We start from the raw sequence: 72,089 nt of genomic DNA, 5'->3' as shown, positions 1-72,089 counted from the left end.
AGAGTTGATTCAATCGGCTTACTGACCAATTGAGTACCCACCCTCCTCCAGCGGGTTAGGAACTCAGTGAACCCTTCCTTATCGTTTTGGGTTAACACCTCGAGAGTACGGGTGTTGGCCTGGATCTCGACGTTGTCGGCATACTGTTTGGCAAACTCAACTGCGATCTCATCCCAAGTGGTAAGGTTTTTCGGGTCCAAGGAGTAGTACCATTGGCGAGGAATCGGCTCCAACGAGGATGGGAAGATCCTGGTAAAGAGCTCATGTTTGACCCCTTTAATGGCCATGTAGTCCTTGAAAGCACGGATGTGGTTGAGTGGGTCCTCCACTCCCTTGAACTTAGGCACATCAGTCAGGGTGAAGTTGTCAGGTAACTGGTCCCCAACAGGTTCGAACCTTCGGTTGTTCTCAAGGTGGATATTGTTGCCCCGGGCTAGGAGATGTTCTTCCAAGAGTTTTAGCCTCTTCTCAGTTTCAGTCAGAGGTGGGGTATTATGTTCCCCAATTTCCTTGTTCTCCAGGGCGTCGATACGGGTCTCGACGCGATCCAGAGTGACCTTAAGAGCGGTAAGCGGTGGCTAGGCGATCGGTTGTGACATCTCTGTCGTTATCATTGTTGTTGTGGTTGACAGACGAAGTTGAAGACGGGGCCATGGCTCTGAGGAAGAAAAACGGCTCACATTACAACTCAATCCGACACGGTTCCAAGACTGAACGCAGACAACACAAAGGACGAGACAAAGATCGACTCAACAAGACGGGGTGACCGTGTGTGGTCCCTCGGTGCTGACTCGATTTATGACGTGACGGTGTTTTACCGAACCTTTGACACGAGTCCAACATAATGGTGTGACGCCATTGGACGAGTCTCGTGGTGAGATGACTCATAAGTAAAGACTCATAAGTACGTTTGCTTTGACTCGATAGACACGAGGCGGAATCGGAATGGTGGACTGAAGTTTTCGAAAATAGAAATTTCCAAAAAGATTCATTTGTCGCTTTAATGGGAGGCTTCCGAAGATAAAGATCTCCGCAAGTCGATCAGTTGAAAAGGGTTTGTCTTAAGTTTATTTGCAAAAGACGGTTTGAGTTTGAGTCGGCTCGAAAAACAGTGTGTTGCTTCCCAAGACGGTTTTGAAATTCAAAATTGTATGTTTTGAAAATCGAGTTTGAAATGTTTGAAAAGGTCTCGGGGACGGTTCATGGTCCTCGGGATCCGAAAGTGTCTCGAGAAAAGGGTGTGTGCTTTTCTCGGGTTTTGAAAGAGAGCCATTGTCGGCGCGAAACGGGTTAAAATCCGTGTCTAGACGCGGCGATTATAACGGCGTAAAAAGGTGATTTGAAATGGTTATACAAAACCGGGTTTGAAAATCGTCATTACGACGGCCCAGAAAGGCGTGTTGAAATGGTTATACAAAACCGGGTTTTAAAATCGTCATTACGACGGCCTAGAAGGGCGTGTTGAAATCGTTATACAAAACCGGGTTTGAAAATCGTCATTACGACGACCTAGAAAGGCCTGTTGAAATGGTTATACAAAACCGGGTTTGAAAATCGTCATTACGACGGCCTAGAAAGGCGTGTTTAAATGGTTATACAAAACCGGGTTTGAAAATCGTCATTACGACGGCCTAGAAAGGCGTGTTGAAATGGTTATACAAAACCGGGTTTGAAAATCGTCATTATGACAGCCTAGAAAGTCGTGCATCGGTCGGCGAATGACCGAGTTTTGAAATGGCCATTATAACGGCGCGAAAAGGGTGTTTTTGAAAGTTTGAAAATGACACGGATGGACTTATGATCAGATAGCACATAAGCACTCATAGTTCATTATATTATGCATCATGCTGGCACGGGTTTTGGCTTAGAAGGGTGGGTTACACACCAAGCAATCAAACCCCGATTTGCGAGAGGGATACCAATCCAAACAAAATGTGTAAGGAGGGTGCCCTAGCCTCGTGCTCGAAAGTGATGAAAGCTCTTTGACGAAACAGAAATGTGTAATGTCAATAGTATGTTTGAGTCAATCGGGATTCGAAACGCGGGGATGAGAAAACTCACGCCGACGAGACGAGCCAATTGGTCGAAAAGGGTTAGGTTGTGGGCCCGGACAAGGAACCCGACCGTGACCGTAATATCAATTAATGCATTCCAACCAAGTCCTCGTTCGAGTCTCACCATCTAGGGATCGCAAAGACGTAAGTGTCCTAGATTTCCCCAGCGGAGTCGTCAATCTGTGGACATGGGCCACGTCTCGGTCTGTGGATTAAGGCCACCTACCGGTCCGTAGTCGCGGGCCACCTGCATGCCAAGCCATTCTGTGGACATGCAGCGGTCTTTTGAAAGCCACGCTCGGCGGCGTAAAGGTGCTTTCGACCGGATCGTTTTAGATCGGTCGGTTTCGTCTCGGTAAGGGTCTCGAAACGATTAGAGATGTTCGGAGTCGCCACCAAGTGTAACACCCCCATACTCCAAGTGCCTTACCAGGACCACTCAGGTATAAGGATACTACCATCTCGGTTGCCCGAGGCAATGAATATCATAAGACAATAAAGAAACGTACTTTAAAAGTAATTACAATTTAAGTGATTACATGTTCAAAACCAAAACTGATAAAAGGAACTACAAGTTCTCAAAACTATCTACTATCAAAATACTATCAAGCGTCAGACACAGCGGAAGACTTCTAAACCGCAACGTGGTGACTCATCCCGGCCTATCCCATACGCATCGTCTCATACCGCTCAATAATCGCTCACCACCCCGAATGGATCACCATAGTTTTTAAAACATTTAAACGGGTCAGTACTAATCACATAATTTATATGATCCAACAACACAACAAACAACATAGCTCAAACAATCACACACACAATCACACCCACTCCAATCAATCTCCGTCACCGATCGTCCTTTGGACCAGCCCCGCGATGGGGGACCGCAGCCGTTCCCACCTAAGCCCCGCTCATCATACCGAGCGATAACCCTGTCCCATTAATGTGCACATCCCCTTCCGTGGCGGGTTCCACGAAGGGCGAAACTAGGGCGTGAAGCCACTCCCGCAAGTGACTCCACTCACCCGAGAACGCATCTCGAGAACCATAGGCAACCAATCACAATCACAATATCAACAACCGTCCGAATCTATCAACGATTGTACAATCACAATCACACGGTAGTCACAATACAATTACTATATCAAACAATCAATCTCAACACATCAACAATCATCCCATTATGGGACTAATACCGAGTAGGAAATCCTACCCAGAAAAGCACTGTGATCAGACGGTATCAACAGTGAGTCAAAAAGCCTCTTCTACGAACCCTCCTCCTATCATATAACACATAGAGGCTACACATCACATACTACACACAAAACCCCAATCTCTAAATTAGGGTTTAACCAAACTTAACAAAACATTATAAAAATTATATTAAAAGCTTACCCTCGACGCAAGGAACTCAACGACACGAATAACGACAAGAACCGACCGTCCGAACTCCGGGAATTGCTAAGAATGCGATTAGGAAGATGAACTGGTTGCTTTCTCTCTTAAACAGGGTTTTAGGTTTTGTAAAAGTGATTTAAAACAATGACGACTATGTTTAAATACCTTAATCGCATAATTAACAAAATCCGAGAAAACTCCCCGTAAAACCGGACATTTGATCGAGTACCCAAGGTACTCGATCGAGTACCCCCTTACTCGATCGAGTACCCCAGCTACTCGATCGAGTACCCAACAGGTCAGAAACTATTTTATAACGCAACACACCCTTACTCGACAGAGTAAGGCCTACTCGATAGAGTACCCAGAGACTCATAAAACCGTAGTATTACAGTCTTCCTTCCTTAAAAAGAACTTCGTCCCCGAAGTTCAACCCATACATAAAAACAACATACTAACTCGGTCAAGACGCAACAAAGTTACTAAGAACTCAAAACAAAACCCTAACTTACAAAACATGAAACCATGAACTCTTAACACCAAATCTACCAACTATTCCTACCTTCACACCTCGCTCACGATGTCGTATCAACTACATCATAAACTCTCCCGACACTAACTCCATACATAACCAACTACATAAACATCAAACGGAATGTTACATTCTACCACCCTTAAAAGGAACTTCGTCCTCGAAGTTTACTCACACTCATAACCTCTTCACCCAACTGTCAACACTATCGAAGTATTCTCGCATTCCTAACATCGAACTACTACAAGCACGTCCATGACCTTTTAACACTATCAACCACAACATATACAAATCCATATCTTATGCTACACCAACACTCTACTTCCAAATATACTACCATATGAACAACCATCAAAATCTCTGTCGCATCCTACTCCTCTTAAGATAAATGTTACGTCCTCGTAACTCACTAATACTAAATCCTAGATATATCTTTTCATTATCCTCATCACCACCGCATGTCATAGATAACCACCTATAACCTAAACACTCGCCATGCACATATCCAAGGCTTTCTTACTTAAACATTTTTCATACCTCAACTCATGCGGCACACCACCTAACCTATACCATAAAACTCGTAGCAAAATCACCATACTAACTCTCCATTCTTACTGCAAAACAACATACCTCTCTATGTAAGGCACCTATCTCCCAAAAGCATAACTCACGATCTACACTCGTTACGTACACTCACACTAGATCCTCAAGTTCTTTTCTTTATTACCGCAAAACTCATACAAAACTTAACATGACACTAATTCCCAACACCCTACACTCACTGTTCCAAAATCTGATTATGAACCACCTGCAGCGTCCAGATCAATACAACACATGTTCCACCAATCACTTATCATGACTATGTCTAAAGCCTCATCTTAAAACAAGATCAAAAGTACTGTAACAACTTCTGACAACTGTGTCCCATCAACAGAATGTCACTATACCATGACAACAACGAAAACATATACAACTCTCTTTCATATCATACTCTACCCTCATACCAAAACTTAACTGGTAAGAAACATCAATAAACAAAACAACTGTCTATCTGTACAAACTGAAACTCACAGGAAGCAACATCAAACAAAACAACAATTTATGTGTAACTGGTATGTACTTTCGAAACTCGAATCATAATCATCCCGCCTACTCCACCACAACCGGTGACGACATCGCAACACCACCACCAACAGTCACACCGCAGTGCGAAAATACCCGTATCACAACACTAGGTACCGTGCCCGGATCATCACCCGAGGCACCACAACTACACCGATAGACATCACAACAGACACAATCCCATAAACACTGACCCAACATAACTTCTCGGACAAGAAAAACTTACTCAAATCCACTTTACTAAATCACAATGCAACATGTTTTATGAATTAAACAGATAATAACCTCGTGAATATCATCCCCTTACCATATCACAGATTGACATGTACCATGAATACAGACAGGCATAACTAGTCATGCCAAAACAGTCAAATTATTACCTTTTTAAACATCCTTCCCTTACGTTCTCGTATCCAACATGTATTACAGAAAATTCAGATAACAACTTATAATTATCACACCATACGATTTCTTGTGAGGTCAGAACCTCACACAAACATTTATATATATGACATAGACCCATAATCACATCCAACCAGTCAATCCTGATCACGTAAGTTACCACCTGCTAAAAGTTACCTCTCACCCGAGCTTAACTCGTATACACCTCATAACATAGTCTCCCCTTCGCATATCCATCACCCTCTGCCAAATGTAGCCACACCATTAATACTCAACTACTAACAACCGCCTCATATAACCACATCTTATACTCTTTCATAACCATACTTATCAATCTTGTCCCTACAAAATCAATCTCTTTAGAATTGTCGCTTTTCTAATATACCGTCACCCTTAATCACTAGTCACAAACCATAACCCTACCTTTGTCCAGGGCATCAAACCTCTTACACTCATCTCTAAACATCACGATTTCTTTCCTATATGTGGTTAGCATCCCAAATAACGAACATCAAATCCATCAACAACACTACCTCAACATTCTTCCCAATACTATCCTTAATTGTGTCATTATCTAACTCTCTACTCAAAATCTCATATCATGCAGATATTCTACCAACTTCTTACTCCCTTAATTCCCAGAAACTCATGATTAATCATGTTGTCCTGAAACTTCGTATAAGCCTTAACTTACTTACTCCGATAGTATCATACATCTCGACGATTCCTTACTTTTATGTCACATAACTCCGGTCAACATTTTCCTAGTTTTACTCCCCTCATTCTTTTCTTTTACACTTGACAAAATCCATTAACCATTCAACTCTTTATCCCTTCTACCTAACTCTTCAGTGCTCCAATTACCTTTTTACCGCTCCAAAACTCAAATCTCATTATTTCTTATCGATATCATCTCACTGTTTCTTACCATGGATCTTCTCTTATTATGCTATCACCCACACTTGCCTCTAATCTGTCCATAAAGTCAACGTTCACTGTTCAACAATTGCATCTCCTTTGTACATCTCTAGAAATCAAAATTCCTTTCATACCGTTAATTGCCCAAGGAAATCCCACAGTAGTTTCACCTCTTAATAAACCAAATCTCCCAAACTCACTCACTGTCTACAAATCCACCTCGCGACATGTCTCCACAATGTTCACTATATACTACTCTTCTCAACCCCTTTAAAACGAACTTTCACTATGTATATTCTAACCCACGCGACTCCTAACCATCTCCCTCCATAATTCTTCACACATCTCAAGTTGCCACTATCCACATCCTTACTCTCAATCCTTTAATTCTCACGTTCCTTAGACTCACATCACCCCTTGCCCGTATTCACTTACTTTTACATTACTCAACACACAAACATATCACTCATCTCATCTCACAAACATGCTTTATGTCTCACTTAAGCTATAACGATCTTCCTTTCCCTCTTCCCACTATCTATCACAACACCACACATATTCATGTCCTCCCCACCGAACTCACACTCACCACAGATGCTACTCCTTACATCATAACGTTGGGTAACTTACGCATCAAGACCGACACACACGTAAAACAATGCATAGAGAAGCAAAATAATACCTTTGAATTAAACATAATATGCAACGAATTCAAAAGATAAGCATATGACCCAAAACAGGGGTCACTAGATCGAGTTCAGGCCACTCGATCGAGTAAAGGACTTACTCGATCGAGTAGGTGAAGATCAGAAGCACGTAAAACAAATTACCAGGGACACTCGATCGAGTAACTGACGTACTCGATCGAGTACCCCCCTACTCGATCGAGTACCAAGGCTACTCGATCGAGTACCTACGCATTTCTCAGCACTGTCCAGTTTTCGTAAAACAGTCATAACTCACTCATTACTTGGTCGTTTTGGGCGTGTGACATATCGTTAGAATCGTAAAAGAACAAGCTATCACCTCCAATTGGAATCACGTTAAAATGATTTATGCATCTCAAGTTATAACAGTTTAAAGAGAACTTTGCTGTAATCAGACGACATAACTATTCGATTTTCTCTTTCAAACAACTTAAACATCAACAAAGCGAATAAAAGCGACTCAATACTTGTAAAACCACTATCCCTAACCACATGTTACGACCTACCAAAAGCCAAACAATAACATTTATCATGCACATAATTCATTTAACTTGCCAATCATGGCTTCCCACGTGCTTTTATTCTATCACTTTTCGTAAACAAAATCACAAATACATGACATCAAGTCCCCTATTTACATGTTACTAGCATAACAACATTATAAAATAACTTTCATTATATAACATGCTTAATCATAAATCATATTATCATACAACGATTATTCATATTTTTCCACTAATTCATCCATCATGCCACATATTTATCCACCACATTCGTTCAACATATTCACCCAACACATGTTCAATTCACACTCCCAACTTTCTGTACTCTTACTCAAAACGACAACAACAACATGTATATTTACGCATCGCTTTATATATAGATAAACATAACACTTTTCCATACATAATTATAACATGCCAAATTACATGTATCAATCATTATACTTTCATGCTTTACAATCAACCATCATACAATTCACGTCATCATCATCTTTCAACTCAGATCCCCCATCCTCCACATGCATGCATCCATCAATTCATACAACATACTACTACATAGATACACAAAGCACACAATAAGCACATAACGATTCCGACACATATCCCATGGTGACCGGTTCAAAATTGTAGGGCGAGTTCGCGACTTTAGGACGTCTCCCGAGTCTTTGCATTAGCTCCTACAACCTTTACCCTGGGTTCATTTTAATTCGACTCCCTAGGTTCATTAGATTCATTGGTTACAGGTTTCAGGATCGTCGCTCTGATACCATTTGTAACACCCCCATACTCCAAGTGCCTTACCAGAACCACTCAGGTATAAGGATACTACCATCTCGGTTGCCCGAGGCAATGAATATCATAAGACAATAAAGAAACGTACTTTAAAAGTAATTACAGTTTAAGTGATTACATGTTCAAAACCAAAACTGATAAAAGGAACTACAAGTTCTCAAAACTATCTACTATGAAAATACTATCAAGCGTCAGACACAGCGGAAGACTTCTAAACTGCAACGTGGTGACTCATCCCAGCTATCCCATACGCATCGTGTCATACCTGCTCAATAACTGCTCACCACCCCGAATGGATCACCACAGTTTTTAAAACATTTAAACGGGGTCAAGACTAATCACATAATTTATATGATCCAACAACACAACAAACAACATAGCTCAAACAATCACACACACAATCACACCCACTCCAATCAATCTCCGTCACCGATCGTCCTTTGGACCAGCCCAGACCCAGTGGGGGACCGCAGCCTGCCGTTCCCACCAAAGCCCCGCTCATCATACCGAGCGATAACCCCGTCCCATTAATGTGCACATCCCCTTCCGTGGCGGGTTCCACGAAGGGCGAAACTAGGGCGTGAAGCCACTCCCGCAAGTGACTCCACTCACCCGAGAACGCATCTCGAGAACCATAGGCAACCAATCACAATCACAATATCAACAACCGTCTGAATCTATCAACGGTGTACAATCACAATCACAGCCGTCACAATACAATTACTATATCAAACAATCAATCTCAACACATCAACAATCATCCCATTATGGGAATAATGCGAGTAGGAAATCCTACCCGGAAAGCACAACTGTGATCAGACGGTATCAACAAAGTGAGTCAAAAAGCCTCTTCTACGAACCCTCCTCCTATCATATAACACATAGAGGCTACACATCACATACTACACACAAAACCCCAATCTCTAAATTAGGGTTTAACCAAACTTAACAAAACATTATAAAAATTATATTAAAAGCTTACCCTCGACGCAAGGAACTCAACGACACGAATAACGACAAGAACCGACCGTCTGAACTCCGGGAATTGCTAAGAATGCGATTAGGAAGATGAACTGGTTGCTTTCTCTCTTAAACAGGGTTTTAGGTTTTGTAAAAGTGATTTAAAAAATGACGACTATGTTTAAATACCTTAATCGCATAATTAACAAAACCCGAGAAAACTCCCCGTAAAACCGGACACTCGATCGAGTACCCAAGGTACTCGATCGAGTACCCCCTTACTCGATCGAGTACCCCAGCTACTCGAACGAGTACCCAACAGGTCAGAAACTATTTTATAACGCAACACACCCTTACTCGACAGAGTAAGGCCTACTCGATAGAGTACCCAGAGACTCATAAAACCGTAGTATTACACCAAGCATTTGTGGGATGCCTGGAACCCGTTCGAATTCCACTTTATACCTCGGTCAAATCGAAGCACAAAGCAGCGTTTGACATAGGTACTAAAGATAAGGAAATCGTCCCTCTTTAGCATCCTATCTCTAGAATGACTCTCGTACGCCCTGGATAAGGTCGTCCACTATTTAAAGTTTCTCAGTAAGAGGTGAAGGTACGTATTGGGAAGCCCTTTAATCAGACACCCAATCCCGCCCGCATTTAGTGGCCTCTACTGATCGATCTTGGTTGGTTGAATGCAAAAGTTGATAAAACGGTTTAAATGCTTGAATGCGCATCCAATGATTTAAACCTAACACGTGAGAGCTTTCAAAGTCGGTTGATTTAATCCAAGTATCAAGTATAAGATGTCGAGTTTGATTAATGATTGATTTGCATGCAAGACGGAAATTAAACATCCATTTACCGTATTAAACATCCATTTACCGTATTAGTTTTAGGGTGCAAGATGGAAATTAAACATCCATGCAAGTCGGTTTAAATGCATGAATGCGCATCCAATGATTTAAGACTAATGCTGGAAGGGAACAGTTCCTGTACCAGACGGCTATAAGAGGCGCGAGCCAGCCGGCGGTGTAAGGAGCCTCCCTCTGGTTTTGAAAATGAGAAATGGGGAGCTTGCTTGAGGCGCGGGTTAGCCAACGGTTGTATGGCGTGTTCTGACTGTTTAGAAAACGTTATAAAATGTGTTGAAAATGGGTGTTTGAACCCGGTTTGATTTTGAAAGGGCCGTTTAGACCGCATTTGTTGATTTGAAGAACTAGACCCGAATAATACTTATTATTTGATAATATTCGGTGTCGGATTCGATTTGACAAACTTGACATGAACAATTTTCAAAAATGATTATGGACTAATTGTTTTAAGTCCATTTCGAATAGAATTAGTTGATACTCGTCATCGTACCCGGGTTGAAATCCGGCATGGTATGTAGAACCAAGGATGATTTAGTGTTGGTGACTAATATGTAGGCTTGAAAATGTAAAGAAATGAAATAAAAGGCTTTAAAATACCTTCTAAATATCATTAACCAAATATTATCACCGAAACACGGATTTAACCGTCATGGTATGAGGAACCAAGGGTGAAAAATGCTTTATGGTTAAAACATGTGAAATGAAACAAAAAGGTTTCGAAAATACTTGAAATGGTAAAAAACTATTACAAATATGAAAAATGGATTAAGGGAAATGACGAGAACAAACACGGTTGATCTCTGGTCTGAGTACCCCATTTAGGCGCGAGCCTGTTGGCGACCTAAGGGGCTTCTGCCTCAGACCAAAAATTGGTTTTGGCTCGTTTATTCCATGTTTTGGTTCATGTTATGCATGTTTTAGCATGTTAGAGTCATTAAACAAATGAAAACATAATGAAAGAGGATTTTTACACCCTCATACTTACATGTTTGGTTATGGCGAGTGACCGACGTAAGTGCAACAACTTGTTTGATCGGAAAAAACTCGGTTGAAAACCGTTTTGGTAAGTAAAAAGAGTGTTTTAAAAGTTTAGTGATGGTTTAGTGGTCGAAGTGGTAGGTCAAGTGGTTTAATGCACGATGACGGTACCAAACAATGTGTAAGGCTCGTGTTTACGATCGGTAGGTCGTAAATATGCGTCGGATTGTGAATTTAGAAGTCGAGTCGAGAATTTTAAGGGAGAAAAGAGGGGGCGGACACTCGCGTAACTCTCAAATGGGTGGCATTTGAGGGGTATTTATAGGAGAATGAGTGGTTGTGTGAGTTTTGAGCGACGTGGCCACCTGGGCTGCTCAAAGAGGCGTGAGCCACGTCGCTGGTCTTCGAGCCGTGTTGTCGCTTTCACAACAAACGCAATCATGATTTGTTCTATCCTAGGTTTTGTAGTCACATGTTTGGTACTTGACCAACATGAATCCGGGAAAACTTAAGGTAGAAGACTTTGAGATATTTTGGTTTTTGTGTTTGACTCGGTTTGACTCGTTGTTGGAGTCGGGATTTGAATTTTCGAGTCGGGTTTTGGTCCGGTGTCGGTTTTGACTCTAGTTAGTGTCATCGTGACCCCGTCGCCATGCATTAAACACTCCAGGTATTTTTGAAATGTTTTGAAATGTTTTATTTCCAAAATCGTTTTAAGTTTTCCGTCGTAAAGTTGTACACAAACTGTCGATCAAACGCTGTGATTCCAAAACATGTTGTAGTCCGATAATCATCGGGTGTTTGTTGGACTCTCAGCAGATACTGGGTATCTTGTAACATTTCGTTCCAACCGCTTGAGTCCATGAATCCTTGTACTAGAAAATCTGTTTGGTAGTTGAGCGAACTTCGGGACGAAGTTCATTTTAAGGGGGGAAGACTGTAATACCCCGTATTTTATATAATATAATTAATTAAACGGATATTAGTATATATTATTATTATATATATTATTTTACTAATTATGTCGGGATAATAGTTGAGTCGAGTTAATTGTTTAGTCGTGTCGATATCGTAAGACCAAGTTACTCGTAACTTGTTGAGACGGGTCTAATTGAATGATAACTTACCCATACCCATGACCCATATCACGTTACCCATACCCATGACCCATTTACCATCTAACTTAACCTTTTAACCTAAGTTTAACCTAATTCTACCCTAACACAAAACACCACTCCCTCAAACCGTCACCCTCCTTTCAGCAACACCAATCCCCATCTTCACGCAATTCGAGAGGGAGTGAGAGGGCGTGGACATTAACGGCGCGAGCAGGAAGAGATAGGGGTGGTTGTCGACACTCATAGGCGGCTCCGGCGGCGGTGGTGGTGGCAGGAAAAGGTAAGAACACAACCCTTCTTCTCGGTTTTCACTTTCTCGCGCGGTTTTGTTGGTTGTTTCGTGCCCTAGAGAGGTGAGGTGGTGGTTGTTGATAGGGTAAGGGAATTGGGTGGAAAGGGACGAGTGTATTGGTGGTGGTTAGGGAGGTTTTGGGTGGTGGTGGTGGTTGTGAGAGGCGGCAATGGGGGGGGGGTAACCAAAACGGGTTTGGGTTACGGTTTCAAAGTAGTTTTAAACTACTGGTTTAGGGTGGCACCACCGTGGACTCGGGGAGGTCGAAATGGTGGTGCCACGGTGTTTAGGTTCGTGGGATGACGGCGAGTTGGATGGTGGTTATGTGGGGGGTATGGTTGTTGGTTGCGGTGGTGGTAAAAAGGAAAACAGTGGGTGTTGGTGGTGATGCGCGGTGAACCAGGCCAAATGCCGCACTGGTTCGACTCACGGCGGCAATGCGATCGCCGGGTGGTGGTTGCTGGTGGTGGGGACGAAGTGGGGGTCAGGTCTGGTGGTTGTCGTGGTGGCTAGGTGGTGCGTGAGGGGTGTGTGAGTGTGTGAAGGGACGGTGGTGCGTGAGGGGTTATTCGAGTTGTTGTTGAAACGGGTTTTCATAGTTAATTGTTATATTTCGTATCGGGTCGTATTTTAAATTAATTAGTTAATTCCCGAGTCTTCTAAATAATTAATTAATGTAATTTCCGAATTTGTTAATATAATTAGAAATGGATTTTGAGTCGGGTTTGTTAAAAGAGAAAAGTTTCTATATCGGGAAAGTTTCTATTTTTAGTAATTTCTATTTTGGGAACGGGAATAGTTAAGTAATTGGTTATCATTTCATTATCTTTCAGAGGGCGAATTATTGTGGATTATCACTGAGCACCCGACTATTTGACTGCAGATCTGAGGTAGGGAAATACACTTGACTTACCGGTGTTGTTAAATTGTGTTGAGTTGTTGTGTACATGTGACCGAGCTGTGATCGATGACTTGTGCGTGGTTGTAATTTATGCTATGATTCATACACTGGAGTGTGGTTGACTGAACTGTTCGTGTTGATTATGTTATTTCGTTATTTTGATAGCTGGCATGATTTCATTCATTGATATACATATCATGTTGCATTGATTACTGTTGAGCATTGCATATGCATTGGAGTTGGAGGATGGTGTGGTGGTGACGATGATGAGATATGATGTGATGTTGTGATAAGGCCCAGCCGGTTCTCGCAGACTTGCCCTGGTGTCCTCCCGCTAAGCGGGCAGATCGACTACGGTCGATATATATAGTCTAGGGGATCGGTATGGCTGGGCGTCGGGGTTGTGTGTGATGAGTTGAGATGGAGATGGAGGTGACGGAGTATCATGCATATCATATTTTTTGTTTTCTTGTTTTCCCTACTCAACCTCGTGGTTGACCCTGTGTATTCGTGAACACCTGTGATGAACCGTTTTATGGGGAGCAGACTTGACAGGTTTAAGAGATAGGACGGGAGCTTGATGGGCGTGAGACACTGGATCAGACGACCTAGTAGCTAGATCATCATCTAGAAGACTTCACTTTTATTTACGTCAGTTTTTTTTTGTATTTTAATTTAAAAGGAGAATTTTGTAATAATTAAGTTAAAATATTATATAAATTGCCTTGGAGTTTAATTTGTTATTCACTACCTCGGGAAACCGAGATGGTAACACCGTCATTTATCTGAGGAGTCCTAGTTCAGGCCCTTAAATAAATGGGGGTGTTACAAAGTGGTATCAGAGCGAACGATCCTCAGGCCTAAACCAATGAACCCAATGAACGTAGGATGCGTCTAAATAAAATGAACCCCTGGGAATAAACTGCTAGGAGCTCACAGTGCGGTTAAGAAGGCGCCCTTAATGCGTGCTCTTTTACCCTCTCAGTTTTGAACCAGGCAACCCAAGAGAAAACGAGTGAATGGGGTAGTTAGAAGGAAAACCTTGGATATAAGCTAGTTGATGTATACCTTGAGACCTAGTGCTGAAATTATGATATTTATCTGGATGGATAATCAATGAAGCGTTGGATTGTGGTAATCGTGAGCGTGAAAATAATTGCGAATTTATGATATTTATCTGGATGGATGTGAATGACGTGTTGATAGTGCTATTATGTCTGGTAATATGTGGTTATGTGATCCCGAAGCCATGCTAGTATAGTATCGTGATAGTAATGAGAGACACCATTGAATTGCTTGTTTCTAGTCGTAGCAAACTTGATTAGATGTAAGGGGTAGGTCGGGATGTGAAAGGATTTCTATGGGATAGATGTTTACGTAAATACAAAAGCGTGAGATTTAAGTTAGGATGAGTTAGTATCGATAGTATGGTTGTAAGAGCTTGGAACATGGAAAATGAATGATTTAGTGTTGAGATCCGTTTTGTTTGATTATACTCTGTAATTGATCTTGCTGTCATTTCCTTTCTGTTAATTTCCTATGGATGAAAATTTTATGAGAAATAGCCTCGTGAGTTAGTGTTCTTTTGGCGTAGGTTTCATGCTTATAGGGTATACGGATTAAGAGTAATAAATGTTTTAGTGGGCTGTGGTCGGGAAGTTCCTGTGCAGTGATGTGTTGACCAACGGTTTTGTAAAAATCCTCATTTAATTTGTGTAAATGATTTTTGCATAATTCCAACTCCATCGACTAGAGGTTTCGCATACGTTTCCAAATTGATAAGCCACGAAAATTCTTGATGTCTCTATATTAAATGGTAAGCTTTGCAAACTGACCCAAGTTTCGGACCAATTGCTGTCACATACTTGTTTGGACCAACTGAGTTGTAAAATTCTTTAGAAATTGAATTCTTGAACTTTCGACCTCCTTCTTTTTATCACGAACTATTAACTCTCTGTATGTTATGAAAAGTAATGTAACTCAAGTTTTCGTTGGACGGCTGTTTATTCGTGATTTTGAAAGTTACAACGTGAATCATGACCTGTAAAATGTACGTTCTATGTTAAGTTTTCATACAGTTGTTTGATTAATTAATGAGCCTTAGTAAAGTGAAATTATAATGTTTTACATGATGATAGTAGCACGCATGTTCAGTAGTCATATATCTTAACAAGTGATAAAATTAAAACTTAGTTGATAACATTGTCGGCATGATAGCATGAGTAAAATTGAATAGCTTAATTTGATTCTTAATCGAGGGTGAAATGTTTATACGAGTCCAGTTGTTTGCATACTTTGTATACATTTGGCATGATGTAATGTCTCTGGGTGTGCATCTTATTCGTATAGTGGTCGGGTATACATAAACATAAAACCATATTATCATATCTTGGTAAATTTGGTGGCGTTAAATGTCCTAATGTACTCGCTTGAATATTTACAATAATGATGTTAAATATTTTACACAGGGACGGTAGTAATGGTTATGTCTAAATGTTCCCACATGTAGGATGTCATCTAAGTCCTAAGGTCCTTTATGTGAGTCTGTGTGCCTATAGTTATACTTATTGCCTTCATTGTATTAAATTATTTCAGTCGAACCTAAAACCTATAACATGATAATAAACAGTGTTGTTATTCTTGTTATTGAATATGTTCGTTATTACAATGTCGTAAAGCACTAAAGTGATTCTTGCAAATGCATGGGTATGATATAAAGGAAAACTGTTTGATATAACACGACAATTGGCATATTTATATTCTCGTGTCGTTACTATCAATTATATTAACATGAAGATTGTTATGATAACTATGTTGACAATTATAATAGGACAACCCTTTGATGATTCACATGATATGCATTGGTTTAAATGATAGTCGTTATAGTTACATTTAATTGAGTCTACGGGTTGCCTAAGTATTTAAGTCGTGCAAATCAGTGAAGTTTCCAAGTTGCTAATCTTCTACTATAGCTAGAATTCTACAAAGTATACGATGGTGAATGAATGTGAAACTATTTATGCGATATCGGTTGTTTTGCTGAAAATGAGTGGTACTAAGTTGCTGGACACAATTGAACGATATGGTTGCTATGATGTCAAACACATGTGTGATATGGAAGTAATGTTTTGTTGCTATGAATCATATGTTGTTACTTTTATTAGCAAATACGTTTCAGAATTTATATCAAACAAATTGACTAATTCGTGTTGTATGTCTGACGAGTCAAAAGGTTTTGATTACGTGTTATGTCTTCTAGGGTTTCAAGGTGTTAAGTAGTGCTTATGTACCGCATGTTGTAATACTCCTGGTGATTTATTAGTGGTAGGGCGGGTCAATTGTTCGAAATTAGTAATGGTTTTGACTTGGGAGAGGAATTTGGTGGAGTCAATGTTAGATTGTATGTTGGTTTACGTGTATTCTGCGGTTGATATTCCTAAAGTGGTTGTTTCCTGGTAGATAATGCGAACTGTGATGATCCTGAGTTGACCAAAACCCTGGTATTACAACAGTTACCCTGAAAACTTGTTATATATCTTTCGCACACTTAAACCTCGAGGATGAATCCCTTGTCTTAACACCCTTGTGTCTAAATTTGTTAACCTTCCATTTTGTAGGATGGATCCCTACAATGTACACCCGCAAGAAGTTACATGTCACTTGATGCGACTTTAATGAGCATTGTGAGAGACTTTGCACTGCCATGGACATGTATGGCCACAATGGGCACCCTGAGTATTTAACTAATACTCAGTTAAGAGCGTATACCCTTATCGATTCTATTCCTGACTCTGGCACACTAAAGGACAGCAAACGATTTTATATGAGAGAGTTGACCACCCATTGCATGAGGCTATTCCGTGACCCTAATTACTGCGGCGGGGCCAAATACCCGCCCGAGCATACCTTTGAATTCATAGCAGGCGACCTGAGACACGAATTTTACGCTAATGTACCCGATGCCGAAAGTACGATCGAACCACCCATGCCGGACTTCGGGGAAGAGGTGAAACGAAAGAGAATGACATGGAAGTCACCAGAAACAGAGGAAGCGCGACCTAAGGACCGTTAGGTTAGGGCTAGTAACACCATGATCGGTCTGTTGTGAAACCGTGTAAACCTTTGGTTCCTTCTTGTTGTTCTTTTAGTTCGATGTTGTGTTTTAAGTCAAGCATGAACTAAGTAATAAGTGATACTTGTTGACAATCAGTTAATTTCATAATAAAACCTTGTTTTCAACTTTAATGTCTTCGCGTAATCTTTTGGTCATGTGTTCTTTTCGATTACATGTTGTTGATGAGTGTTTTGTTACATTGGAATATGAAAGTTGAGAAGAGGTTACGAGGACGTAACCATGTTTTTAGTTGGGTAGGATTGTAAAATCTTAAGGGTTATGTTCCACTTGTGTATAGATTGTGGTTTTGATCAAGTTGTAGATCGTAGTTTGTTCAAGCTGATGTTTCGCTGATGTTTCGTTGCGTGGTACCCATACAAATGAGTCCTCTATGTTGTGTAATTAAACTGCTGCTGTTATGGTGCTCTGATAGTTTGCATGAGTTTATGAGTGGTGTTAGGTTTGCATGAAGTAAGTTCCGGGACGTAACTTTCTTTTTAGGAGGGAAGAATGTAACATTTCGTTCCAACCGCTTGAGTCCATGAATCCTTGTACTAGAAAATCTGTTTGGTAGTTGAGCGAACTTCGGGACGAAGTTCATTTTAAGGGGGGAAGACTGTAATACCCCGTATTTTATATAATATAATTAATTAAACGGATATTAGTATATATTATTATTATATATATTATTTTACTAATTATGTCGGGATAATAGTTGAGTCGAGTTAATTGTTTAGTCGTGTCGATATCGTAAGACCAAGTTACTCGTAACTTGTTGAGACGGGTCTAATTGAATGATAACTTACCCATACCCATGACCCATATCACGTTACCCATACCCATGACCCATTTACCATCTAACTTAACCTTTTAACCTAAGTTTAACCTAATTCTACCCTAACACAAAACACCACTCCCTCAAACCGTCACCCTCCTTTCAGCAACACCAATCCCCATCTTCACGCAATTCGAGAGGGAGTGAGAGGGCGTGGACATTAACGGCGCAGCAGGGAAGAGATAGGGGTGGTTGTCGACACTCATAGGCGGCTCCGGCGGCGGTGGTGGTGGCAGGAAAAGGTAAGAACACAACCCTTCTTCTCGGTTTTCACTTTCTGGCAGTTTTGTTGGTTGTTTCGTGCCCTAGAGAGGTGAGGCTGGTGGTTGTTGATAGGGTAAGGGAATTGGGTGGAAAGGGACGAGTGTATTGGTGGTGGTTAGGGAGGTTTTGGGTGGTGGTGGTGGTTGTGAGAGGCGAGAATGACAGGGGGTAACCAAAACGGGTTTGGGTTACGGTTTCAAAGTAGTTTTAAACGGTTGGGTTTAGGGTGGCACCACCGTGGACTCGGGGAGGTCGAAATGGTGGTGCCACGGTGTTTAGGTTCGTGGGATGACGGCGAGTTGGATGGTGGTTATGTGGCGGTGGTATGGTTGTTGGTTGCGGTGGTGGTAAAAAGGAAAACAGTGGGTGTTGGTGGTGATGCGCGGTGAACCAGGCCAAATGTGCCACTGGTTCGACTCGCCGGCGGCAATCGATCAGCCGTGGTGGTGGTCTTTGGTGGTGGGGACGAAGTGGGGGTCAGGTCTGGTGGTTGTCGTGGTGGCTAGGTGGTGCGTGAGGGGTGTGTGAGTGTGTGAAGGGACGGTGGTGCGTGAGGGGTTATTCGAGTTGTTGTTGAAACGGGTTTTCATAGTTAATTGTTATATTTCGTATCGGGTCGTATTTTAAATTAATTAGTTAATTCCCGAGTCTTCTAAATAATTAATTAATGTAATTTCCGAATTTGTTAATATAATTAGAAATGGATTTTGAGTCGGGTTTGTTAAAAGAGAAAAGTTTCTATATCGGGAAAGTTTCTATTTTTAGTAATTTCTATTTTGGGAACGGGAATAGTTAAGTAATTGGTTATCATTTCATTATCTTTCAGAGGGCGAATTATTGTGGATTATCACCGAGCACCCGACTATTTGATCGCAGATCCGAGGTAGGGAAATACACTTGACTTAGGTGTTGTTAAATTGTGTTGAGTTGTTGTGTACATGTGACCGAGCTGTGATCGATGACTTGTGCGTGGTTGTAATTTATGCTATGATTCATACAATCGGAGTGTGGTTGACTGAACTGTTCGTGTTGATTATGTTATTTCGTTATTTTGATAGCTGGCATGATTTCATTCATTGATATACATATCATGTTGCATTGATTACTGTTGAGCATTGCATATGCATTGGAGTTGGAGGATGGTGTGGTGGTGACGATGATGAGATATGATGTGATGTTGTGATAAGGCCCAGTGGTTCTGCAGACTTGCCCTGGTGTCCTCCGTCGAAGAGCGGGCAGATCGACTACGGTCGATATATATAGTCTAACGGGGATCGGTATGGTGGGCGTCCGGGGTTGTGTGTGATGAGTTGAGATGGAGATGGAGGTGACGGAGTATCATGCATATCATATTTACTGTTTTCTTGTTTTCCCTACTCAACCTCGTGGTTGACCCTGTGTATTCGTGAACACCTGTGATGAACCATTTTATGGGGAGCAGACTTGACAGGTTTAAGAGATAGGACGGGAGCTTGATGGGCGTGAGACACTGGATCAGACGACCTAGTAGCTAGATCATCATCTAGAAGACTTCACTTTTATTTACGTCAGTTTTTTTTTGTATTTTAATTTAAAAGGAGAATTTTGTAATAATTAAGTTAAAATATTATATAAATTGCCTTGGAGTTTAATTTGTTATTCACTACCTCGGGAAACCGAGATGGTAACACCGTCATTTATCTGAGGAGTCCTAGTTCAGGCCCTTAAATAAATGGGGGTGTTACATATCTACAACAAGTAAAGTCTTAAGAAGAAAAAGTATCTACAAGGGCCTTATATACACTTGTCAAGCTTTCCAAATAGACGGTTTCACAAAATTTTCCTAAATGCAACAATATGCCATGATGCAACTATCATTTATACAACCTAATGCAAATGCTTCTACCAACTAGTATGCCAAATAATCTAAATGCAATCCTAAATTCACATTGTTTATACCGCATCAATCAAAATAAAGCCACATAGTCATTAACATAAAGAAGAAAAAGGAGATTGGAAAGATCATACCATGCGGTCTTCAATATCCTCATGTCTCGGATGTGGCGTAGTCGATCAATGTGAAAAAGGATAAACAAACACAATATATACAAAACAATATATACAAGACTACACTACAAAGGAAATGAACATGTTTTTGGATTTTTGAAATTTTCAATTTTTTATGGATTTTGTTTTAATGAAATTAAAAGACATGTTGTATTTTTCAAAATTTTTATCATTTTTGTTTAAAAAGTCATGTTAGAATTTCCCATCCCCACACTAGTATGGGCATTGTTCTCAATGGCCAATACGATAGGAAATTATGTAATTTATATGAAAATGCATGATTTCTAAGCTAAATGCAAACTATATGACATATAAACAAGAGTGAATGCAAACTAAGCTATGCTATATGATGCATGGTTTTTTTGTTATGTTGGAGAGCATAATTTAGATTAGCTCCCAATGCATATGCATAAACTTCCCCAAACCAAAATAGACACTATTTCTAATGTCAAAAATTTGGGGAGTTCATGCATAAGGATGCTATGCATGAGACTACATTTGTCATTTTGGATTTTAAATGTAGGAACAATAAAAGAAACACCTCAATGTGGCTGAGGTGTGAGTCCTCTAGATGATGCTAGGCCTCAAAGATCATGATCAAGATAAAAATTATATGAAAAACAAGAGAAATAGACAAACCTCAATCTTCGCCCATGGCGTCATCACTATCATCTCCATCATCATCAACCTCTTCACAAGAATCAACCTCCATATATCTGGAGTTATCATCACTTGCACTTTAACTTCCTTCTTCTTCCTCACTACCCTCTTCTTCTTCTTCATTCTCTTCATTTTCTTCACTTTCTTCACCTTCTTGAGCACCACTCTCAAGAACAACCATCTCCTCTTCACCCAAGCTATCACCTCTAGAAGCACTAGGAAAGAAGGTTTCCTTCTCCGCCTAACTAGGCAAAGGACAAGATGGGTCAAGAAGTCCTTGCCTAGCAAGATGTAGGAGAGGCGAATATTGTGCTTTATAAGCATTGACTCTATCCTCATAAGCTTGCTTGTACATTTCTTTCATCAAGAGAGTCAAGTAGTCATTCCCCGCCTAACATTTTCGGGTTGAAATTCATGGTAGGTGAATGGGTAAGGTGGGGTGATAATGGAGGATGAGGGTTCAGCAATGTCTTTCCCTTGGTGTTGTATAATAAACTCGGCTTCCTCGGAGAGTGGGAGAAGGTAGTTTGGCCTATGAACATTCAATCGGCAAATCTTGCTTGGCAATGTGAAGGATTTAGCATCTTTTGTTAACCACCCAAATTTATCATCAAGAGTATCATTCGTGATCCATTTGAATTTTTGAACCATGGTGGCTAGATCAATGATATGGCCTCCCTTAACCGGTTTATAGGTGATATCCTTGTTGAAGTTCCGGTTGAAGTGTTTTGCCAAATAAGTTACTAAACCTCCATTAACAATAAAGGCCATGCCTTCTTTGCCATGATCGACTTTGAGCCACCTCTCAATCAAAATTGAAGAATGTTGTACTTTTTGGTGAACTCTCTTCCAATGTTCAAGGTCGACTCGAGATAAATAAATTCAAGTTTGGTGAAATGGTTCATGCCCTTCCTAGCAATGAAAGTATGCCCAACAACCTTGTGCCATACTCTTATGCCCGGATGATGGACAAAAAGAGCACGACAATCATGATAAGATGTAAACTCTTTACCGGTAATAGCCTTCCATAAGGGAGCGGGATCATACTTGGTAGGTTTCTTTGTGTAAGATGGGTCATTGATAAGGCCAAAAACATTACCAAACTCTTCAAAAGACAATTTCCTATCAACATTCTCGAGCCGGAATTCAATATTCCTCAGAGCCTCCACCTTGGTAACTTTCAAAGAGCTTAAGAACTCTAAGGTGAGGGATGAGTAAGTCAACTCTTGAATATTAAACAATGTACTTAATCCCATGGACTCGAAAAAGGTCTTGGTTTGTTCTAGGACACCCAGTTTTGACAAAGTCTCTTGGCATATGAATTTGGTGGGTAAAATAGATTTCTTAGGAATGGAAACAAATTTCTTGCTATGAGAGTCGGAAGTGAAAATTACCTCCGGATAATCATCTAGTTGTTCAATAACCGGAGCAGAAGTAGTAGCTTCCATAGGAGGAATAGACTCTTGAATTTCTAACCTTGCATTTTGAACCACCAAGGCCTTAGATGCTTGAATAGCTTGAAGAGCTTGTTGTCTTTTGGAAAGGTTCTTCTTTGGGGGTGCCTTAATTCCACCTTTGGTTCTTGCCATGCTCCTTTATGTAGTAACACCAAAGATAAGCTTGATTTCTTCAAATTCCAATAACACCCAAAACGATTTAGGATAGTTGAATGTTGCCTTGTATCCCAAAAATCGACTCAAACATTGAAGATGTTGGTGTTTTAATCACTTGTTGTTGGTAAAGGAGTGAATTAATTGAGTTTTGAGGGAGTTTGGTTTTAATTTGAGTGATTTTGGTTGAGAAATTTGATGTTGGTTGTTGCAGAGAATGAGGGTTTTGAGGTTTGGAGTTGTGTTTATGTTATGAATGAGGAAATAAATTGGGAAAGAGGGGCTTTTAAGCCCGTTATATTTGAAAATCAGTGGAGGTGACGAGCGGATTGGCGTCGGGACGAGCGGATTCTGCTGTTTTTGGCTTCAGAAAAAAAACATGCTGGGACGAGCGTCTTCTGAAGAAGACGAGCGTCTTTCTGGAGCAGGACGAGCGGACAGGATTGGAGACGCTCGGATTCCTTGTCAGGGATAAATCCCAAAATTTGCTAGTTATAAGACGAGCGGATTCCCAGTAGGACGAGCGTCCTGACTGAGACGAGCGTATTCTCAAGTGGGACGCTCGGATTCTCAGTCAGAGGAAAATATTCTTTTTCCAGCTTCTTCAGGACGAGCATATCCAACCCAAGACGCTCGGGTTCTTCTCAGGACGAGCGGATCCTCGTCGGGTCACTTGGATTCTTCAACTACCACACGAATTCAGGTCCATCCGTGGGCATTTCGTAACCCGTGTCATTAACTCTTCATTTCTTATGGTCTTCATTGTGGGGGCATTACGAAGGTTGGATAGCCTAGGCAATTTTCTATCCCCACACTAAGGTAAAACACTACACATCAATAAACGATTGAGTCCCTACCTCACTTTCTCTCAAAATGGTGAAAATCTTGATCAAGGCATAGAAATGTAAATCCAAAATTGACAAAAATGCAATACAATAAGTAAAATGCAAGTTAGGGAGTTAGAATATTTACAAGTGGTGGTTTAGGGAGGACTCCATCAAACTCTCATCCATTAATGAGATGTCAAGGGGGCATGTTCAAGGTGTTGTTGATGTTGCTCAACAGCTTGAAGAAGTAGTCGAAAGCTTGTTCATTGTCATGATAAAGATCTTCAATAGTCCTCTGCACTTGTTGTTCTTTATGGTGGTCTTCGGTCATAGCATTACCGATATAGGGAATGAATATCACCTCAAACTCATCATCCCAAAGACCGCATACTTCATCTACTTGTTCCCCAATAATATCACGAGTTGATGAGAACAACTCCTCTTCCTTCTTGTCATTATGGCCAATGAGGCCTTCCTCTTCTCTTGCCATGAGTGGTGGTGAGCTATTCAAGCTCTCATTCTTGAAACTTCCTTGTTCCTTGGACAGAGCATCTTCCACTTTCTCTTTCCATATGGGTGGTAATTCTTTACCCATAGCTTGTTCATTGCATTGAGATGCCAACTTTTTCCTATCACTTTCTCGGCTATAATGATCAACCATGAAACATGGCTCATGCAATTGGGGAGCTCTTTGTAATACTACAGATTTATGAGTCTCTGGGTACTCAATCGAGTAGGCCTTACTCTGTCGAGTAAGGGTGTGTTGCGTCTTAAAAATAGTTTCTGACCTGTTGGGTACTCGATCGAATAACGTTGATACTCGATCGAGTAAGGGGGCACTCGATCGAGTACCTCAGCTACTCGATCGAGTAGCCGATTTACGGGGGATGATTTCTCGGGTTTTGTTAATAATGTGATTAAGTATATAATTACTTCCGTCACTTTTCTTTAAACACTTTTAAAACCTAATTGTTTTCAAAAAGAGAAATCAAACTACGTTCTTCGCATCAATCGCATTGTTGGCAAATCCCGGAGCTTGGAAGGTCGGATTTTACCTTTCTTTACACCGTTGTGATCCTTGCGTCGAGGGTAAGATCTACGTACCGTTTTTATAGCATTTCGTTAAAGTTGGTTAAACCCTAATATGGGGATTTGGGGGTTTTGTTGTATTTTGCGATTGGTAGTGATTATATGTTTGTATGTTAGGAGGAGGATTCGTAGAGAAAGCTTTTTTATATCAGTTGTGAGACCGTCTGATTGTGTTACTTTCCAGGTAGGGTTTCCCTACTCAGTATTAGTCCCATAATGCATTGTTGGTGTTGTGTAATTGTTGATTATTATCGTATTGGTATTATGACGGTTGTTGATTGATTGCTGTATGATGGTTGTGATTGTTTGTCTCTGGTTCTCGAGATGCGTTCTCGGCTGAGTGGAGTCACTTGTGGGAGTGGCTTCACGCCCTTGTTTCGCCCTCCGTGGAACCCGCCACGGGAGGGGATGTGCACATTAATGGGACAGAGTTATCGCTCGGTATCATGAGCGTGGACTTGGTGGGTACGGCTGCGGTCCCCCACTGGCAGGGCTGGTCCAGTGGACAGTCGGTGACGGAGATTGATTGGAGTGGGTGATTGTGTGTTACTGTTTGAGCTGTGTTGTTTACTGTACTGTTGGTTATATAAATGGTGTGATTAGTACTGACCCCGTTTAATGTTTTAAAAACTGTGGTGATCCATTCGGGGTTGGTGAGCAGTTATTGAGCAGGTATGAGTCGAGTTACTGGGACAGCTGGGATGTGCCACCGTCAGATGATAGAAGTCTTCCGCTGTAGCTTAGTAGTTTAATAAACATTTCAGTTAGCTGATTAAACAGTTGTTTTGAGAACTTGTATTCGTATTTTGGATTTGGTTTTGAATTGTAACCTTTCACTAAAGTTATACTATTTAAATGTTGTTTCGTTATTGTCTGATGATTATCCATGCCTCGGGTAACCGAGATGGTAACGTCCTTATACCTGAGTGGTCTTGGTAAGGCACTTGGAGTATGGGGGTGTTACAAAATGGTATCAGAGCGACGATCCTGAAACCTGTAACCAATGAATCTAATGAACATAGGGATTCAATTAAAATGAACCCGGGGTAAAGGTTGTAGGATCTAATGCAAAGGCTTGGGAAACGTCCTAAAGTCGCGAACTCGCCCTACAATTTTGAACCGGTCACATGGGGGGGTATGTGTCAAGGTCGAATGTCATGCTTGTTAGCTTGTATGTGGATGTGATGATGTATGTTTTAATTGTTGGATGTTTGGAGTAGAAGTTGAGATTGTAAATGAAAGGTTGGTGAAGTATATTGAACTGTTGTTTGAACAAGAAGCATGTTGGATGTTTACTATGTGACGTTTGATAATATGATATAGTTGTTTTGTTGATCATATGAAAAGCTTGGTAGAATTGCATGCTTAACTATTTTATATGTCGAGTTTATAAAGTTGCATAGTATGTTGGGATATGTGAGATAGCATGCGGGTAGTATATACGAGTCAGCATGACTCGATCGAGTAAGGGGGTACTCGATCGAGTAGGTGAGATACTTGGTCGAGTGGGTCTGACTCGATCGAGTGGGTATTTGACGTTTTTACAACCAGAATCGTGGTTTTTGGGTATTCGATCGAGTACATAGGGCATTCATTCAATGGAAACGCTTGTTGGATATTCTCCAGATAAAAATCAGAATATGGTTCTTATGGGAGGATTAACAAAACATGTTCCAATTACAAAAACTGCTTTTTTAATAGGTACGCTTTCTCTTTGTGGTATTCCGCCTCTTGCTTGTTTTTGGTCCAAGGATGAAATTCTTAATGATAGTTGGTTGAATTCGCCAATTTTTGCAATAATAGCTTATTTCACAGCCGGATTAACCGCTTTTTATATGTTTCGAATCTATTTTCTTACGTTTGACGGGCATTTAAACCTTTATTGTAAAAATTATAGTGGAAAAAAAAACATTTCCCTCTATTCAATGTCTCTGTGGGGTAAAGACGGATTGAAAAAAAATAATAAAAATGTATCTTTAGTTACCTTATTAACAAGGAATGTTAATCGAGCAGAGGCTTCTGTTTTTAGGAAAAAACATATAAAATTTACATAAATTTTTTTAAAATAATTCGATCTATTATTAGTATTACTGAAAAAAAAAATTTCCTGCATATCCTCCTGAATCGGGCAATACTATGCTATTTCCTCTCATTGTATTGATTGTGTTTTCTTTTTTCATTGAATTAATTGGAATTCTGTTTAATCAAGAAGGAATAGGATTGGATATATTAACTAAATGGTTAACTCCACCCGTAAATCCTTTACATTCACTTTTGAATAATTCTGTTGATTGGTATGAATTTGCAATAAATGCAACTTTATCAGTTAGTATAGCTTGTTGGGGAATATTTATAGCTTTCTTTTTATATAAACCTATTTATTCATCGTTAAAAAATTTTTATTTAATAAATTCATTTGATAAAAGAGGTCCAAAGAGACCTTTTTGGGATAATATAATAATTTTTATTTATAATTGGTCTTCTAACCGTGGTTATATTGATGATTTTTAAACAACATATTTTATTAAGGGTGTAAGAGGGTTGGCCGAGTTAGTTTCTTTTATTGATAGACGAATAATTGATGGAATTCCAAATGGATTTGGTATTACTAGTTTTTTTGTAGCCGAAAGTATTAAATATATAGGAGGGGATCACATATCCTCATATCTTTTTTTGTATTTATTTTATATATGCATTTTTTATTTTTTTATTATTTATTTTTAGTCCTATGATTGCATCAACTAAAAATTTTAAAAATTGTTCTTGATCTTCTGAACTAATTTGTTCTTCTTCTAGAAGTAAATGAATTCCTTTCCGATTGAATGTTGATTCCCCAGAAAATGGACTCATTAAAGGCATGAAATGCCTAATTTCTTTTTATATTGATTTTTTTTTAATGTATCTTTTTTCTGTTCAAATTCGTGGTAATTATAATCATTACGAAGAATACTATGAATCTTATTTATAAAAATTCCATCTATCCAATTTTGGACTACAGTTTCATTTATAATAGAGGGTGAAAAGCATTTTTTTATTATTCCACGATAGGGTCCATTTAAGAAAGGATCATTAATTTTTGGCAAATATTCCTTTTTAGTTTTCTCATTGCATAATTGAGTTTTTTTTATCGCGTCCATCTATATAAAAAAGTCCTTTGTCTAGAACTGCAATTCTATTAGCAAATTCATTGCTTAAGTTGTTTTTTTTTTTGTTCATTGGTATAAATCCAATAATTGTATAGTTCATCGTATAATAATTTTTCTGTTGTAGACAAAGAAATCTTTCTTTGTATCATTTCCTTAAAATTGATAAACTGGGTGGATATGTAAAAGAAATTCTTTTTTTTCCATCGTTTTGACATGTATAAAAAAAATATTGTGACATTTAATTTCTTACCGCATTTTCAAATCGATTGTTTTTTATATATCGCGTTGGACGATTCCAACGTTTATAGTCGAAAAGAAGAGAAATAAGGGGTTTTTCAAACCAGAATAGGTTTTTCTTTTCTTATTTAAGTATTTCTAACTTCGAAATCTCTTGATTGCCAGAATAAGAAGTTGGGCTATTTTTATAGTATGCTTCTTTTAAGTGCAAGTGGAATTCATCCTTTGTTTTGTCCTTTCCATTCACTTGGATCTTTTCCGTTTCATCAATTTTGTCCGGATTCGGATCCTCCTTTTCTTCCGAAAAAAGGGAAGGAGAAGGATCTTCTTCGGTGAATCCCTCTTCTTCCTGTTTAGTCTCCTTCGTTTCGGACTTTTTTTCTATTTCTACATCTGTTTCGTCCTCACTTTCTTTCGTTTCTGAGGTTTCTTTCAGTTTCTTAGTAAAAATGGGTGACGGCATTCGGCCTAAATAGTAGACACAAGTAATAAATAAGAGAATACTAAAGATTCGAGCCATATAATTTTTAATTTCGACACTGAGATACTTATTAGATCGAATAAGTACATTAGATCTAATAGAATGATTTTGCTGTATCCAAACTAATACCAACCCAACCCATTTCATGAATAAAATGTGACCAATTAACCAACCAACTAAACTACTTGTTACAAATAACATCTTGTTGTTGCATCGAAACATATAAATGTTTACTATTCTGGCTAACATTGAACTTGGTAAAATGAAATGGTTGAATAATTGAAAAATGAGATTATTCAGGAATATACACTGAATGCTGAGATTACGCATTGAATTTCTGCTAGTAGATCCATAATCAAAAAAAGCGTTTGTGATTGTTCCAGAAGAAATGAAACAAAAGGTAGGGTAGAGCTAGGACAGTTATTGTATGAGGTCTACCCAATGCTAGATGCAGAGGCGTATAATAGATCGATATGAACATCACGAGCTGTCCCATAATAAAACCAGTTGTTGCTGATACCTTCTTCTCAGTTCCTTCTTCTCCTTCTTCCATAACCTGAGCTCGGAGAAGGAAGAGATAAGAGGGCCCTATGGAGAATGTGGTCAGAAATCCATAATAAAGTCTGACCACAACGACCGAATTAATTATCTTCATGCATAAGGATACTAGATTACCTAGTAGAAAAGATTGAAAAATCATCACAAACCTCCCTTTTTCTTTTGTATTGCAATTACTGGATTATTACATGATGATTTTTTAACTTTCCATATCTAGAAATAGAAAGAGATAGACTAGAAATGACATCTCTTAGGTCGATGACACAAAAGGGATATTAAATGATTGGAATTGGGATATGGATGGAATATAATGAAATAGAGCCACTTTCAGGTTCTCTATGAAATGAGGCATGGAAGGGAGCCATTACGAAGAAGTTCCGGGAGTTACGAAGGAAGCTTCGAGCTCATATTGATCATGGGTTGAGACCGGTAATTTAATTCTATGAGATCGAGTCTGGCATTGTTCCTCAGTAGCTCAGTGGTAGAGCGGTCGACTGTTAATTGATTGGTCGTAGGTTCGAATCCTACTTGGGGAGATTTTATGAATTCTTCATTCTTTAATTCAGAATGAAGAGGCTCGCTTTGACCGTTAAGAGTAGGTAAGTGGGTAACCTCTTCCCTGTCTTTTTTTCTATCTCGTCGTATGGTATCACATTCGCATTCTGTTCTGCGCTATTTGATAATCTCCGTTAATACCACGGTGTAGGTCTGGGATAATCTTTTGTTCCAAAGTCCTGGGGCTATTTACAACTAGCCAATTAATAATTCTCGGATGTACTAGCAGTGCATCAAAGATGCAGTCATTTTTATTTGATTCCATCAATAAATAAAATTTCTTCCCTATGAGTTCGAGTCTCAATAAGAATGCTAGTTTTTACTGTTTATATGTTATGATATGAATATACCACACCAATTCCTTATGTATGGATGATGAGATTCCATTGATACAGAGCCAGACTTATTGGAGGGTCCCATTGGCGTGCATCCAGTAGAAATTGAACCTACGAATTCGCCAATTATGAGTTGGGCGCTTTAACCATTCATCCATGGATGCTTAGCGGGGATCCTCATACACGGTGAATAACCAAATTCCAATTGAAATGAAATCTTTAGGATAAATCAATGCAATTTAGGAGGAATCAATGAAAGGACATCAATTCAAATTCTGGATTTTCGAATTGAGAGAGATTAAAAATTCTCACTATTTCTCAGATTCATGGACCCAATTCAATTCAGTGGGATCTTTCATTCACATTTTCTTCCACCAAGAACGTTTTATAAAACTCTTTGGCCCCCGAATTTGGAGTATCCTACTTTCACCCAATTCACGGGGTTCAACAAGCAATCAATATTTCACGATCAAGGGTGTAATACTCTTTGTAGTAGTGTTCCTTCTATATCTTATTAATAATCGAAATATGGTTGAAAGAAAAAATCTCTATTTGATAGAGCTTCTTCCTATACCTATGAATTCCATTGGACCCAGAAATGATACATTGGAAAAACCCTTTTGGTCTTCCAATATCAATAGGCTGATTGTTTCGCTCCTCTATCTTCCAAAAGGAAAAAATATTTCGGTCGAGTATGTTAGAGATCAGAGGGTCTGTTTGGGGTCTGATGTCAAGGCACTCGATCGAGTATGTTGGGCACTCGATCGAGTAGCCTCTACTCGATCGAGTAGGTTTAGGCACTCGATCGAGTGTGTTATGGGCAGTCCGCTTTCGTGTTTTGAGGTTTTAGTGCGTATGTTTATATCTACCCTTTCTTATATAATTTCAAGATGCCGCCCAAGAGAAACGCTTTGTATGCGAGAAATGAGACCATGAACATAGATGATATCGTTAAGATGTTGGAGCATCAGGATGGTCTTACAGAGGCCTTGAAGAAAGTGGGAAAGGACAAGGAGGTTAATCACTCTAAGATCAGCCTTTATATAGCGAGGTTTAACACAAAAGAGTACAAGGGAACCGGAGAACCGAACCTTCTTGACAACTGGCATCGTGAGATGGAGAACATAATAGACCTGGTTCACTGTCCTGATGAGATGAGAGTAGAACAAGCCGTGTTCTATCTGAGGGAAGCAGCTGGCGAGTGGTGGGATAAGGTGAAGGTGAGTGCTAGGGAGATGTATGCGAACCAGGGCTTACCTGCTATACCTTGGGAAGAGTTTAGGAGGGCTATGAGGAAAGAGTTTGTACCGGAACATGTGAGGAGTAAGCTGAGAGAGGAGTTTGATGGGTTTAAGATGACATCTGATTTGTCAGTTGCTGAGTACTACAAGCATTTTAATGAGAAGTCTAGGTATGCTGAGGATATGGGTTTGAGTGAGGAGAACCTGGCGCTGAGGTTTGAGAGGGGGTTGACCCCTAAGATCATTGATAAGCTACCCGTGGGAGTCCTTACTGATGTTAAGGAAGCTTATGAGAGGGCTGGGAGAGCTGAGAGGTTGGTGGAGATGGCTCAGGAGAGAGTGGGTGAGAAAAGAAAGGCTGAGAGTAAGGGTGGTGGCCAATCTAGTCACAAGAAAGGCAACCACAATCAAGCTAGAGGGTTTTCTTCTGGGTCAGGGTTCAGTGCTGGGGCTTCCTTTGGGCGTGGCCGTGTGAGTGGTAGTGGTAGTTTGGGGATGATCTGCTATGGTTGTGGCGGTGTAGGCCACAAGAGACATGAGTGCACGAGTATGCCTGGAGCTTTTCCGGGATCGGCTCGGGGGAGCTATTCTCAGGGACCTGCACAGAGTTATGCGAGCAATAGACCGTTTGGGTTATGGTCTAACCGGGGAAGTCAGAGCTATCAGGGTGGAGGTAACCGCAATGGCGGTAATTCTTATCAGAAACCTGCTACGAACAACAACAACAATCAGGGGTCGGGTGCTAAGCCGACCACATCAGCTAGTACTGTCCAGGGAGGTGGACAGAAGACCAGTGGAAAGCTGTTCATGTTGGACAAGAAAGCAGCTGAGGATGATGCACATGTTATCACTGGTACTTTTCTTGTTAACGGTATTCATACCTTTGTTTTGTTTGATTCGGGGGCATCTCAGTCATTTTTATCTTCGAGTCATGTTAAACGGTTAGGTTTGAGGGTATATGAGTCTGTAAGTGAGAAAGTTTTTATACCTTCGGGTGAGTCTGTATCATGTTGGAGGTTGTATAGAGATGTGTCTATGATAGTTGGGCAAGTTGATCTACCTGTAGACTTGCTAGAGTTTCCTTTTGACGGTTTTGAGATGATAGTCGGGATGGATTGGTTGGGAAAGTGTAAAGCTAAGACAGACTATCATCAAAAGAAAGTGTCTTTGAGAGGTCCTAAGTGTGTTAGTGTGTCTTATCGTGGGTTTGTGGTCAAACCCAAAGTTAAGTTGATTGCAGCTGTGACCTTGAAGTCTTATCTGAGGAAGGGATGCCCTTTGATCTTGTGCCATGTGAGAGATGACCGGATAGAGAGTCCGAGAGTTGATCAGATACCAGTGGTGGGAAAGTTTGCAGATGTTTTTCCAGAGGAGATTCCGGGGTTACCACCGAAGAGGGAGATAGATTTCACGGTTGAGTTGAAACCGGGGACGGGGCCAATCTCTAAGGCACCGTACCAGATGGGTCCTAAAGAGATGGAGGAGCTCGGGAAACAATTAGATGATCTGATAGAGAAGGGATACATTAGACCTAGTGTATCGTCGTGGGGAGCACCAGTTCTTTTTGTGAAGAAGAAAGATGGGAGTTTGAGGTTGTGCATAGACTATAGAGAGCTGAACCGAGTGACGGTGAAGAACAAGTATCCTTTGCCAAGGATAGATGACCTGTTTGATTAGTTGAGTGGTGCATCAGTCTTTTCCAAGATTGATTAGAGGTCGGGGTACCATCAGGTGAACATTAGAGATGTGGACATACCAAAGACAGCTTTCACGTCGAGGTATGGCCATTATAAGTATGTGGTGATGCCGTTTGGGGTATCTAATGCACCGGCTGTGTTTATGGATTTGATGAACAGAATCTTCAGACAGTTTTTGGACAAGTTTGTGGTGGTGTTTATCGATGACATCTTAGTCTACTCCAAGACTAAGGAGGAACATGAGGAGCATCTGATGATTGTGTTGCAGACTTTGAAGGAGCATGAGTTATATGCTATGTTATCCAAGTGTGAGTTCTGGTTAGAGAAAGTTGCTTTTCTGGGGCATGTGATCTCTAAGGCGGGAGTAGCTGTGGATCCGGCAAAGATTGAGGCAGTGACAAAGTGGGAAGCACCAAAGAATGTTGCTGAGATCAGGAGTTTTTTGGGTTTAGCTGGATACTACAGACGGTTCGTGAAAGATTTCTCCAAGATGGCTAGACCTTTGACAGCTTTGATGAGGAAAGAGAACATGTTTCGTTGGGATGAGAGTTGTGAGACGGCGTTCCAAACATTAAAGGAGCGTTTGACCACAACTCCTATCTTAGCATTGCCCGAGGGGATCGAGAACTTTGAGGTTTATACATATGCCTGAAAGAATGGGTTTGGATGTGTGTTGATGCAGAACGGTAAGGTGATTGCTTATGCTTCTAGGCAATTGAAGCCGTATGAGGAGAACTACCCTACACATGATCTAGAGTTGGGTGCAGTGGTGTTTGCTCTCAAGATTTGGAGACATTAGCTTTATGGGGCGACCTTTAAGGTATTTTCGGATCACAAGAGTCTCAAGTACATCTTCACTCAAAAGGAGTTGAACATGAGACAAAGGAGGTGGATGGAGCTGACTGGCGATTATGACATGGACATTATCTACCATGAAGGGAAAGCCAATGTCGTTGCAGATTCTTTGAGTAGGAAGAGTGTACATTCTTTGTGTACAACTTTATCTTTGATGAGGTTGAGAGATGAGGTGGGGAGGTTTGGGATACATATGATGCAGAGAGGGGATGCCGTGGGAGATTTGACAGTGCAGCCTGATCTTTATGATGATATTCGAGGTAAACATACGTTGGATCCTAAGATGGTTAAGTGGAGAGCTGGAGTAGAGAAAGGGACAGTGTCTCGATTCTCTATTCATACAGATGGTAGTTTGAGGTTTGATGGGAGGTGGTGTGTCCCTAATGATGAGGAGCTGAAAAAGACTATCATGACAGAGGCACATTGTACACCATATTCAGTACATCCAGGTGGTGAGAAGCTGTACAAGGACTTGAAGAACACGTTTTGGTGGCCTGGGATGAAGAAAGAAACAGCTGAGTTTGTGGCCCGTTGTTTGACATGCCAGAGAGTTAAAGGGGAACAGCGACGACCACAAGGTAAGATTCAGTCTTTAGAGGTACCTGAGTGGAATTGGGAATCCATTTTTATGGATTTTATCGTGGGTTTGCCAAAGAGTCAACAGGGTAACAACATGTTATGGGTAATAGTGGATCGACTGACCAAGTCAGCTCACTTTGTGCCAATGAAAGATACATGGACTAAAGTACAATTAGCTATAGCTTATCAGAAGAATGTGCTTAAGTTACATGGAGTCCCTAAGGATATAGTATCTGACAGAGATGCGGGATTTATCTCAAGGTTTTGGAAAGAGTTGCAGGAATCTTTGGGAACAACTTTGAAGATGAGTACAGCATTTCATCCTGCGACAGACGGTCAGACAGAGAGAACGATCAAGACTCTTAAGGATATGTTACGAGCTTCTGTGATGGACTTTGGGGGTAGCTGGGAACAGAGGTTGGATTTGATAGAGTTTTCTTACAACAACAGCTATCACACTAGTATTGGCATGGCACCGTTTAAGGCTTTATATGGGAGGAGGTGTAGGAGTCCGATATGTTGGGACGACAGTGCTGAGGCAGTGGTTCTAGGACCATAGATGGTACATGAGATGGTTGAACAGATTAAGATGATCAGAGAACGGATGAGAGCAGCTCAGGATAGGCAAAAGAGTTTTGCAGATCTACATCGCCGGGATATAGAGTTTAAGGTTGGGGATAAGGTTCTTCTGAAAGTGTCTCCTATGCGTGGGTTTATGAGATTTGGAAAGAAAGGCAAGCTGAGTCAGAAGTTCATCGGGCCTTATGAGATCTTAGAGTGGGTTGGAGAGGTTGCATATCATCTGGCATTACCAGCTGCGTTAGAGATAGTGCATAATGTGTTTCATGTATCTCAGCTGCGGAAGTATGTGAGTGACTCGTCACATATGTTAGAGGCATAAATCTTAGAGTTAGATGAGTCCTTATCATATCTTGAGGTACCTAAGCATATTCTTGACCGGAAGGTTAGGAAGACTAGGAGTGGTGAGACAGTTTTGCTTAAGATCCTTTTGTCTAACCACGAGACTGAGGAAGCTACATGGGAGGCAGAGGAGGCCATGAGAGAGCGTTACCCTTTCCTTTTTGATCAAGTATGTATGGTTACGGGGACGTAACCTTGTTTCTTTTAGGGGGGTAGGATATGATCGCGAAGAATTTTTAAGAGTTTTTATACCCTTTTTATGTTGTGTCGGTATGTTTGTTGTGGTTGAGTCCGGTTGAGTATGGATAGTAACATGTTTTATGTCGAGTTTTGTTTTGGTTGTTGAGTCGTGAGTGTTGTAGTGTCTCTTTGTTTTGTTGTGGTTTGAACTTCGGGGACGAAGTTCTTTTAAGGAGGGAAGACTGTAATACTATGGATTTATGAGTCTCTGGGTACTCTATCGAGTAGGCCTTACTCTGTCGAGTAAGGGTGTGTTGCGTCTTAAAAATAGTTTCTGACCTGTTGGGTACTCGATCGAGTAACGTTGATACTCGATCGAGTAAGGGGGCACTCGATCGAGTACCTCAGCTACTCGATCGAGTAGCCGGTTTATGGGGGATGATTTCTCGGGTTTTGTTAATAATGCGATTAAGTATATAATTACTTCCGTCACTTTTCATTAAACACTTTTAAAACCTAATTGCTTTCAAAAAGAGAAATCAAACTACGTTCTTCGCATCAATCGCATTGTTGGCAAATCCCGGAGCTTGGAAGGTCGGATTTTACCTTTGTTTACACAGTTGTGATCCTTGCGTCGAGGTTAAGATCTACGTACCGTTTTTATAGCATTTCGTTAAAGTTGGTTAAACCCTAATATGGGGATTTGGGGGTTTTGTTGTATTTTGCGATTGGTAGTGATTATATGTTTGTATGTTAGGAGGAGGATTCGTAGAGGAAGCTTTTTGATATCAGCTGTTAGACCGTCTGATTGTGTTCATTTCCAGGGAGGGTTTCCCTACTCAGTATTAGTCCCATAATGCATTGTTGGTGTTGTGTAATTGTTGATTATTATCGTATTGGTATTATGACGGTTGTTGATTGATTGCTGTATGATGGTTGTGATTGTTTGTCTCTGGTTCTCGAGATGTGTTCTCGGCTGAGTGGAGTCACTTGCGGGAGTGGCTTCACGCCCTAGTTTCTCCCTCCGTGGAACCCGCCACGGGAGGGGATGTGCACATTAATGGGAAAGGGTTATCGCTTGGTATGATGAGCGGGGATTTGGTGGGTACGGCTGCGGTCCCCATCGGCGGGTGGTCCGGTGGACGATCGGTGACGGAGATTGATTGGAGTGGGTGATTGTGTGTGACTTTGAGCTGTGTGTTGTTGTTTATCGTCTTCGTTGGTTATATAAATTGTGTGATTAGTACTAACCCCGTTTAATGTTTTAAAAACTGTGGTGATCCATTCGGGGATGGTGAGCAGTTATTGAGCAGGTATGAGTCGAGTTACTGGGATAGCTAGGATGTGCCGCCGTCAGATAATAGAAGTCTTCCGCTGTAGCTTAGTAGTTTAATAAACATTTCAGTTAGTTGATTAGACAGTTGGTTTGAGAACTTGTATTCGTATTTTGGATTTGGTTTTGGATTGTAACCTTTCACTAAAGTTATACAATTTAAATGTTGTTTCGTTATTGTCTGATGATTATCATTGCCTCGGGTAACCGAGATGGTAGCATCCTTATACCTGAGTGGTCCTGGTAATGCACTTGGAGTATGGGGGTGTTACACTCTCATTGTCTTTTCAAGATTAAAAGTGATTGTTTCATCTCCCTCTTCAAGGGTTAGTTCTCCATGTTTCACGTCAATCACCGCTCATGCGGTGTGTAAGAAAGGTCTTCCTAAAATGATAGGAATGTTGGAGTCTTCCTCCATATCAACCATAACAAAGTCCACCGGGATGAAGAACTTCCAATTCTTACGGGCACATCTTCCCATACCACTAAAGGTGTCTTCGTAGATCGATCCGCCATTTGAAATGTGATTTTAGTGCACTTGAGTTCTCCCATTCCTAGCCTCTTGCTTACCGAATATGGCATAACACTCACACTTGCCCCAAGGTCACATAGAGCTTTGTTGATTGTGGTGTCGCCAATGGTACATGGAATAGAGAAGCTTCCCGGATCCTTTAGTTTTGGGGGTGAACTTCCTTGTAGGATGGCACTACTTACTTTAGTGAAAGCAATAGCCTCAAGCTTCCGGATGGATTTCTTCTTTGTAAGAATATCTTTCATATACTTAGCATAGGCCGGAACGTCATTGATTAATTCCGTAAATGGAATTGAGACTTCCAAGTTCTTGAAAATCTCCATAAACTTCCCAAGTTGTTCATCAAACTTAGGCTTAGCTTGACGACTTGGAAATGGAAGCCGAATCACAATAGGCTCTTTCTCCTTAGCCTTCTCTTCGTTCTCCTTCGAAACTTCTTGAATGGTGGGTTCCTCTTCTTTAGAGTTTTCAACAAGTCTTTCCTTGTCACTAGCATTCACAACATATTCATCAACGGGCCTCTTCGGCCCTTCATACCTTATACCACTCCTCAAATGGATGGCACTCACCGATTCTTATCTTGGAGGATTACCTTGAGGTGGTAATTTCCCCTTTTGTCTTTGTGAACTTGAAGATGCCAATTGAGACATTAGGGTATCCAACATCTTTGTGTGAGCTAGGATGTTGTTGATGGTGATGTCTTTTGCTTGGCTATCCTTTTGCATTTGAGTGAAAAATTCTTGTTGGTTCTTTTGCATTTGGAGGACCGCTTTTTGAACATCAAAACCTTGGTCATTTGTTTGATTGTATGGAGTTTGGTTTTGATAACTTTGGTTTTGATTTTAAAAGGGTCTTTGAGCTTGGTTTCTCATTGGAGGTGGGGTGTATGTTTTTTGAGGGTTTTGAACATTTTGGCTTTTGTATGAGAGGTTGGGATGGAATTTGGTGTTTTCATTGTAATAGTTGGAATAAGGGATACCACTCTTGTATGCTTGGAAAGCATTCACTTGTTCCCCTACATTCACTTTGCTCATGTCCCAAAGTTCCACAACTCTCACATACTCCACTTGGAATTGATGAAGATACCACCATGGCATTCACATGTTGCTTAGATTTGGAGGCTTCTTCGAGCTTAGCCATAGCCTTCTCAAACTTCAAATTAATGGTATCAATATGAGCACTAAATTGAGCACCCAATTCAGTAATAGAGTCCACTTCATACTTTCCTCCTCTAGTAGCCTTCCGAGGTCTACTATATTGTGAGTTATGGCCCGCCATTTCCTCAATCTTGTTCCATGTTCGATTATCATCAACTTCGGTAAACATACCATTTGATCCCATATTGAGAATGTTTCGGGAATCTTCATAAAGACCATTCCAAAATTGTTGTACCAAGAGCCACTCGCTAAGTCCGTGATGAGGACATGAGTGGCAAGTTCCCTTGAATCGCTCCCAAGCTTCATACAAAGATTCTTCGTCCCTTTGTTTGAACCCGGTGATTTGGTCTCTTAGCATGTTAGTCTTTTCTGGAGGATAACTTTTTGTAGAAAGCAAGTGTCAATTTCTTCCAAGAGTCAATACTAAGAGTAGCCTTATCAAGGCTCTTTAACCATTGTTTTGCGGTACCAATCAAAGAAAAAGGAAATCAGACCCATCGAATTTGGTCTTTAGCAACTCCGGTTTGAGAAATCGCATCACAATAGTCGCAAAAAGTCTCCATATGAGAATGAGGGTGTTCACTAGGCATCCCCCCAAATTGGCTTCTTTCGACTAATTGTATAAATGCGGATTTTGCAATGAAATTACCGGTTAAATGTTTTGGTGTGGGAGTACCATTTGGTAGGTTCTCCTCGGTTGGTACGGAATGTGATGAAAATTTAGGCATTGTGGGTTGATTTTGTAGTTGATTATGTGTTGGGTTATCCTCTCCTTCTCTTGCAAAAGGGTTGATGTACTCAATATTATTTGGTTGAATGTCCACAATCTCACCAATACTTCTCAAAGTATTCCTAACAAGTCTTCTATTGTTGGTCAAAGTTCTTTCAATTTCAAGATCAATGGGTAACAAGTTACCTTGTGATCTCCTAGACATGCAAAATATCAAACAACTCGGAAACAATTAGAACAAACCTTGAGGAGTATGACTTCCCCAAGGTAAAGAAAGAAAGAACTAAAAAGTAATCAAAGAAAATCAAATCAAGTTAACACCGTCCATGGCAACGGCGCCATTTTTGGTTCGTCAGTTTTGTTACTCGCCGTCAAAAGTTACCTAGACCAAAACAATATTTATAACTTCACAAACTACTCTACTTTTAGTAAAGAGGTAAGTAAAGGTCAGATCCCAAGGGATGGGTATTGATGTAGGATTTTCGATTACAAATGGTGCGTTAGTGTATATCTTTCAATCCCTAGGAAGGTTTGGGTCCCGGAGCCGAATCGATTATATTGTACAACACCTACAATTCAACTTAATCCTCCCTATCCAACTATATGCATGGTCTAATGAGACTCGAGTTGGTTCATGTCTTACAAGTCTCATTGAAAAGATAATTAAAAGGAGGTTCTCACACTATTGAGACAAGGGGGATCATCCATATATTTTAAGCTCAAGAACAAGTAGGAAAGGAGTTCTTACTTGTCCCTTTAAAATCTGATTTCCATATTGTAAGAAGCATTCTTCTTATCTTTGTTTTATATTTTGTTATGCGTGCATAAGATCATCATATTTAATTAATGAGCAATTAGATATAAAATTAAAGAGTTTAATTTGAGGGTTAATGAATTCTTCAATTACGGTCGTTTTGGCAGTAATTACAATACATTTGGAGTCCGAGTCAAAAACCGCTTAATTTTCCTAAAACTGTCAGATCCCAAGTCAAAGCAATGTGCTTGTCTACCTAAGGTTAGGATGTAATAAAATGTTATAAGTATATCTCATTTTTAGTCCTATCTCATTTTAGTTAAATCTCGCGACGCTAACATGTAAGTTTAAGGGTGTAAAATCCCATCTTTTAATCTTGTTTATATTATTGTTGTATTTTATTTTACGAGTTTACATCATATTAATGCCAAAACGATAATTTGTTAAAACACACATTTCAAACCTTATTTCGTCAAAACTTTTTAGATCTGACGAGTAGAAGAAACACAGTGTCGGCTGCGCCTTCTAAAAGGATCGCAGCTTCTGCTGCGCCTCTTCCAGAGGCTGCTTTCAGCTGCTCTGTTTCTTCTTCTCCTCGGATTCGTTCTTTTCTCCTTCTTTCTTCTTCAATTCTTTTCTTTTCTTTCAACCTACATCTCTTAATTAGTTTTCATCAAATTATTTTACTCATAAATTTATTTTCTTAAACCTTTTCTTCTTTAGTCGGTTTAAATCGCTAATTCTTCATATTGGTTGGTTTATTCTGTTAGGTTTAATTACCTATTATTAGACTCCTCTGATAGTGAACTAATTAACTTCATAATTATTTGTTATTTAGATCTAGTGCATGCACAACAAAATAAGAGATTTATGAGGAAAAACAATGTCCCTTACATTGTATATAGGTTCGAAATATAGGGCACAAACAAGGTCACCTTTCTTTATTTGTTCTTGAGCTTAATATGTTGGATGATCCTCCAAAAATCCCAAATTAGAGATCCTACTTAGATTGCACCCAAGACTAATTCCTTAAAAATAATATACTAATTAACTAGATTAGTGTATTATTATTCCTTAAAATGTATTCTAATATGTTTACTATTACTACACTAGTAACCTTGTTGATATTAGAATTTATGAACAATTTATAAGGTTTCTAAAAGCTTGTTTTAGAGAGATTTTGAGAGAATAGAGCTAGCTTTGCATGTAGAGATGTGAATGAATGATAATACAAATCTCTTATAGAAAGAGGGACAAAACCGGTGGAGGCAAGGAGAACAATTCAAAAATTAGAATCTCCTTTATGCTTTTTATCTTGACAAGATCATAGGAGTGTAAGCTAGTAGGTATAGTAACCATTATTTAATTTTTATCACATAAAATAAAATAACCACAACCCACTAATACTCCCTTCATTTCGGTTCATTCACATAATATGGACCACCATTTTATTTTGTCAATATGTCATTTGTCACACAATATATCACATGTAGTATGTGATACATGTTATTAATAAATTTAATGCATATTTATCACATAAATATCATTTTATAAATCAATTAAATTACATACAACAAATTCACTAGTGATTCTTGATCACATAAATAAAATGAGTCATATAATTATAGTTCACAACATCTTGTAATTATATTTAACCATTTATTCTTATCTCTATTGTTTCTCAAATAATAAACAATTTTAGTAATAAAGTATTTCAATTACTAAAATAAATCTTCTTTAATCTCATTACAATAAGATATCAATATTCTCTCTCACAAACGAATTGTTCAATTTTCAGGATTTGATCAACTTGTATCGTCATACAATTAATCAATTTATCTATTAAGGAAATTGTCCTTTAGGTGTGACCTTAAGGGATCAACTGGCCACCACCGTCATACGACAGTAATGTCAAACTCTAGTCAGCCAATTTTTACCGATTAATGATGATCAGTTGATTATATAATAAATCATCTCTCACGTATTCTTAATATGAGATTTAATTATGATATTAAATCATGTGATCGCACTATTGTTGAGGACACATATTCCAACAATTTCTCACTTGTCCGAGACAAGTGTGTGTCACCAATTCTCTTAACCTATTACAATCTCCCACCCAATACAAGGTGTCTCGCAGGTCGTACTTGCACTTGATCATATCTTGAGTGGTTTCCTCAATCTGGAGTGTAACTGTCTGACCAGAATTATCTACGGTGGATACCTTCCGAGCATGGCCACGAATTTCCAGTTCACTACTCCTCGAGTGGCCTTGAGATTTCAAACGACCCTGATAAGGGGTGGAAAATTCTTATCGCACTATTCCCTTTGTTCAACCACAGTTCATGATAACCCAAAATATACCCATTTGACCTCATTTACGACAGTCGTAGAGCATAAATCAAAGCTAATTAGAAATTTGTGCCAACTTGGGCGAATAGTCTCTAGTCAAAAGAATTGACTCATAAGAATACTATAGCAGCTCTTGCCATGACCAGGCTTTATGAATTACCAGAACTCTATAAGCGGTCACTGCCCGACAGATTGTCCCATACAGTCTGCCTATATGATCGACAATTCATCCCATATGACTCTATGACACTTGAACTTGCCGTCAACCGCATCGCACTCTAGTCACTTCGAAACGTCACCTCGTATAAGTAACTAGGGCCGAATACCATGTCAATCTAGTTCACTTTAATGGGGTTCAATTTATCTCTACAATCCATTTGGAGTTAACAAAGTAATGGGTGAGTTTTAATAAAGCTCAAACGATAAATGCGATTATCACATATGAATAGTCAATACACTATTACTACTTCATATCTTATAATCTTTAGTGTACCTTTTACACTAGTCGAAATGCAATAAAAGCTTGGCAAATGGATATACCCTATATCCATATATTCCAACTTTGTCAATTGCTATTTCCTTCTATTCAACGTTATTTCTAATAACATGAATTTATCTAAGTATATGTCAAGACTTCTTACCAGACTTGGGCTCTTTAACCTGAAAGATGCTCCCACTGTTATCGCATAACTTGTGATAAAGTCAATTGTAAAGGGATTCACTCTTGATCCTTATGTTGACCATTTTTATCACAATATACTTAGATTCCTTTTGTAGAATTTGCAATGTACAAAACTAAGACACTTTTCTAGTTTATCACTCCTTAGTCAATAAAATCAGCCTAGGATTTCGACAAATCCTTTTCCGTTTGGAAACTAAAGTTTGTGCAACCCTTCAACACATAACTTAGTTTATCGTCCAAACAATTGAACAAATCCTCAATTGTTCTTTAATGCTTTCACAAGACCATCTTATGAATTAACCTGTTATTGACTTATTATGCTCCTAGCATATACTTCATCATAGCGTGTGCGTCTGTTGGCATACATGATCATTCTAATGGCGGAATCATCAGCAATGATTTCATGTAATCAACAACTTAATAGGTTCAGTGAACGACTGTGACTCTATCATAGTAATTCCACTTCCATCAACATGAATAACCCATTCAACCTTGTTGATGTTAAATAGATACGAAAGATCTTATCATCATAAGATTATTAACTCTATGCCAATATTCTCTCACATAAATTCAAAAATCTAGAATACTTTGCATCCTTTTCCAAGTCTCCAATCACTCTTTCACAGAAGAGAGCATTGTTACATTATTCTCAATAAGTAATATGTCATCATCATATAAGACATGGAGAAACAATTCTAGCTCCCACTTAACTTCATGTATAATCATGATTCTTCAATCATGTGAATGAACTATTCTCAATTATCACATGAACGAAAAGTATAATCTTTTAATCCTTGCTTAAGACCATTTTGGGATCACTTAAGAAAGCTACGCATAACATGTTAAGATTCTTAGATCTTTATCTAAGGCTTTGTTTTCCAAACACATTCTTTCCTAAATTCCCATTTTAGAAAAGCGAATTTTTAAATTCATTTGCCATTTTTCATTAAAATGAAATGCACCAATTCCTAACACAATTTCATCTTGACCAACATCTTCATGTCAATCTATACATTTGAGTACTCTAAAGCTCTATTTACCTTTAAAGAGACTCTCGCTTTAAAGTAAATCTACTCTTGAGTAATAATTTTCGGATTGTAATGATATGGCTTGTATGTAACAAGGTCATAATACTATCACTTTCACAAAGCAATATTTTAACCACTAAGACATGTGCGCTAAACTCCCATTAAACTATACTCCCACTCTATATTTATAGATTATAGTTCCATTACTTTCACAAAGTAACACTATAAACATGTTTGTGACGATCCAATCTACTCCCACTCTATCTCTCATAAATACATCTATCTTCTTGAGAGATAGCTTTGTCAGTTACAAACATATAAATGGTGGAGTATTAGGAGTTTTTCTAGACTATGCATTAGCTTACAAAAGGCCATCCCTATCATGGTAATTTGATTCATGTAATATGCGAGTCTTATCCATGTCATTTGTTTAATAGACTCTCTATTTTAGTTATCTCCTGGTTGACCATCCGTTTTAGAATAATGTGTCCGTATTGTATCGCAAATTCCCTACTTTATAAGTTCAATAGCTCATCATAAAATTATAATTGATCTTACATGAGTAAGTTGTTACTTTTAGTAACAATGACATAAGGAGAATCAAATTCATAGCTTATGGACATGTAATGATCTAATCATCATAATTGTCTATTTGATCAATTTAAGTTGATAATCTAATGTTTCACTATGCAAGTAGTATATGATGATGATTATAGAACAAATGATATGATAAAATGAGTAATTTGGGTTGCAAACCAAGTCACAAATATCCAAAGCACAACAATTGTTTAAAGGATACAAACAAATTTCCAAGTCACACAAGGAAATCAAAATAGTTCTAAAAGTCTCAAAATACATCATAAAATTAAAGACAAAGCAAATTGAAGCCAAGCTTCCATAGATCCATCACCACGGTCGGCTACCTCTAGCTTCCCTCATAATCCTCTAAGCTTGCTTTTCTTTGCCTTTGTCCTTGCTAGGATGCCCTAATTACAAAAAAAAGGGTAATCATCACAACTTATATCAACATACCAAAGTTGAGATCGAAACATAAAAGATAGGGATAGTCATATACCTACCGGTATAACCTTTCCAGCTTTGATATCGCCAAGATATTTTTAACAGTTTCTCTTCCAATGCCCAACACCACAACATTAGTGGCACTTGTCCCCGGATGAGGCATTGTAGTTGGGCTTGGAGGAACTAGCTTCACAAGCTTTAGCTTTGTTCCTGTTGGGAGTGCGCTTCTTTCCCTTGTTCCCACTTTTCTTGAAAGTTCCCTTGCTCTTATGATTGACATTGAACACATCCTTGGTGGTGCTAACACTTAGCCCCATGTCCCTTTCGGCTTGCACAACCATTTTGTGCAACTCATCAAGGGAAACTTTCTTGTCTTGCATATTAAAATTCACCCTGAATTGAACATATGCTTTGACTTTGTTAAGGGAATGAAGAATCCGATCAATCACGAGTTCCTCGAGAATCTCCACCTTATGCATTTTCAAGGTCTCAACATGCTCCATCAACTTGAGCACATGAGGGCTAACTTTTTGGCCCTCCTTAATGTTGAGATCAAAGAATGCGGAAGCCGCTTCATATTGTATGATCCTAGGAGCTCGTGAAAACATGTTCAAAAGTTTCATCTAGATCTCATGAGTGGTGCTAATCTTTATAGCACTTCTTTGGAGTTCAGCCTCCATTGCAAAGATCAACACATTTTTGATCGCGGCCGACTCCTTTTGGTAAACCTCATAGGCTTGCCTAGCGGCGGTGGTAGACCTAGCATTAGGTTCGGTGGGAGAGGCCTCGGTAAGGTAACGAAGCTTGTCGTCACCCTCTGTGGCCAAGCGAAGTTACATGTCCCAATCGGCGAAATTGGACCCATTCTTTTCTAACTTACAACGATCCATGAAGGATCGGAGCCATGACACATTGGTGAGTGATAGTGGGTGATGTCGTCGGGTCACATCCAATCAAACACATTTATAATACTCAAAAAACAACTAGTTAGCGGTAAGTCGAGGTAGATCCATGGGACGGTGTGCTTTGGGTTCTAAGTCTATCTATCTCAATTTATGCTAGTGTCACAATTGATTTGGGTTTGTAGTTGTGTTCTAGACTAATAAAAGCAATAAAGTAAAACAACCAATAAAAGGAAAGATGTAAACAAATGATTAAAAGTGCTAAGATATCATGGGGTCATAGGGGATTCACGGTGTTGATCATACAAACATGTTTACAAAGTTGCAAGCAATTAATGTTGTGGGGGAATCGAGTTGTTTTATGTCTTACGGTTCATAGGAAGGATTGGGTCCCAGAACCAAATCGATTAGATTGTTCAACACCTACAAGTCGACTTACTTTCCTCCTATTCAACTTCTATGCATGGTCTAACAAGACTCGAGTTGGTTTATATCTTACAAGTCAAGTTGAGTAGATAAGAGATGGTTGTAAATGCAAGGATTCATAGGCTTAGCATTTCATCAAACATAACATGTGCGTAAAGTTGACATCACAATAAGCAAGCAATTTGATTATGAAAACATATTAGATTAAGCATTAATCAATCCCATGTTGGTTTCCCTAATTACCCACTAATCCTAGCTAAGAGACTACTCACTCATTATCAAGTTTAACATGCTAACAAGGTTGTCAGTCATATTAACAAGGTAAAACATGATGAACAAGTAAGAAAGATTAATAATAATTAAAACAAGGATTAAGAGAATTATACCTATGGAGATTTCAAAATAATAAGGCAAAGAATAAAGGAAGAGAACTTGATTGATTGATGAAGGGTTGTCAATCCTCCAATAATAACCCAATAATCTTCAATTACCCAAAAGTAACAAACTTGAACAATAATTAAGGAGAGATTAATGTGAGATTTGTGGAAAGATTAAAGATTAATCTATTCTAATCTATCCCTAATCTAATCTAAGAGGAGTTTCTAATGTGGAGGCTCTCTACTCTAAAAACTTCATCCCTTGATTATTTACAAGTGGGGTATATATAGTAGAGCTTCATTAGGTTAACTAAGACTAAATTAGTAAATACATTTTTGAGTTTTAAGCAGGGAAATGCTAGTCTTTTCGGAGAGATGAGCATCTCGGCTGAAGATGCCGCAATCCGTCCGTCCAAGAGGGGAATCCGCTCGGATTCTTACAGGGGTGGACGAGCGTCTTTCTGCAAATACGCTCGGATTGTAGCAGAGGAATCCGAGCGTCTTCGAGGCTTGGACGCTCGGGTTATCATCTTGGACGGTCGTCTTGTCCCTTTGGACGCTCGGGTTCTGCGTCAGAATCCTTCCCTTTACTTTCTTCTTATTCTTGTAGGATTAGTCTTTAGTTCTCGCCTCCTCTTCATACTATTCCATCCAATATCGTCAATATGCTTCCAAACATGCACGGAAGACGGGAATTTCCGCCTAATTGTCTTCTTTATTACAAAACATATGAAATGCACTAGGAAAGCAAAATAGAAAGCATTTGACGGATAAAATGGCTATGGAATGTTATAATAGTATGCAAAATGGGTTCAAGTAAGGGACTAAATGTGCGCAAATAATGTTCACATCAAATATCCCCAAACCGAACCTTTACTCGTCCCGAGTAAAGAGGTGACAAAAAATAGACCTTTATTTAAACTAACCTATTAATATAGCCGATGTGAGACAATTAGCGGGTCTCACTCCGCCCCTTCAACTCACAACAAGACAACCATGAGGTAGGATGCCTTCTTGCAAGGCAAGGTGGGGCTTGCCAAAATGGTGACACATCCAAGCATTAATCACATAAAACAAGTAATGGATGCATTTACAAAAGAATAGCCACTTTCCTCATCTATGTGGCGGAAATTATCTACAAGGGAAGCAATTCAAGGGTACACACTCCTTCATTGATATGGTTTCTTCAAACTACTAAGCCTAGAACGATACCAATAAATCACCTCCAAGTTGTGTCAAGCTAGGGTACCTTTGTCCTCAATCGTTAAATGATTTTGTCAAGAATAGACTCCCTACGGTGTTAGAAACACTGGAGGATCGCGGAATTCCCCCTCTTGCCTAGACAAGAAGAAGGGTCGTCCCCTCTCTACCATGCAAAAAAATGGATACGATAGATAAAGGGATCGATAGTATTTGAGTTTCATTTGGGAGTTTGCTTTTTTGTTGTTTTTCCCCCCAATTTGTGGCATTTGACATTTGAGAACACTTTCTTTTGCCATTTCTTTTTGATGTTTGGCATTTCAATACTTGACAACTTTTCAACTTTTTGCAATTTCTTTTGAACATTTTCAAAGTCACCCCATATATAGTAAGGGCGCCTTATATTTGAAACATAGGAGTCTATTTTTGCTCCTCTTTTCATTTGATGCATTTTGCAAACTTTTTCTTTTCTTTTCTTGAACTCAAATTTGAACAATTTTTATGCCCATTCCCTTTTGATGACAAAATGTATGGTAGAATATGGATGAATGATGGTTGCATGGTTTCAAGGGTCACCTTGGAATAAACGGTAGCCAAGGAGTTATCACATCACAAGGTACTCTTGATTAGGCCTTAATCCATGGGTCAAAGGATATTAGCATGACACATCCTACGGTGTTTTACAAGTATTCTAACAAACAAAGTCTTAAGAAAAAAAAGCATCTATTAGGGCCTATATACAATTGTCGAGCTTCCCAAGTAGACGGTTTCGAAAATTTTTTCTAACCATGCAAACTACATGCCATGATGCAACTAACATATATACATCCTAATGCATATGCTTCTACCAACTAGTATGTCATATAAGCTAAATGCAACTCCTAACAACACATAGATACACAAACCGCAACAACAAAATACACCACATCCTCCTTGACATGTAAGCCCATCCTCCTCATATGAATAATGAAAAAGAAATGGAAGGGAAATAGAGATTAGATCGATCATACCAAGCGGTCTTCATTTTCCCTTGCTAATGCCTCAAATGTAGTGTTGTATCTATGTGAGAAGAGAACAAAAGCACAAGTATATACAATTCTACACTACTAAATTAAAGAACATGTTTTTTTGGTTTTTCAAATTTTCAAATTTTTATGGGTTTTTGTTTTATGAAATAAAGAACATATTTTTGGGATTTTTCGAAAATTTTCAATTTTTATGTATTTTGGAATATAAATTTCCATCCCCCACTTTATTTTGGACATTGTCCTCAATGTACATGTAAGAGTAGGAATACAAAGGTGGTCGTGATCCCTCGTGGGGTTTAGTTTTCAGTACTTGTCGTTCGGAGCACCTAGACCAAAACACAATTTATAACTTCACCAACAACTCTACAATTAGTAAAGAGGCAAGTAAAGGTCGGATCCCAAGGGACGGGAATTAAGATAAGATTTTTATTGCAACTAGTGGTGTCTAAGGGTGTCACAATTGGGGCTTGAAGTAGAAGATCACTAAACTAAATAGCAATGAAAGTAGACAAGCCAGATGAATTAAAAGGGATGTAAACAATTGATAAAAGGCACTAGGGTGTCATGGGGTCATAGAGGATTCATGGGAATTGATCATACAAACATATTCTCAAGTTATAAGCAAGCAATTATTGTTGTGATGGATCAAGTTGGTTTATATCTTACAATCCTAGGAAGGTTTGGGTCCTGGAGCCGAATCGATTAGATTGTACAACACTTACAAGTCGACTTAATCTTCCCTACTCAACAATATGCATGGTCTAATGAGACTCGAGTTGGTTTATGTCTTACAAGTCTCATTGAAAAGATAGGTGATGATTGTAAATGCAAGGATTCATAGGCTTAGCATTTCATCAAACATAACATGTGCATAAGTTGAGATCACAACAAGCAAGCAAATAAACTATGAAAGCATATTAATTTAAGCATGAATCATCCCCCATGTTGGTTTCCCCTAATTACCCATTAACCCTAGCTAAGGAAACTACTCAGTCATTATCATGTTGAACATGCTAGCAAGGTTGTCAATCATACCAACAAAGTAAAACATGATAAATAAATGAAAGTGATTAACAATAATTAAAAAGGGATTAAGAGAATTATACCTACTAATGATTCCAATAATAAAGCAAAGAATAAAAGAAGTACTTGATGCTTGATTGGAAGGTTGTCAATCTCCCAATAATAACCCAAATAATCTTCAATTACCCAAAATAAAGGATGAACAAGAGAGAGACTAAGGAAATAAAACTTGTATTAAAACTTGATTAAATGTTGATTACAAGATTAAAGAGAGATTTGATTGATATTAACTACACTAAATATTGCTAAGAAGAACCTGCTCTTCTACTAATGGGGTATTTATAGTGGGGATTAGGTACATAAATTAGGGTTTACTAAGGGCTTAAATGACGATTAAGTCCTTGAGGAATCGCCGGTCTCTAGGGAGACTCCGGTCTCTTTTTTGCCGGTCTAAGGAAAAGATGTGCATCCTTCCTTAAAGCTTGTAGAAGACGAAATGAAACTGTCTGGGGATCCGGGCGTCTTTAGCACGGGACGGGTGGATTTGGGCGTTCCTGGACGGGCGTCCAGAGGGTGAAGACGGGCGTCTTTGTGTGGTTTTGCCCGGGCGTCTTGCTGAAGAAGACGCTCGGATTGTGGTGAGGGACCGGCGTCTTCAGTTCAATCCGCATGGATTGTCAGAAAGTTTCATTCCTTCTTCTTTTCTTCCTTTTTCTTCATAAAATCCTTGAGGATTTCCTCGGGGATGCAAGGATCTTTTCTCATCATTGCCCATCTACTATAGTATGTATAAAGGCCTTCTAATCTTATCTCTCCTTGATGCTTGGTCATTGAATTCAATCAATTTAGCCTCATTTTGCCATGAAAATGCAAGGTTTGCACTCCTTTCCTACCAAGGACACAAAACCTCAAAGAATATGCAAAAAAATAACTAAAGACAATAAATGAGCCAAATATGCACTAAAAAGCATGGGAACAAGGCTAATTCGGGGACTAAATATGCTCTACTTATGGTCACATCAAATATCCCCAAACCGAACCTTTGCTCGTCCCGAGTAAAGAGGTGACAAAGACTAGGACCATTATTTAAACTAACCTAATAACATAGCCGATACGAGACAATTAGCGGGTCTCACTCCGCCCCTTCAACTCACAACAAGACAACCATGAGGTAGGATGCCTTCTTTCAAGGCAAGGTGGGTCTTGCCAAAATGGCGACACATCCAAACATTAAGCACACAAATAAAGTAATGGATACATCTACAAAAGAATAGCCACTTTCCTCATCTAAGTGGCAGAAGTTATCTACAAGGGAAGTAATTCAAGGGTACACATTCCTTCATAGATGAAATTTTTTCAAACTACTAAGCCTAGAAGGATACCAATAAATCACCTCCAAGTTGTGTCAAGCTAGGGTACCTTTGCCCTCAATCGTTAAATGCTTTTGTCAAGAGTAGACTCCCTATGGCGTTAGAAACACTGGAGGATCGCGGAATTCCCCTTCTTGCCTAGACAAGAAGAAGGGTCGTGCCCTCTCTACCATGCACAAAAATGGATATGATGGATAAAGGGATCGATATAATTTGAGTTTCACTTTGGGAGTTTGCTTTGTTTTTGTTTTTTTCCACCCAATTTCTTGTGGCATATAACATTTGAGAACACTTTATTTTGCCATTTCTTTTGATTTTTGGCATTTCAATATTTGACAATTTTCAACTTTTGCATTTTTCTTTTGAACATTTTCAAAGTCACCCCATATGTAGTGAGGGTGCCTTATATTTGAAGCTTTAGGAGTTCTATTTTTGCTCCTCTTTTCATTTCATGCATTTTGCAAACTTTCTTTCACTTTTCATTTCATTGAACTCAAATTGATTTCTTTTTGTGCCCATTCCCTTTGATGACAAAAATGTGGTAGAACATGGATGATGGATGCATGGTTTCAAGGGTCACCTTGCAATAAACGGTAGCCAAGGAGTTATCACACCATAAGGTACTCTTGACTAGGCCTTAATCCATGGGTCAAAGGATACTAGCATGACACATCCTAGGGTATTTTGCAAGTATTCTAACAAGCAAAGTCTTAAGAAGAAAAAGCATCTACTAGGGCCTATATACACTTGTCAAGCTTCCCAAGTAGACGGTTTCCCAAAATTTTACTAACTTGCAACTACATGCCATGATGCAACTAGCATATAAACATCCTAATGCAAATGATTCTACCAACTAATATGACATATAAACTAAATGCAAGTCCTAAGTTCACATTGTTATACCGCATCAATCAAAATAAAGCCACATAGTTATTAACATAAAGAGGAGAAAGGAGATTGGAAAGATCATACCATGCGGTCTTCATGATCCTCATGTCTCGGATGTGACGTAGTCAATCAATGTGAACAAGGATAAATACAATATATACAATAATATATACATGACTACACTACAAAGAAATGAACTTGTTTTTGGATTTTCAAATTTTTCAAATTTTTAAGGTTTTTCGAATTTTTTTTTTTTTTTTTTTTGATTTTTTGGATTTTTGAATAAAAGTTAAGTTAGAATTCCCCATCCCCACACTAATATGGGCATTGTCCTCAATGGCCAAAATGATGGGAAATCATACAAGCATGATGCATGAATTCTACACTAAATGTAAGCTATACTAATCTACACTACATGATGCATGGGTTTTTGTTTATGACGGAGAGCGTAATTTAGATTACCTCCCGTTGCGTATACATGTACTTCCCCAAACCGAGATAGACATTATTTCTAATGTCCTAAAGTTGGGGGTAGTTCATGCACACAAGATGCAATGCATGAAACTAAATTGTCATTTTGGATTTTCAAAAGTGGGAACAATGAAATAAGAACACCTCAATGGGGCTGAGGTGTTAGTCCTCTATGTTTCTAGGACTCTCCAACTGTGATCAAGATAAAATAAATAAGACAAAGAAAGAAGTAGACAAACCTCAAGAGGGTAGGAGCCTCCAAAGCTTGCTAGTCTTCCACCATATCATCATTGTTATCATCTTCCTCAATAGAAGTGGACTCATCACCACTTCCCTCTTCACTTCCTTGCTCACTTCCTTCATCATCTTCTTCTTCTTCATTAGCCTCTTCCTCTTCATTTACCTCTTCATCAATGCCTTCATCAACAACCTCATCACCGACAACCTCATCGTCACCCGGTATCTCACCCCTAGATTCACTTGGAAAGAAGACTTCCCTATCCGCCCAACTAGGCAAAGGACATGAAGGATCAAGTAGTCCTTGCCTAGCTAAATGAAGGAGGGGTGGATATTGGGCTAAGTATGCATCTTCCCGATCCTTAAAAGCTTGTTTGTGCATCTCTTGCATAAGTAGAGTCATGTAGTCATTGCTTGCTTTAACACCTTCGGGTTTGAACTCTTGATACTTGAATGGATAGGGATGTGTGACAATGGAGAAGGAGGGCATTTCAATTTCACCCCTTTGTTGACGGATGATGTATTCGGCTTCTTTTGAGAGGGGAAGAAGGTAGTTGGTCCGATGGACACTCAAACGGCATATCTTGGAAGGCAAAGTAAAAGATCTAGCTTCATTGGTTAGCCACCCATATTTGGTGTCAAGAGGGTTATGAGTGACCCACTTGTACTTGTTAATCATGGCATCCATGTCAATGAGATGACCCCCTTTTTTTGCCACATACTTGCTATCCTTGTTGAAATTCGGATCAAAGTACTTAGCCAAAAGAGTGACTAGACCTCCATTTACAATAAAAGTGGTGCCTTGCTTTCCACAATAAACATTGAGCCATCTTTGCACCAAAAGCCTTAGAGAATTGTAAGGCTTGGTGAATTCCCTTCCAATATTTAAGGCCGACTCAAGTAGAACACAATCGAGCTTGGTAAAGTGGTTAGTGTCTTTTCTTGCAATTATAGTATTCCCGATGACCTTGTGCCACACTCTAATGCCAGGATGGTGGACTAATAGAGCGCGACTAGCATGATAGTTCTCAAATTTCCTCCCGGAAATCGCCTCCCAAAGAGGAGCGGGGTCAGACTTTTCGGGATTCTTGTAATAACTAGGTGAATCACTAAGACCCAATACTTTACCCAATTCATCAAAGGTGATGCGCCTACTCACATTGGCAAGGCGGAACTCAATGTTTTCTCTAGTCTCTACCTTAGTCACTTTCACAGAACTCAAGAATTCTAAGGTAAGGGAGGGGCATGTCAATTCTCTTGTAGCAAACAATTTTCCCAACCCCATGGCTTCAAAGAAGGCTTTTGTTTGTTCAAGGACACCCAATTTGTTCAAGGTATCTTCACATATGAATTTGGTGGGTAGGAAGGATTTTCTAGCATACTTGGCAAAAGTATCCCTATGGGAGTTGGAAATGAAAATTACCTCCGGATAGTTTGATAATTGAGCAATTTCCGGAGTTGTTGATGTTTTTGCTTCCAAGGGAGGAATTTGTTGTTGTTGAACTTCCAAGTTTGCACTAGCTATCACCATAGCCAATGAGGCTTTCTTTGCTTGATGACATTGTTGTCTTGTTGAGAGTGCCTTTGCCTTAGGTGCCTTTGTTGATCCTTTTGTCCTTGCCATTGATGATTATACCAAGACAAGAGTGAAAATCTTCAATTTCCAAGTATACCCAAATCGATTTTAAGATGAAAGGCTTTGCCTTTATAATTCAAAAACCTACTCAAAAGTTGAAGATTTTGGTGATTGGTTTGATTTTTGTTGGAAGAGGAGTGATTAATTGTTGTGAAAAGGAAGTTTGGATTTGATTTTGTTAAATTTGGTTGAGGAAATCTTGTTTTGGTGATGGAGAGGATGAGGGTTTTGAGTTTTGGGGTTTATGGGTAGTGTTTTGAATGAATGAATGAAGAAATGAATCTGGGAGGGGGTATTTAAAATACCCGAAAATTTTTGAACTGTAGGGGAAGACGGGCGTCTTTCCTTCGGGACGCTCGGATTCTGCCTTGTTTGGTTCAGGATTCTCGCCTAAAGACGGGCGTCTTTCAGCAAAGACGCTCGGATTCTTTAATTGCAGGACGGCCGTCTTCCTCTGAAGACGGGCGGATTCTTAGACAGCAAGCTTTCTCGTTTTTCACAGCCAAAAAGACGGGCGTCTTCTTGCAAAGATCGGCGGATTTCTGAATACGAGTGTCTTCTCTACCAGGACGCTCGGATTCTTCGACAGTCCCAAAATTTCAAATTCTCATTTAAAATGGACGGGCGGATTCTGGCAAAGACGGGCGTCTTTCCTGAAGACGAGCGGATTCCCTTGAAGACGCTCGGGTTCTCCCTGCTTTACCCGGATTCAGTTCCATCCGTGCACTTGCATATCCCGTGTCATTTTTCATTCTTCAAATCCCGTGTTCTTCATTGTAGGGGCACTACTAAGGCATGAATAGCCTAGACAATTGCTATCCCCACACTAAGCTAAAGCACTACACATCAATAAAATCATTAGTCCCTCCCTCTCTTCTCTCAAAAATGATAATTATCTTGATCAAAGCATAAAAGTCCAAAAATGACAAAAATGCAATGTAAGAATTAAAATGCAAGTTAGAGAGTTAGAGATATTTACAAATGGTGGTTTAGGGAGGACTCCACCAAACTCTCATCCTTAGTGAGATATCATGGGGGCATGTCCAAGGTGTTGTTGATGTTGCTCAACACCTTGAAGAAGTAGTCGAAAGCTTGTTCATTATCATGATAAAGATCTTCAATAGACCTTTGCCCTTGTTGTCCTTCATGTCGGTCTTTATCGATAGCATTACCAATATAGGGATTGAAAATCCCTTCAAACTCATCGTCCCAAAGACCAAAAACTTCATCTACTTGATCACTAAAGATATCTTTAGTTGATAGAGACAACTCTCCCACTTTCTTGTTTTGGCCAATGAGGCCATCCTTGTTCATATTGATTGACTTTGGTGAGCTTTTCAAGCTCTCTTTGTTACAATTCACTTGCTCTTTGAATGGAGCATCATCAATTTTCTTCTTCCATTGGAATTCCGACTTCTTTCTATCATCCTTCCGGCTATAATGATCAACCATAAAACATGGTTCATGCAAACGGGGAGCTCTCATGGTCTTGTCAAGATTGAAAGTTATGCTCTCATCTCCCACTTCTAGAGTGAGCTCTCCATGATTCACATCAATCACCGCACCCGCGGTGTGTAAGAAAGGTCTTCCTAGAATGATTGGAATGTTGGAGTCTTCTTCCATGTCAACAATGACAATGTTGGAGTCTTCTTCCATGTCAACAATGACAAAGTCCACCGGGATGAAAAATTTCCCAACTCTTACGCGAACATCTTCCCATATCCCTAATGGTGTCTTCGTCGATATATCGGCCATTTGGAGTGTGATATTGGTGCATTTAAGCTCTCCCATCCCCAACATTTTACTCACCGAGTACGGCATAACACTCACACTAGCCCCTAGATCACATAAGGCTTTGTTGATCGTGGTGTCGCCAATGGTACACGGTATTGAGAAGCTTCCCGGATCTTTGAGTTTTGGAGGTTAACTCCCTTGAAGTATTGCACTACTCACCTTTGTGAAGGCGATAGTCTCAAGCTTCCCGGTCGACTTCTTCTTTGTGAGGATGTCTTTCATGTATTTTGCATAGGCCGGCTTGTGATTGATTAATTCCGTGAAAGGAATCGAGACTTCCAAATTCTTCACAATTTCCATAAATTTTCCAAGTTGGTCATCAAATTTGGGCTTGGCTTGACGACTTGGAAAAGGAAGTCTAATCACAATGGGATCCTTTTCCTTGACCTTGTCTTCATTTTTATTTGAAATTTCTTCTTTTGATGGTTCTCCATCCTTGGAGTTTTACACAATTTCTTCTTTGTCACTAGCTTCCACAACTTCATCCTCAACTTGCGTCTTCGGTGCTTCATACCTTGTACCACTCCTCAAGTGAATGGCACTAATCGTTTCATGTCTTGGGGAATTACTTTGAGGTGGTAATTGCCCCTTTTGTCTTTGTGAGCTTGAAGATGCTAGTTGAGTCAATTGGGTTTCCAACATTTTGGTGTGAGCTAGAATGTTGTTGATGGTTAATTCCTTTGCTTGACTATCTTTTTGCATTTGAGTGAAAAACTATTGTTGATTCTTTTGCATTTGGAGGACCGCTTTTTGAACATCAAAACCTTGGTCATTTTGTTGATTGTATGGAGTATGATTTTGGTAACCTTGGTTTTGGTTGTAAAAGGGTCTTTGATTTTGGTTTCTCATGGGAGGTGGGGTGTATGTTGGTTGAGGGTTTTGAACATTTTGACTTTTGTATGAGAGATTTGGATGGAATTTGGTGTTTTCATTGTAATAGTTTGAATAAGGGGTACCACTCTTGTATGTTTGGAAAGCATTCACTTGTTCATTTGTTCCCCTACATTCACTTTGGTCATGTCCCAAAGTTCCACAATTCTCACATATCCCACTTGGGACTGATGAAGATGCCGTCATGTCATTAACATGATGCTTTGGTGATTTTGAGGCTTCTTCAAGTCTAGCCATAGCTTTTTCAAACTTCAAATTGATGGTATCAATGTGAGCACTAAGTTGCGCACCCAATTGAGTAATGGAGTCCACTTCATGCTTTCCTCCTCTAGTAGCCTTGCGAGGTCTACTATATTGTGAGTTATGCCATTTCCTCAATTTTGTTCCAAGTTTGATTGTCATCAACTTCGGTGAACATTCCATTTGATCTCACGTTGAGAATGTTCCTTGAATCTTCATAAAGACCGTTCCAAAATTGTTATACCAAGAACCACTCGCTAAGTCCATGGTGAGGACATGAGCGACAAATTCCCTTGAATCGCTCCCAAGCTTCATACAAGGATTCTTCATCTCTTCGCTTAAAGCCCGTAATTTGAGCTCTTAGCATGTTAGTCTTTTCCGGTGGATAGAACTTTTTGTAGAAAGCTAAAGCCAACTTCTTCCAAGAATCAATTCCGAGAGTAGCCTTATCAAGGCCTTTCAACCATTGTTTTGCGGTGCCAATTAGAGAAAAAGGAAATAAGACCCATCGAATTTGGTCTTGAGTTACACCGGTTTGAGAAATCGCATCACAATAGTCACAAAAAGTCTCCATATGAGAGTGAGGGTCTTCACTAGGCATCCCCCCAAATTGGCTTCTTTCGACTAATTGGATAAATGCGGATTTGGCGATAAAATTTCCGGTTAGATGTTGTGGTGTGGGCGTACCATTGGGTAGTTTCTCCTCGGTGGGTACGGAATGTGATGAAAACTTAGGCATTGTGGGTTGATTTTGTGTTGGGTTCTCCTCACCTTCTCTTGCAAAAGGGTTGATGAACTCAATAGTATTTGGTTGAATATCTACAACCTCACCAATACCTCTCAAAGTTCTCCTAGCAAGTCTTCTATTGGTTGTCGAAGTCCTTTCAATTTCGTGATCAAAGGGTAACAAGTTACCTTGTGATCTTCTAGACATGCAAAATATCAAACAACTCGAAAACAATTAGAACAAACAATGAGGAGTTTTACTTCCCCAAGGAAAAGAAAGACACAATTAATTACAATACAAGAAAATCTAAATCAAGTTAACACCGTCCCCGGCAACGGCGCCATTTTTGGTCGTGATCCCTCGTGGGGTTTAGTTTTCAGTACTTGTCGTTAGGAGCACCTAGACCAAAACACAATTTATAACTTCACCAACAACTCTACAATTAGTAAAGAGGCAAGTAAAGGTCGGATCCCAAGGGACGGGAATTGAGATGAAATTTCTATTGCAACTAGTGGTGTCTAAGGGTGTCACAATTGGGGTTTGAAGTAGAAGATCAGTAAACTAAATAGCAATGAAAGTAGACAAGCAAGATGAATTAAAAGGGATGTAAACAATTGATAAAAGGCACTAGGGTGTCATGGGGTCATAGGGGATTCATGGGAATTGATCATACAAACATATTCTCAAGTTATAAGCAAGCAATTATTATTGTGATGGATCAAGTTGGTTTATATCTTACAATCCTAGGAAGGTTTGGGTCCTGGAGCCGAATCGATTAGATTGTACAACACCTACAAGTTGACTTAATCTTCCCTACTCAACAATATGCATGGTCTAATGAGACTCGAGTTGGTTTATGTCTTACAAGTCTCATTGAAAAGATAGGTGATGATTGTAAATGCAAGGATTCATAGGCTTAGCATTTCATCAAACATAACATGTGCATAAGTTGAGATCACAACAAGCAAGCAAATAAACTATGAAAGCATATTAATTTAAGCATGAATCATCCCCCATGTTGGTTTCCCCTAACTACCCATTAACCCTAGCCAAGGAAACTACTCACTCATTATCATGTTGAACATGCTAGCAAGGTTGTCAATCATACCAACAAAGTAAAACATGATAAATAAATGAAAGTGATTAACAATAATTAAAAAGGGATTAAGAGAATTATACCAACTAATGATTCCAATAATAAAGCAAAAAATAAAAGAAGTACTTGATGCTTGATTGGAAGGTTGTCAATCTCCCAATAATAACCCAAATAATCTTCAATTACCCAAAATAAAGGATGAACAAGAGAGAGATTAAGGAAATAAAACTTGTATTAAAATTTGATTAAATGTTGATTACAAGATTAAAGAGAGATTTGATTGGTATTAACTACACTAAAGATTGCTAAGAAGAACCTGCTCTTCTAATTACACTAATGAGGTATTTATAGTGGGGATTAGGTACATAAATTAGGTTTTACTAAGGGCTTAAATGACGATTAAGTCCTTCAGGAATCGCCGGTCTCTAGGAAGACTCCGGTCTCTTTTTCGTCGGTCTTAGAAAAAGATGTGCATCCTTCCTTGAAGCTTGTAGAAGACGAAATGGAACTGTTTGGGAATCCGGGCGTCTTTAGCACGGGACGGGCGGATTTGGGCGTTCCTCGACGGGCGTCCAGAGGGTGAAGACGGGCGTCTTTGTGTGGTTTTGCCCGGGCGTCTTCCTGAGGAAGACGCTCGGATTGTGGTGAGGGACAGGCGTCTTCAGGGAATTCTGCACGGATTGTCAGGCAGTTTCATTCCTTCTTCTTTTCTTCTTTTTTCTTTATAAAATCCTTGAGGATTTCCTCGGGGATGCAAGGATCTTTTCTCATCATTTCCCATCTACTATAGTATGTACAAAGGCCTTCAAATCTTGTCTCTCCTTGATGCTTGGTCATTGAATTCAATCAATTTAGCCTCATTTTGCCATGAAAATGCAAGGTTTGCACTCCTTTCTTACCAAGGACATAAAACCTCAAAGAATATGCAAAACAAAGAACTAAAGACAATAAATAACCCAAATATGCACTAAAAAGCATGGGAACAAGGCTAATTCGGGGACTAAATATGCTCTAATTATGGTCACATCAAAAGGAAATACATGTTTTTGGATTTTTGAATAAATGCAATGATACGAATGCATGCATGCTCTAACTAAATGCAATCCTATATGACATATATAACAAATGAATGCAATCTAAACTATATTATATGATGCATGCTAAATGCTTAAGTCACCTATGATCAAACCTCCCCAAACCTATTTAAACACTATTTCTAGTGTAAAAATGAATATGTTTGGCCATTAGTAACTATGCATGAATTCTAGTCTGTATGCAACTAACTACATGAATCATGTGAGATATATTACAATGCAACTATACTAAATGAACTAACTAATGCAAATGCGACATAGGATATAATACAAATGTAAGCGAGAGATAAACTAAATGCAATGTATATACAAAAGAGAGAGGAAGAGAAAAGTATCATACAAATGGAGGTGATGAGGTAGGCCTCTTTCACTCGTCATCATCCTTATCTTGGGGGTAGCCATACCGGTGAGAACTCCCTCCTTGGTCATACCCTCCTCCTTGGCCCGAGTATCCTCCACCTTGGCCACCAAGATTCCAAGCTTGGTCCCCTTGATTAGGGAACAAATGTTGTGGTTGGGCCCAAGAGGGCTTAGGGCCATTAGGGTCAATATACCCTTGTTGAGCCATTTGATAGTATTAAGGATAAAGGGTCAAGTAGTTGTCGACCCTCCCTTCATGTGCCCCGAGGTCCACTCTATTCATGAGGTTCATCAAGTCATTAATACCCGGGTTATTGGGGATTTCCGGTCGGAATCAGGTATAAGGAGTAGGGTATGGTGGGATAGGCACATAGGAAGGTGGGTGAGTAGGCCTTGCCGGTATCCCACGAAGTACTTGTTGCTGGCGGGGTGCCTCTTCCCTTTGAGGGGGATTGCCGATGATTTGTATATCAAGGAGGTAGCTTGGGTTAGGAGAATACGGGCTCAATCTTGGGTCGGTGCCCGGTATATTCCAACCCGAAAGAATGATGGAGGTGCACCCTTTTGTGAACCATTCTACACTCCTATCTTGAGTGTAGGCACACCACCGGTGGTGGATGAAGACGGCGTGTTCATCAATCAAAGTATTCCCCTCAAGAGGAGCATAAATCCCACGGGAGTTGAACCCGGGGCAAACGAAGTTGGCCAAAATAGTAACTAGACCTCCCATTACGAAGGTCTTGAGTTGGGTGGTCCCTTGAGCAAAATCATGAAACCTTGTAAGTATCTCAAGGAGGGTGTTGAAGTTGTATCTCCTCGTCCCCCGAACATTTAAATAGGACTCAAGAAATGTTAAATCAATGAGAGTACACCTATCTTGTTCATACCTCCCATTGAAAGTACCGGCCACAAAGCGTTCGGTGATCCGAATCACCGGATGTTGGATGGCAAAGGTATAGAATTGCCTTAGATGGGTAAAATCCCTCCCGGAAATAGCCTTCCAAAGTAGGTCCACATCGAAATCAGCGGGTTTATCGGTATAGTCGGTCGGCACAACAAGACCGAAAATGTGAGAAAACTGATCAAGTGTAAGGCTATGGTCTAGGTTGCACAACCTAAACTCCATGCTCACATTGGTTCGAGTGTTCGTGACAATACGAAGGCTACTCAAAAATTCTAGGGTGAGACTAAGGTACATCTCCTCATGGGCATGGAAAAGTTTTCCAATCCCTAAGCCATCAAAGAACATCTCGGTGTGGTACCGTATCCCAAGGACCTCCAACACCTTAGTATCTATAAACTGAGTGGGTTCATAGTTCGTACCTATCAATTCGACAAACTTCTTGCGGTGTGCATCGGAGGTGAAGAGTACCTCTTGGAAGTACTCAAGTTGCTCTATTCCTCCTCTTATGATGGGGCGGAAGTTCCTTGGCGGTCGTACCTCTTGTGGGGTTGAAGAGGATGAACCCTTGTGTTTCCTACCGGTGGATTCAACAAATTTCTTAGCCTTGACTTTGAGATTCATCATCTTGAATTTGGAGAAATGGGGTTTTTGTTGGCTTTTAATGTGAGGGGAGTGTTTTTGGGGATGAAGATGAGTGTTTTAGGGTTAGATAAGGTGAAGAAATGAGGGAGAAAGGGGTTGTTCTTATAGAAAAAGGGGGAAGACGAGCAAGCATGGGTGGGGCCTGGGCGGATGATTCGAGAAAAACACCAGAATCCGAGCGTCTTTGCTGCGGGACGAGCGTCATACTTCATCAGAATCCGAGCGTCTTAAGGAAAATCCGCTCGGATTTCGTGACAGGAACTTTACATTTTCTGAAGTAGGCTGAAGACGAGCGTCTTCTGTCTTGGATGAGCATCTTACTTTGGACGAGCGGTTTCTCAAAAATCCGCTCGGATTTCGTGACAGTTTCAAAACTTTGCTTCAGGTCTCTTTCAGGACGAGCGTCTCGAGGGGAATCCGAGCGTCTTTATTGAACACGAGCGTCTTTGAAACAATCCGCTCGGATTCTGAGACAGCGCTGAATAGTAATCTGATGAGGGCTTTGGACGATCGTCCAGCCCTCGGGACGAGCGTCTTTCACTGCTTTTCTTCCTTTTCTTTCTTTTCTTTGCACAATCATACCCTTTCACCAATTTGTGGTTCCTCCTTATCTTTTTCTGAAATTTTGCTCAATAGAAATGTAAAAAAACTCTCTCTCACCACTCTCATGCAAGAAATTAAAAAAATGCAAAAATGTACAATATTATACAAAGTGAGATTTCAAGAAATATCTTACAAATGGTGGTTTGAGATAGGACTCCACCAAACTAGTTCAAATTATAGAAATTCTTGTCCATGGAGCTCAAGGCTCTCAATAGAAGATCAAAAGCTTGTGAACAAGCTCCAAATAAGCACAAGTACGGGTTGCTCCATTCGAACATGAAATTTGGCTAAGGAAGCTTGCCATATGTTCTTTCTTTCATCTTGTCCTTGGCACTAGAGCTTTCCCAATGCTTTAAACCAATAAGCCCATGATTCTCGTCAACACTAGGTATGAAGTATGGTTCATTTTCAACCGTAGACTTCCACTCGCCAACTTCTTTTTCAATTTTGGTGATGATGATAGCATTTGAATTTGTCAATCTTTCAAGAGTAAAAGGAGAATTCTGACGGCATTGATGACCGAGTTCCTTAGAAGTTGTCATTGTGGGTGCCAAATTTCCACAAGTAGCTTCACGTGCAAGTTTCTCTTTGAGCTTTTCCACCAAGTAGCTTTTGTATGATGCTTTGACCTATTGGAGAAGGTCCACCATATCTTCTTCAACAATCATTGGCTCCATGGTAGGTGTCAAATAGTCTTCATGGGAGATAGGGAAAGGACATTCACCTTCATGATAGGATATCTCAAATGTCTCAAGGATAGGCTCCTCAAGCAAGGTGATATTACAAGTCCATCCCTTAGGCTCGTCATCATCGTTGCTATCTTCATATGAATCATGAATGGGGGCTTAATTCTTCTTCATTAATTCTTCCTCCAACATCTCAATGTTCACATCAAAAGACACACCCTCGTACTCACAAAGGTTAAGAGTATTTGGCTTACTCAACCTCAAATCTTCCTCATCAAATACAACACTTTCATACTCACAAGAGCTTAAGGAGATTGGCTCTTTCCACTTCTCATTTTCCATATCAAAGGTTACTACTTCAAATTCACATTCATGATCAATGTCCAAAGATCGGTGGGGAGTGATTTCTTGGTATTATTTCATTTGGGCAATTTGAATCTCCAATTCCTCACCTTGCGCAACAATGCCTTGAAGAACATTGTCCCTCTTTTGGCTCTCCTCTAGCATTTGTTTGAAGAATTTTTGTTGATCTCCCATCATTTGGAGAATCACATCTTGAATGGGTTCATCTTCTAGTTGTGGGTAAGTGTGAGAGCGGTTGTATTGTGGCAATTGAAACTCATTATGAAGTAGGTATTGAGTGGGTGGTTGTTGTGGATATTGGATGTGGTGATTTTGGTGGGAAACGTTGGGGTAGTAGTTAGGATTTTCATTGTACGAATAGTAAGGTAGGTTTGTGTTGACTTGCTTCTCAAACTCCCCATACCCATAGTCATACTCAAAAGATCCTTCACATACTCCATATGTCAAGTCTTGAGCCATCATGGCTAAGACAAGGAAACAACTACAAGCATGGAAACTACACAAAAACGGTAAGAACAATCCTTGAGGAACAAGTTCCTCTAGGTGAAAGCAAAATTAAAATAGACAAACAAATAAGAACTTAATCACATAGCACCATCCCCGGCAACGGCGCCATTTTGATAGTGGGTGATGTCGTAGGGTCACATCCAATCAAACATATTTATAATACTCAACAAACAACTAGTTAGCGGTAAGTCAAGGTCGATCCATGGGACGGTGTGCTTTGGGTTCTAAGTCTATCTATCTCAATTTATGCTAGTGTCACAATTAATTTGGGTTTGTAGTTGTGTTCTAGACTAATAAAAGCAATAAAGTAAAACAAGCAATAAAAGGAAAGATGTAAACAAATGATTAAAAGTGCTAAGATATCATGGGGTTATAGGGGATTCATGGTGTTGATCATACAAACATAGGGGGAACCGAGTTTGTTTATGTCTTACGGTACATAGGAAGGGTTGGGTCTCGGAGCCGAATCGATTAGATTGTACAACACCTACAAGTCGAGTTACTTTCCTCCTATTCAACTTCTATGCATGGTCTAACAAGACTCGAGTTGGTTTATATCTTATAAGTCAATTTGAGTAGATAAGGAGATGGTTGTAAATGCAAGGATTCATAGGCTTAGCATTTCATCAAACATAACATGTGCATAAAGTTGACATAACAATAAGCAAGCAATTTGATTATGAAAACATATTAGATTAAGCATTAATCAATCTCATGTTGGTTTCCCTAATTACCCACTAATCCTAGCTAAGAGACTACTCACTCATTATCAAGTTTAACATGCTAACAAGGTTGTCAATAATATTAACAAGGTAAAAGATGATGAACAAGTAAGAAAGATTAATAATAATTAAAACAAGGATTAAGAGAATTATACCTATGGAGATTTCAAAATAATAAGGCAAAGAATAAAGGAAGAGAACTTGATTGATTGATGAAGGGTTGTCAATCCTCCAATAATAACCTAATAATCGTCAATTACCCAAAAGTAACAAACTTGAACAATAATTAAGGAGAGATTAATGTGAGATTTGTGGAAAGATTAAAGAGTAATCTATTCTAATCTATCCCTAATCTAATCTAAGAGGAGTTTCTAATGTGGAGGCTCTCTACTCTAAAAACTTCCTCCCTTGATTATTTACAAGTGGGGTATATATAGTAGAGGTTCATTAGGTTAACTAAGGCTAAATTAGTAATTACATTTTTGAGTTTTAAGCAGGGAAATGCTAGTCTTTTCGGAGAGATGAGCATCTCGGCTGAAGACGCCGCAATCCGACCGTCCAGGAGGGGAATCCGCTCGGATTCTTGTAGGGGTGGACGAGCGTCTTTCTGCAAATACGCTCGGATTGTAGCATAGGAATCCGAGCGTCTTCGAGGCTTGGACGCTCGGGTTATCATCTTGGACGGCCGTCTTGTCCCTTTGGACGCTCGGGTTCTGCGTCAGAATCCTTCCCTTTACTTTCTTCTTATTCTTGTAGGATTAGTCTTTAGTTCTCGCCTCCTCTTCATACTAGTCCATCCAATATCGTCAATAAGCTTCCAAACATGCACGGAAGACGGGAATTTCCGCCTAATTGTCTTCTTTCCTACAAAACATACGAAATGCACTAGGAAAGCAAAATAGAAAGCTTTTGACGGATAAAATGGATATGGAATGTTATAATAGTATGCAAAATGGGTTCAATTAAGAGACTAAATGTGCGCAAATAATGTTCACATCAGTGAGCGTGTCGGAGCTAGTGGCTGCGGATGTGATGGGAGTTGCCATTGCAATTGAGAAAACGATTTTGACTACAAAATAGTAAGTGAAGGAACTAATGAACATCTATCGTTTTGACAATACTTGTAAACATTTTAAACAAGTTTTAAACATTTATATAGTGACCTCTACCCAACTATCATAAATGATTCCAAGATCCAAATTCATATTAACTCGGGCACGGTGAGCCGATTCATCCCTTATTAATATAACTCGGTGGATTAACATCTTAATCGATTCTAGTTCTAGAACTCTCGGTCGATAAAAATTACTTTAATATTTATCTTTAGCCCGGAACACATGCGACTACGGTCACGAATACTTCCGTTGAGCTCAATCCAAATTTCGATGTAATAACATTTTATTACCTACTTACCCAACGTAACAAGTTTAGTACCCCGGTGAGCCGAGCCTACTTTCTCGTGAAATTGGGACTCATGGTTTCTACGATTTGGTAAGCCTAATTCTCAATTATTATAAGTGAGAGGTCTTGTCAATTTATTATCTATCACGTTTTAAGTGAACTAAAGCGGTGAACTATGATAATTATAATTGACACAGTCGATGACTCGATACGGTATGCATGTGTTGTTATGGCGATTTGGCAATGCATGCAACATATTAAAAGAAATGCAAAGCAATAATAATAAATTCATAGTATGGCCTTCCTAAAATAGAAAATCAAATCATCTATTACATATTCGGAAACCAAATCATTTGGTCCCTTGAATATTCAAGTCGCACGCCTCCCAAAAACACCGTCGTTGTCGGAACGCCTTCCCGAATGGCACCGTGTTGAAGAAGCTCCATAATTACAAATAATAATAAAAATACAAAGCTATTCCTATTATACATTTGTAAAATGAAAAAACTAGTAAAAATAAAAGTGATACGAGATCACATTTAATTACAACCGAATCAATATTCCCTTTCATTACGGGTAATATCGATTAAAACTAAGGTCATACTAAGATAAAATTACATAATTCAAAATTATATAAATAAAAGACATTCAACAATTGAAATATGCAGCATTATAATATGTATCAATCATGCCAAATTATGTGCCAAATCGCCCTATTTAACTTATATCATATATATAACCCGGTTTTATGGAAATGTGTGATAATAACTTCTTAAAATCACAAATTAACACTTAAATCACATTTAAACTCAAGTTAATTATCCTAACACTTTTAGGACTCAAAAATTAGTCATCACTCAATTTTTGACAATAATTCAACTTGATTTAATTTTATACTCATTTTTTACCTTAAAATCATAACATTTATGAAATAAATCCATTAAATTACAATAATTTTGAATTTTAAATTTTAAATTTTTGAACATTCTTGAATATTTCCATGACACTCATAATGTCTAAAATCATGGTTAAAATTTCGAATTAATTTTGAGAAAATATAGTTTCAATTAATCTAATCAATTTTACAACTTTAGATCTGATAAGTGGGATATTTATGCAACCTAAAATAATTTTCTCATGCCATGCAATTCGATTTTGCTATTTATGCTAAAATAGTCACTATTTATGCCATTTTTACACTAAAAATTCATAAATCATGCTAAATGAGATCATTTCTTCTCAAAATTTACATACACTCTGTAAATCATGCATGTGCCAACATATTAAAGTTTCATAGCCTGGTTCGAAATTTAACTATTTTTAACCATTTTACCTCTTTTAATCCATTTTTATCTCATAGAAATCATAAATCATGCAATATTAATCAAATTAATACGAGATTTTACACACAACTTGTAAAATATGCATGTGAGGTCATATAAAAGTTTTAAGGTTAGAGAGTAAGTTTAACCATTTTTAGTCATTTAACCTCCATTTATGCCATTGTTACACTAAAAATTCATAAATCATGAAATATTAATCACACTAATATGATATTTTACCTGCAATACATAAAATATTCATGTGAGGTCATACTAAAATATCACGGCCAGTGGTGAAGGTTAACTTATTTTAGTGAATTAAAGTTCATTTTACTCATAAAAATGTAATAAAATCACTAAAAATCATTAAAATGTGGAATAAATTTCCAAAAATCATAAAAATGACATAAAAACACTTTAGGACCAGAATATATAACTTGCATAATTATTTCGTGACCTACTCTTATAAATCACAAATTTATAGTTTTATATGTTAACATTTTAACTCAGAAAAACAATAACCGATTATGCATGCAACATACTATGCTCTGATACCACTTGTTAGGTTTAGTTACCTATTATTAGACTCCTCTAATAGTGAAATAATTAACTTCTTATTTATTTGTTCTTTAGATCTAGTGCTTGCACAACAAAATAAGAGATTTATGAGGAAAAACAATGTCCCTTACATTGTATATAGGTCCGAAATATAGGGCACAAATAAGGTCACCTTCCTTATTTGTTCTTGAGCTTAATATGTTGGATGATCCTCCAAAAATCCCAAAGTAGAGATCCTCCTTAGATTGCACCCAAGACTAATTCCTAAAAATAATATACTAATTAACTAGATTAGTGTATTATTATTCCTTAAAATGTATTCTAATATGTTTATTATTACTACACTAGTAACCTTGTTAATATAAGAATTTATGAACAATTTACAAGGTTTCTAAAAACTTGTTTTACAGAGATTTTGAGAGAATAGAGCTAGCTTTGCATGTAGAGATGTGAATGAATGATAATAGGAAAAATAAGAGAACAAATCTCTTATAGAAAGAGGGACAAAACCGGTGGAGGCAAGGAGAACAAGCCAAAAATCGGAATCTCCTTTATGCTTTTTATCTTCACAAGATCATAGGAGTGTAAGCTAGTAGGTATAGGCACCATTATTTAATTTTTATCACATAAAACAAAATAACCACACCCCACTAATACTCCCTCAATTTCGGTTCATTCACATAATATGGACCACCATTTTATTTTGTCAATTTGTCGTTTGTCACACAATATGTCACATGTAGTATGATACATGTTATTAATTAATTTAGTGCATATTTATCACTTAAATATCATTTTATAAATCAATTAAATTACATATAACAAATTGACTAGTGATACTTGATCACATAAATAAAATGGGTCATATAATTATAGTTCACAACATCTTGTAATTATAATTAACCATTCATTCTTATCTCTATTGTTTCTCAAACAATAAACAATTTTAGTAATAAAGTATTTCAATTACTAAAATAAATCTTATTTAGTCCCATTACATTAAGATATCAATATTCTATCTCACAAACGAATTGTTCAATTTTAAGGAATTGATCAACTTGTATCGTCATACAATTAATCAATTTATCTATTAAGGGAATTGTCCTTTAGGTGTGACCTTAATTGATCAACTGACCACCATCGTCATACGACAGTAATGTCAAACTCTAGTTAGCCAATCATTACCGATTAATAATGATCAGTTGATTATATAATAAATCATCCCTTACGTATTCTTAATATGAGATTTAATTGTGATATTAAATCATGTGATCACACTATTGTTGAGGACATATATTCCAACATATTCCGTCTCATACTCGAATCTGGGTTTTAGTGACTCGGTAATTAATACTTGGTCTCTTAAACTCACTTTGTGTATATTAAAATTTCTGTTTATGTTTTAAAACTCAACCTTTAAGCTTTCAAATCCGTTTAATTCGTCCTATAATCATTAGTGATCGATATTAATTGGTTTGAGACAGTTTTTGTACATAAAATTCATTCTTAATATTTATCATTCGAGTTTAATCATTAACATGTAAAATCAATTTTTTATAATCAATCAACCGTAACAACCAACCGAGTTTGACTTTCACAGTCAGAACCCATCCCGGAACAGACCCAGTGGGTGATGCGCCTCTTCCAGAGGACGCACCCATTGTTGCGCCTGTTCTAGGCTGGCTTCTGCCCCCGAACTCATTCCCGTTTTGACGTAGTGTATATATTAATCGACTACTATTCGTATTATCACCTATTTAGCTATATTTTAAATCTTTTAATTTATTTTTGTCAGTTTTAATTAATTTCCTTATTTTCCTTATTTTCCAATTTTCCTTATTTTATTTCCTTTTCTCTTATTTCCTTATTTCTTCAAACTTCCTTTTCTTATTTATTTCCTTTTTCTATTTATTTTCTTTTCTTTTAAATTTTCTTTTCTTTTAATTCTTTCCTAAATCCCGTCTTTGGCATTTATATGATGTCCATTCAGTTGTAAATTATATTTTGTTCTTTTATCTAGCTTTTTCACATGTAATTAACATAAATTCCAACTTTGACATAATTAATTACTAAATTCTTTGTTAACCAACATAGTCTAATCTCACATGCTATGATTAATCTGTGGATGTTGCATTGCATGCATATAATCGACAACATGTCAAATATGAATAATTTCCCTAGTCATTAGTAGAGGCCGCTATCGAGGCGGGCGGGATTAGGTGTTCAGAAAAAGGACTTCCTAATACGTACCCTCACCCCTTTCTCCAAATCTCTGTGAACATCTGTGTTCATTGGCATCCACGAGAGTCATTCTAGACATAGAATGCTAAGGGTAATGAGTTCTTAGTGTGCATGTCACTACTTTGTGTCTTGACATGAAACGAGGTATTCGAACGGTTCCAATTTTCCATAAAATTGGTGGCGACTCCACAAATGCACGCTTATTCAAGCGCTTCCGCGCGCGCCGCGGGTGGCCCATGTCCACACTTATTCACCCCCTCCCCCTCTTAGGTGTTTATCGTTCTTAACTCTTCAATGGATATACTTCAAACTCTTGTGATAAGAGACACCTTAAAGGTCGCCCCATATAGATAGTGTCTCCAAATCTTTAGAGCAAAAACCACTGCACTTAGTTTTAAGTCGTGAGTAGGATAGTTCTACTCATACGGTTTCAGCTGCCTCTAAACATAAGCGATAACTTTCCATTCTGCATCAAAACACAACCTAACCAATTCATTGAAGCATCGGTATAAACCTTAACGTTCTCACTCCCCTCCGGTAAAGCCAAGACTGGAGCTGTAGTCAAACGCTCCTTTAATGTTTGGAACGCCGTTTCACAACTCTCATCCCAACGAAATGTGGTCTCTTTCCTCATCAACGCTGCCATAGGTCTAGCGATCTTCGAAAAGTCTTTTACAAACCTCCTGTAGTAGCCAGCTAAACCCAAGAAACTTTGGATCTAAGCAACATTCTTCGGTGCATCCCAGTTTGTCACTGCGTCAATCTTACTAGGATCGAATAACACACCCTCTTTCGAGATCACATGGCCCAGAAAAGCCACCATCTCTAACCAGAACTCACACTTAGATAACTTGGCATACAACTGATTATCTTGCAAGGTCTGTAGTACTAACCTTAAGTGCTTCTCGTGCTCCTCCCTAGTCTTAGAGTAAACCAAGATGTCATCAATGAAGACGACCAAAAATCTATCCAAGAAGGGACTAAAGATCCGGTTCATAAGATCCATGAAT

General features: G+C 39.0%; 3 non-coding genes across 3 annotated transcripts; all 3 read left to right on the top strand.

The window, feature by feature from the left end:
• Positions 1-29,883: 29,883 nt before the first annotated feature.
• On the top strand, positions 29,884-29,955 carry TRNAN-GUU (transfer RNA asparagine (anticodon GUU)). Its single transcript has one exon. It is a non-coding gene; the product is annotated as a tRNA-Asn (tRNA).
• Positions 29,956-39,055: 9,100 nt separating this feature from the next.
• On the top strand, positions 39,056-39,162 carry LOC141603056 (small nucleolar RNA R71). The gene has a single exon (XR_012524954.1). It is a non-coding gene; the product is annotated as a small nucleolar RNA R71 (small nucleolar RNA).
• Positions 39,163-58,113: 18,951 nt separating this feature from the next.
• On the top strand, positions 58,114-58,220 carry LOC141602899 (small nucleolar RNA R71). The gene has a single exon (XR_012524805.1). It is a non-coding gene; the product is annotated as a small nucleolar RNA R71 (small nucleolar RNA).
• Positions 58,221-72,089: the final 13,869 nt, after the last annotated feature.

The sequence above is a fragment of the Silene latifolia genome, chromosome 9, assembly GCF_048544455.1.
Source record: "Silene latifolia isolate original U9 population chromosome 9, ASM4854445v1, whole genome shotgun sequence".
In the NCBI taxonomy this organism is placed as follows: domain Eukaryota; kingdom Viridiplantae; phylum Streptophyta; class Magnoliopsida; order Caryophyllales; family Caryophyllaceae; genus Silene; species Silene latifolia.
Note: the sequence above shows the minus strand (reverse complement) of the source record. Positions and strands in the feature narration are given on the sequence as shown.